Consider the following 55,421-nt stretch of genomic DNA (forward strand, 5'->3'; position numbering starts at 1 on the left):
TTCCAAGTGATTGGGAATGCCACTGGGAATTTTGAAAATAGCTTACCTTGTGTCTGTTGCTGATTCCTTCTATTCATGTGAAAAACAAGTAGGGAAATATATTTGTTTATAGTTTTCACTAGCCAAAGGCATTATGATTTCAGCAAAGACTACAAAAAGAAAGAGCTGGGATGACCTGGCTAACCATATGATGCAATAAACTTTTAATATGAAAAACAATTTAGGATAATCGCCACAGGTTAAATCAAAGGAGTCCAACTAAGAAAAAAGAAAAAGGCTAAGAAGAAAGCACTACAAGTAAACCCACTCAAATTAATATGGTGCAGAGCTTTTGGTGGCAAACAACAAGTGTGAATTATGGGAAACAACTTCCAAGCTAGTTTATACATTATGCAGTGCAATAGGTTATCCCAACATTTTCTACTTATAGTCCAAGAAAGGGGATTTATCTCATATATTTGTGAATCATATAAAGTAAAAACATCATAAGAACTTTTAGAGTAATAATTATTACAATGTCCAGATTATTTGTATTCAAAAACTTTCAACAAAGTATTTCTATACTCAGTCTTATGAATCTAAAATTTTGTAGAGGATTTGTGTCAAAGGAACACAATGAAAAGTGTTTTTAAAGTTTATACTTAGGTTACCAGAGAAAATTTTAGTTTTAGGGCCTGAAACTATGATTATATTATCAAAACTTCACTGATTAATGTAAAACTCTGAACTAATGAAGTCTAATATTAGTGTAGTTTTCAACCCCATCAGAGTCCTTAAGTAATAATTTCACCTGAGTAATCAAGATGTGCAGACCAAGGAGCTTCCGTGTTAAATAAAAGGACAGAAATTTACTGGTTACTTGGAGAGTTAACCAGAGTTGATCTATAGCAGTGGGGGCATCCATCTTTTGCAACCAGGAGAAACATTTCTGAGAGTCTTGACGATAAAGAGCAAAGTTTGGAGGAATGTCATACTTTGTCCAGGGAAGATTGGGCAATTAATTTTCCAGTCTCCTGCCTATCAAATGTTTGGACTCTGTATTGTCCTCAGGCAAGGTAAAGGGTACTTTATGGCCTACTGGCCTGTTTAGACACATTTGTAGCCAACTCAAAGTGAAGACTGATTTTTGCCCACTTTCTTCTTTGGACGAGATTCAGAGTGCTACCTTCACTTGATGTATCTCTGTACCACAAAGATATTTTTTTAATTAAAATGTCTTAAATATTCAGTCTGAATACCTTTGAAGTATGAGATAACTAACTGCCTATCTAAATATAAAATCTATGCTTATTTCTTCCTATTTGTTCTACTCTTAAGCTGTAAAACAAATAGAGCAAATATAGGCTTATTCAATATAGTAGTGATTTTCCAAGTATCTGTACCAGCTTGTAATCCCACCAACAATAGTGAAGCACTCCTCTTTCTCCACATCTTCATCAGAAATTGCTGTCTGTCCTCTGAATTTTTGATTCTGTGTGGAGTGAAGTGGAAAGTCAGGGTTGTTTTGATTTGCATTTTCATGATGACAAGGGATATTGGGAATATCTTTAGGTGTTTCTTTGCCATTCAGAATGCTTCAATTGAGAATTCTTTATTTAGCTCAGTGCCCCCATTTTACTAGGATTGTTTAATTCTCTGGAGTCTAACTTCTTGAGTTCACTGTATATATTGGATATTAGACCTCTGTCAGGTGTGGTATTAATAAAGATTTTTTTCCCAGTCTGTTGGTTTTTGTTTTGTTTCCTTGACACTGTCTTAACCTTATAGAAATTTTGTAATTTCATAAGGTCCAATTTCTTAATCCTTGATCTTAGATCACTGGTTTTCTGTTCAGGGAATTTTACTCCTGTGCCTATGTGTTCTAAGATTTTCCCCACTTTCTCTTCTAATAGTTTCAGCATATCTGGTTTTATGTGGAGATGTTTGACACTCACACTTGAGCTTTGTACAAGGAGATAAGAAATGATCAATTTGCATTCTTCTGCATGCTGACTGCCAGTTGACCCGACACCATTTTTTTGAAGAGGCTTTCCTTTCCTATGCTGTCATGTTGCTAGTGTGTGCTCCCTTGTTACTTTTTGGAGGCACTCAGAGCTATGGGTTTTTCTCATATTACTGCTTTCATTTCATCCCATAGGTTTGGTTATGTTGTGCTTTCGTTTCCATTAAATCAAAAAATCTTAATTTCTTTTTTCATTTCTTTTCTTACCATGTTATCACTGAGTAGACATTGTTCAGCTTCCGTGCATATGTAGGATTTTGTTGTCTTTGTTGTTATTAAAGACCATTCTTACTCCATGGGGTGCATGGGATGATTTCAAACTTCTTATATCTGTTTAGGCTTTTATTATGACTGAATATATGCTCAATTTTAGAGAAGATGTGATGAAGTGCTGAGAAAAAGTTATATTCTTTTGTTTTAGAATGAAATGTTCTGTAGATGTATATTCATCCCAATTGCTTCATAACATCTGATAGTTTCACTGTGTCTCTGTTCAGTTTCTGCTTCCCTGAACTGTCTATTGACAGAAGAGGGGTGCTGAAGTCTCTCACTATTATTGTGTGTGGTGCAATATATGCTTTGATCTTTAGTAGAGTTTCCTTTATGAATGGGGTTGCTCTTGTATTTGGAGAATAGATGTTCAGGATTGAGGCTTCATCTTGATAGACTTTTCCTGTGATGAGTAAAAAGTGTCCTTTCTTATCTTTTTGATAACTTTCGTTTGAAAATCAATTTTATTTGATATTAGAATTGCTAATCCAGCTTGTTTCTTAGAACCATTTGCTTAAAAGTTTTTTTTCCCAGCCTTTTATTTTGAGGTAGTCCCTGTCTTGTTGGCTGAGATAAATTTTATGTATGAAGCAAAATGCTGGATCCTGTGTAAGTATCCAGTCTGATAGTCTCTTTATTGGGGAATTGAGTCCAATTATATTAGATTCAAAGAATAGATTGTTGTTTCAAGTTATTTTTGTAGTTAGATGTAGAATTATGTATGTGTGTCTTTCTTCTTTTGGTTTTCTTGCATGATTATTATTATTATTTATTTTTGCTTTCCTAGGGTGTAGTTTCCCTCCTAATGTTGGGTTTTCCATTTGATATACTTTGTAGGGCTGAATTTTTGAACAGATATTGTGTAAATTTGGTTTTGTCCAAGAATTTCTTGGTCTCTCTATCAATAGTAATTTAGAGTTTTGCTGAATATAGTAGCCTTGCTTGACATTTGTGTTCTCCTAGAGTTTGTATGATGTCTCTCCAGGATCTTTTATCTTTCATAGTCTCTGCTGAGAAATCTGTTGTAATTCTGTTTGATTTGTCTTTATATGTTATTTGTCCTTTTTCCCTTACTACTTTTAGCATTTTTTCTTTGTTTTGAACATTTGGTGTTTTGCCTATCATGTGTCAGGAAGTATTTCTTTTCTGGCCTAATCTATATGGAGTTCTGTAGGCTTCTTGTGTGTTTATGGTGATCTTGTTCTTAAGGGTAGGAAAGTTTTCTTCTATGATTTTGTTGAAGATGTTTACTGTGCGTTTTAGTTGATATTCTTCACCATCTTGTACACCTATTATCCCTTGGTTTGACCTTCTCATTGTGTCCTGAATCTCCTGTATATTTTGGTTTAGGAGCTTTTTGTGTTTTGCATCGTCTCTGACTGTTTTGTCTATGTTTTCTATGTTGTCTTCTGCCCCTGGAGTCTTCTCTTTCTCTAGGCTAAAATGGACCTTTTACCAGAGAGTACTTCTGCACTTTTGTGCTCAGAGCACTCCTTGCATGACCTCACTGGGCCTACATGTCAGGCTTTGTGCTAGTCCAGGTGGAAAACATCCTGTGCAAGTGATCCTCGAGCACAGCCTTTTGCAGGCAGATCCCAAGTCCTGATGACTTATTTTTCCCTATGTAGCAGAATTAAGTATTCTTTTTTCACATCCATTCTTTAAGCCTGATTTTAATTAGGGAATAGAGTCCATTGATGCTCAGAGATATTTAAGAGGAGTGACTGTTAATACAAGTATGTGTTTGTGTTTGTGTGTGTGTTTGTGTGAGTGTGAAGGCATGTTTCTCTTGATTTTGATCACATGGAATTACTTATTTACTGTATTTTCTCAGATGCAGTTATCATAGTTGAGTTGGAGTTTTCCTTTAAGTATTTTCTATAGAGCCAGATTTGATTACGTATTGTTTGATTTGGGATATGTCTTGAAATATCTTTTTTCTCCACCTTGATTATGGAGAATTTTTCTGGTTATAGTAGTCTAGTATAACATATGTGGGGTTCTTTTTATAAGTTTCCATATATCTATTCTGACACTTCTAGATTTTGGAGTCTCTGTTGAAAACTCCTAAATAAAACTGTTGGATCTGGCTTTTATTTGTCACCTAGATGTTTTCCCATGCCCCCTTTTATATTTCATTCTTTGTTGTGTAGATTTTTTGTTATTATTCTTATGTTGTGGGGGATTGTATTTTCTGGGCTTACCTAATTTGGCTTCCTGAAAAAAATGCTTATAGGCATTTCTATCTTTATGTAATAAAAGTTTTCCTCTATTTTATTTTTTGAAAATATTTTTGGGCCTTGGAGCTGAAACTCTTCTTCTATTGCAATTAATAAACTTGGGCTCCAAATTTATCCTGTCTTCAAGACGTTTAGGGATGGAAGATGGTGCAGAGAATTGGGTAGTAGTGAATCAATAACCTGACCAAATTCATACCATCCCATAGGTAAGCACAAATATCTGATACAGTTAATGATACTGAGTTATGTTTGCAGACAAGAGTCTAGTTTTGCTGTCCTGTGAGAGGCTCCACACAGATGCTGAATCAGACAGATGCAGACACCCACAGCCTAAGAGTAAATTGAACTTGGGGACTATTACGGAGAAGAGTAGAAATGACTGGGGCCCTAAAGGGGATAAGAAGTCCACAGCTAGATCAATAGTGTAATGAAACCTGGACACTTGTCATGCTCAGAGACAACGAAAGAAAATACATGCTCTATATCTTGGCATCCCTGCACATTTTAGTGTATGTACAGCTTAGTCTTCTTTTCAATCCTGAACAGATGGAGGGAGGAATATTCCAAAAATTTAAGACTGCTGAGCAATATGTTCTACTAACTAGGCTAATAGGGTGGCTTGTTTCCACAGAATGAGATACACATAGCCCCAAAGAATTGATATGCCAGTGTTGTGGCATAACAAGCAGAAACAACTCATATTCAGAGGTGGAGAAGATGGCGTGCACAGGACTGTAGGAAGAAGATACATGAAAGAGACACTGAGTGGTATATAAAATGAATAAGTTAAACCAATAAATAAATATATACATAAATAAAAAAGAAAAGAGAAAAGAACATTTCTCTGATTATATAGGTTGCCTTGTTGAAATGTTGACATTATTTCTTGCCCTATAAACAATTTTGAGTTTATGTGGTCTTATAAATTAATTGTTGATCTTTCTGACAGAGCTGTTCAAGTTCTAATCAGAAGTTTTCTCATATGCCAATGTATTCATGGTTGTTGTCCAATTTCTCTTCAGTCAGATTTATTTTAAGTTTAATTTCATGTCTTTGATCCACATGGACTTGAGTTTTCTGCAGAGTGGTAGATATGGCTGTGTATTCATTCTTCAGCCTTCAGAGATCCAAGTAGATCAGTTCCATTTGTCTAAGATCCTATTTTTCTTCATTGTATAGTTATGATCTTGTTGTCTAAAAACAAGTGTCCCTAGCTATATGTGTTTCCTTCTGGGCCTTCAATTTTTGTTTAATTGTTCACTATATTTATTTATATACCAATACCATGTAATTTTTTATTATTGCTTTGTATTATACCTTGATATCAGGATGCTGATACCTCTAGAAGTATTTTTATTGTGCACAATTGTTGTAGCTGTCTGGAGTTATTTGTTTTTTAATATGTCATTGGAATTTTTTCTTTAAAGGTAAACAATAATTTTTCCTGGAATTTTGGTGGAAATTGAATGGAATTTGTAGACTGCATTTAATAGGGTGCCAATTATTACTGTTAATCTTGTAAAACCATGACAGAAACATCTTCCCATCTTCTGATATATTTACTTACTTTACTGACTTGTAGACCTTGTCATACTGAACATATACTACATTGTTTAGAGTTACAACAAGGTATTTTTATATTATTTTTAGCTACTGTGAAAGGGGTTGTTTCATTGATTTATTTTACAGCCCATTAATCATTTGTATGAAGAAGGCTACTAATAAATTTGAGATAACATTGTGTCAGTATACTACACTGAAAATGTTTTTATTTTTTATGTGTGGGAGGTGACTGGTTGAATTTTTGCTTTTTTTAAAATTACTATATCATATGAAACTTGCTGTATTGTGAGTTATTTTATACCAATTTTTATCCCTTTATATTGTTCTAGGTACTACAAAACATTCTATATTGAATGAATATAGAGTGAGCATCTTGGCTTTACTCAAATTTTGATAAAGTTACTTTAAGTTTCTTTCTGTTTAACTCTGTTGGCTATTGGCTTGTTATATATTTCCCTTATATAGATTAGGTATGCACATTTTATTTCTGATATCTCCAAGAAATTAGTCATTAAGTGGATCAGAGTTTTTCAAAATCTTTTTGAACACTTAAAGTGATAGTCATAGTCTTCAGTTTGTTTAGATGATGGATTTCATTGACAGATTTTTTTTTGCAACCTGTACCTCCATTATGAGGAACTATATTTTATTTTGATAAATGACCTTTTCAATGTGTTCTAAGATCAATTTGTGATGTTTTAACTGAGTATTTTTTGCATCAATATTCATCAGTAAAATTGGCTGGAAATTCCCTCTTTTTTACTGAATGTTTGTGTTATTTAGCTATTGGAGAAACTATGCCACCATAAAATTAATCTTGAAATATTCCTTTGGTTTCTATTTTATGGACTCATTTGTGGGGTATGGTATTAAGGTTTCCTTGAAAGTCTGTTAGTATCATGTGATAAAAAGGTATGCCTTAGGCTTTTCAGGATATATGGCTTTTAATGATTGCTTCCATTCTGTCAAGAATTATAGGTATATTTAAATTGTTAATCTGATCTTGACTTAAATTCACTGAATGTTATTGTCTAAGTTTTGGTTGTACAGCTGTTAACAGACATCAGAACAAAGGAACTGTTAAAAATCATTTAATTAGTGCTGGCTTACAGGTTTAGAAGTTCAGTTGAATATCATTAAGGCAGGGGCATGGAAGAATCTAGGCAAGCATCTATGAGTCTTCATCTGAATGATGCGTGAAGTATTGGCTTCTAGACTGTTAGGACTAGGATATTAAAGCCCAAACTTACAGACACTCACCTACTCCAACAAGGCTAAATCTTTTAATAGTGGGACTCTCTGGTCCAAGCATATATAAACTATCACATTCCACTCCCTGGCCCCAGTGGGCATGCTAAAGCATATGAGTCTATGGCGGCCATACATAAACACAGTATATGTAAAATACATTTAATCTATCTTCTGAAGTCACCATAGTGTGAAGCAGTCTGAATAATGTTAAAAGTCCAAAGTTTAAATTCTTTTCTATGATTCATCCAATCACTGTAATCTTCAAATAAAAACAAGAAACCAGCTGGAAAACATTATATTCTGCATCTCTGTATCTATGTAAAAGCAATCTCCAGGACTCCAACTCCTTTTTTATGCTTGTTGACCTCACCAAACTTCTTTCTCTTTGGATGATTCCATACACTCTTAACAACTTTCCTCATCAGAGAGTTCCTATCTCTGTCATCTCAACTATCTTGGGTTTCCCGATGCAACTAGAAAGTTACAGCTTCTTATTTCAATGTTTGGGATCACAATATGTGTCATCTGGGCTCCTCCAATGGACTGGATTCATTTCTCCAGCTCTGCCTCTGTAACCCTCTGAGCTCAGGTAAATCTTTCTACTGTACCTGATATTCTTGGAGATCATCCCATGGCACTGTCATCAATAATATGCTGGTGTCTATGTCTATAACTAGGATTCACCAGTAGATTTTCTAGGCTCTGTTCATGGTGCTAAACCACAACATCTTTGCATTACCCCTGCAGTCCTGGGATACTTACTGCAACTGAGGCTGCACCTTCATTAGTGGCCTTCCATAGCTCCTCACAATGCATATTCACAGCTGCTCTTCCTAAAACCTTGATGCATTCAAAACCAATGCCACCTGGGAGAAATGTATTCATTATCACACAAGGCTGCAACATAAAGTACAATCTTGGCTATCTCTGGAACACAGCTTTATTGACTCTCAAAAATTACTTTGCCGAAGATTTTTACGTGAGTGAAGATTGTGTGTTTGTAATCACCCCTAATTTTTTCACAAATCACTAATAATTTAAGAGGTGTGGCTTTATATTCAGTTTGGCCCTTTTTTTTCTTTAGTTTTTAGTATCTTTTCTTCTGTATATTTTTGTTTCACTATATGTTGTGAATAGAATTTTATTTCTGTTGCAATCTATTTCATATTCTTTAATCTTGTAGGTCTATGCTCATATCTTTCTTTACATTAGAGAAATTTTATTCTCTGGTTTTGTTGAGAATACTTTCTGTGCCATAGATCAGTGAGTCTTCTCTTTTTTGGTATCAATTACTCTTAGATGTTCTCTTTTCATACTATCCAAGATTTCCTAGATGTTTTTCTTTTATTTGAAGAACTTTTTTACATTTATCTTTTTCTTTGACCATTGTATCATTTTTTTCAATTGTATCATTTGTACCTGACATCTTCTCTTCAATAACTTACCTTTGCCTGATGAGGATTTTTTTCTGATCTTTCTGTATACTTATTTAAGTTTGCCACCTCCTGTTTCTCTAAAATTACATTTTCTTTATTGTTTCTATTTTTATTGTCATGTACTTAATAGTTTTACTCATTCCATCCACCTCTTTATTGTGTTTATATGAGTGACTTCTCAAAGCTTTAGTCATTTCCTTTCAATTACCACTATCATCTTCATTAGATTTAAGGTCATTATTTATGCTTTAGCTCTATTGAAATACCCAGGGCTTGGACCATCAATCCTTCCCTCAACCTCCATCCAATATTTGGCTTGAGTTTCAGGATCTTTCTCTTAGCTACTGGGTGTAACGTATCAGAGGAGAGCCATGCTAAGCTCTTGCCTACAAGAGAAAGAGGACCTAATTATTAGTGTTGGGGATTAGTGCTTACCCATAGGACAAGTCTCTAGTTGGGCTGCTTATGGCATGGCCATTCCTTCGGTCAGTGGTCCAACTGCTATCTTAGCATTTCCTGTAGGCAGGATAATTTTTGTGTCAAAATTTCTGAGTAGGTTGGTATTCCCGTTGCTCCACTGGAGCTCTGCCTGTTTGGAGAGGGTGACTTCTTCATGGTCCATATCCCTTCTGCTGTGAGTCCCAGGTAATTTCACCCCCACTAAATCTTGGTAGTCTCCACTATTCCACATCTCTGACACTTCCTCTAACCTCCTCCCACACCCCAACAAGTATCACTTTTCTATTTAGGCTCAAGGTCATCTGACCATATCCCCTGTCTCTTCCCTCACCTAATCCGGAAAGCACCAACATTGCAATCCCTTCTCTTTAACCGCTCAGTTATCTCTGACCATCTGTCTCCTATAATGATTTTATTCCCCTTTCTGAGTTAGTTTTCAAGCAAGCATGCTTGGACATCCACTGCTGTTTAGCTTTTTTGCATGTATGGATTGTCACATGGTTATCCTGTATTTTATCCACTTATTAGTGAATATGTACCATGCATGTCATTTTTGATCTGAGTTTCTTCCCTAGGATGATATGAACAAGTTCCACTGATTTGGCTGAAAATTTATTGACGTCTTTGTTTTTAATACCTGGATAGTTTTCGATCATGAGGATAAATTACACTTTCTTTATCTTTTCATTTTTCTTTTCTTTTATTGGATATTTTCTCTACTTACATTTCAAATGTTATCTCTTTTCCTGTTTTCCCCCAACCAGTTCTCCTTTCTCCTGCTTCCATGAGAGTGCTTCTCTACCAACCCACCTCCTCCCATCTCCCCAACCTGTCATTTCCCCAAACTGGGTTATTGATCTTTCACAGGGCCAAGGAACCCTCCTCCTGCCTATGCTGGACAAGGCCATTCTCTGCTACACATGGTGCTTGAACCATGTGTTCCTCCATGTGTAACCCCTGGTTGGTGGTTCAATTCCTGGGGTCTCCTGGGGATCTGGTTGGCTGACAGTGTTACTCCTCTCATGGGGTGGAAAACCCCCTCGACTCCTCCAGTCCTTCTTCCGATGCCCATTCATAAGTTGCTTCCATTTTTCTTTAGTAATATCTATCTTAATTTTTAATGCTTTCTGTTCCTTTTCTTGTTCTCTTGACTTCATAGCACATGGTTTGGGCAAACAGTGAGTCTTCAGGTCCAGTTGGGTGTCTCCAGTAGGTTTGTTTAGGCATAAATTCTTTTGGCATTTTATTTGCCAATGGTACCTAGGGAATCCTTAAATTGAGTGTGGCCTTCTGGAATGCAGAGGTCATCCTAAAAATGTATGGGACAGAATATGGGTCTCAGGTTTTGGAATAGAGTTTCGACCTATTGGGTGGACTTTAATGGGTATTATGGCAAATAACAGAGTTGTTAATTGAATCTGTTGTGCTGCTGGCATGGTCTCAAGCAAACATTGTGATATATGGGATAAAATATCGAGTCCTGACAATAGGTAATAAATAATTGATTTTTAACACTTTAACAAAATTTTCATTGTTTATATATAACACAGATTTCTTATGTATTTACTTTTTTATAAGTACAAGCTTGGGCCCTGATTTCTAGCTTTGTGACTAGAAACACTTTACAAAACCAGAGATAAGTAAATATTCTTAAGTTGAATGAGGAATACTTTGGCTGTGCACCCAGAAATTATAATGCTCCTGATACTTTTGTAATATTTTTATGAACTTCCACTAATGTTTCCATAGTAACTTTGTAGACATTAAGTCTATCAGAGCTGAATGAGTATCCTGATATACCAACAGGTTCCTTTCAATGGGTTCACAGTCATGTCTTTAAAGTAGACATTTCTACTGTGATGAAATGGAATATTTAGTATTTATTTAGTTTGCTCTGATAGTTAATGATGCTGAAGAATGCAAAGAAATATTTATTAGTCTTTAGGTTTATTCATTTTAGAACTTTCTGTTTAGATAATTACAGTACTTATTGATGAGCAAGTTTATGTCAGAAATCTTTGGCTTGGACATTTCATTATACATTCCAAATATGAAACACTCTGTGACATACACTTTGAAATTGTTTTCTCTTATTCTGTAGGCTTCTCAGTATTTATTAGAACAGTTTTTTTTTTTGCTGAGGATAAACTAATTTTATGAAGTCTCATTTGATGGGGTTTTGAAGATCATTCACTACTGGCTAATATCTTTTTCAGAGAGATTGTATCTGAAACTACAATTATAATTCCCATCTTTTCTTGTGCAAATTTCAATGTTTCTGACATGGAATGAGTGCCTCTATTCTTATATTTAAATTTATTCATGCACTAAGTGAAAGATACACAGGTATATCATTCTGCATGCAGGTGAATAGTTTGTCAGTTGTTATTGAGTACAGAGTATTGTCACCAAGGTATGCTTTTGATTTCTTCAAAACAAGTGGAAATTGTAGCTGTTCATGAGTTTTTTAAGAAATAATCTCACACTGAAACTTGGGCAATTTAGAATTCTCTGGTGCACACAAATACAACTGTAAGAAGTGTAGAATTTCAGCCTTGGATTGGAGGAACAAGTTCCCAGAATTATAGAAAGCTATATGCCATATGAATACTTCAGGCTTGGCTTAGAGCAGAAGCAAATGTTTGTACTAAGCTAGTCATTACTTGGGGAGACTTGGCTTGCAGGGGACATTCAAAGAGAAGCCATAAATTTCTATTTGATGCTATGACCACATGGGCCCTTTAGAAGATGTATTCCAGAATATAGAAATATTACTGAAGAAGTACTTAAGAATGAGAGACCAGACCATATCTCAGGGCAATATTTATAATTTTCTGAAATTATGAAATTCTTAACATAATTGAAGCTATAAATGGACTGGAAAAATGGGCAGGAGAAAATTAAGGTTTGAAATGATGCTTAGAGTAGACTGTAGAAATCATTGGGGAAAATGGTGTTGGCTTGGCACATGAAGCTCATGTCCAGGTGAGGTGTATGCAGAGCAACTAAGAAGCAGTTGTCAGATCTTTAGGAAAGACAAATAGAAAATATACAAGATACACGACTTCTATGACTAGTATTCAAAAGACTTTAGGTTAATTTTTAGGCACAGTGATCGAAGTGGTGGCAAAATAGCTCCACCTGAGTCACACCTAAAATTAGTTACATGTGAATGTCCACACTAAATTATGTGTTAGTATGCAAAAGTCATAAACACAGACCAGTGAACAAATATGTATCCAACATTTGCTTTTTCCATGTTATATGGATTCTTTGTATGGAGCATAATTTTCCAGGCTTTCAGAGTGAAGACACTTAAACAGTTTATAGAACAGGCACCTTAGTCACATAATGTTTCCTTCTCGCTTTTATGATTCAAGAATACAGAGAAGCAAATACGACTATGTTGTAGGAACAAAGAGAATCAATGAGAAAAGAGACTGAGAAATTTGAGAGTTGCAAACCATGTTTCACCAAAAGCATTTATAAATGTGACCAAAATTAATAACATTAAAATGAAAATTAGTCTACATTGTCTTTATTTAGATAGAATTGCCCTAACTTAACAGTTGTTTCTCTGCTCAATAGAAAAAGATGTGACTAATCATACTGCAACTCGATATACAAAGCCTAGTGGATGTGCATGGAATGCCTTAGCACTCTGAGGACAAGAAAAAGTATGTTCAATGATGAAAAGCAGGTGAAAGGGAGCGACTAAAAATAGAAAAGAAAAAGGAAGCTGTAATTAGGATGTAAATGTTATATAATTCACTCAATATAATATAATATCAAAAAAGAAAGAAAACAACTCTACATATAACAAGATCATTGACTCAATTACAGTTTTCCAAGTAAGTGTTTTAATACATTACCTGAAAAGGCATCTATCATAAAACAAGGTATACAAAAGAAAAAAACAATTATTCACTATTTTCAGTAAGCTGGAGAGCTATTTCCTGGCTCATGAGAATATCAGAGTATTTCTTAACCATCACTGACTGCAACACTCTGGAGAGAAGAACCTGTACCTCCCATGAGTAGCACAGTAGAGATGATGCTCTTGGTATGGAGAAAGTTGTATCCTGTGAAGGTGTGATTGTAGAATCTCTGGCCATGCAGTTTATGTACTATGCACTGGTGTGGACCATAGAGTGATGCTAATAAGCCCTTTCCTTCCCAACACTTTGGCATGCAAGAGGGCGGGCCTGACAAATGAAAGCAAGAAAACTTTCTCTGTCTCTCCCTGGGAACAACACTTTGAAAAGCATGCCCAACAGCTCTCCTTGCAAGCACAGTAGAGTTGGTCATGGCTTTACATACTGTGGATCAAATAGCCATTAGGACATGAGAATGGGAGTGTTGGCTCTGCCTCTTGATGGTTGCAGCCTTGGGTAATGTAGCCAGGATACAGATGAGGAGCTCTCCTTTGTGTTGTGGGTAAATCTCAGCAACTACCCAGTCATTGGGAGATCCTGAATTTTGATGTGACTTTCCCACACATTTACTTTATGATCTTTTGAAGTAAATGAGAGATCCAGACCTGCAGATCTAAACCTCCAGGATGTCAATTACAAAGACAGGACAAGAGCATGGAATTGCTGAGCAGTCTTGGTAAATATTCCATATGGAGAGTATAGTACAAGCCATAGGACTCAGACTAAATAAATCAATCAATGCAATAAACATGTATAATTAAAAATGTGGGCAATATGGTATGCACTAGAACATACTAATAGACTATTCCTTTCACAAAGAGATGTTTTGTGGTTGCTTTTTTTTTTAAATCAAGAATTATGTTACAAATGGAGAAAAGATGAGTGGAGCTTAGGTGCCTAATTTTAAATTTAAGACAAATCAATAAAAAGTTTTTTAAAAAAGAAGGCAACAGTAGTGACTTATCCTCTTGATGTGGCTATCTGATGGTGGCTGTACAACTGGTTAAAATCTTACAAATGGTGATTGAAACAAGTAATTAAAAACATTTTGTAAATCTGTAACTATTTCGACAACAGAATCCTATACCATCTTAAATTCTATATTTAGGAGATGCACATTCTTTTTTACAATTCATGATTCACACAGTAGAGCATTAACTCCTGGGGATGAAAGACACTGTAGTTTCAATGATGTAAAAGATGTAAGTTGTATTTATGGAATACAGAGAACTCTGGATATAGGCTACAAACAGCCTTAAAAGTAAATCATTTTCATCTTGCATGGAGGTTCTTCATGACTCAGAAAGTTCTATTTTGAAACATTATATTACACATTACATATACACTTTATACACAGAATATAGCAACTCATTTAAATACAATACTATTATATATAAAAGATTACCAGAGTGAATGTGGTTTTCAAACATGGAAAATAAATGGGTTTTATACTATATTACTATAATAAATTTGGGTAATAAAATGAAACCTGATATACTTTCATTCATACCCTAATTGCATAACATGTTTTAGATTGATATATGAAAGATCCTTTTCATGAAGCTGGTAACATAAAACCTGAACTTTTTAAAATTATATTTTAAAGGAATTCTTCTTACTAGAATGTGTTTTTTTCCTTATATGATTAAGTGAATTCTTGTCTGGTCTCAACATGATAATGTAACACTTTGGACCAAATATGAAGGCCAGGAGTGCTGTGCTGGAAGCCAAGATGGAGAATATTTCCATAGCCACCATGATCTTTCCTTTAGTGCTGTGGTAGACAGGAAGAAAAGTGACCCAGACACAGAAGAATACCAGCATACTGAATGACAGATATTTGGATTCATTGAAAGTATCAGGCAAATTTCTTGACAAAAAGGCCATGGTGTAACTCCCAAGGGCTAAGAAACAGAGATATCCCAGGACAGAGTGGAAGGCAACAGCTGAGCCCTTGTTGCACAAAATGATGATGTGTCCATGTTCAGTCTGAGCATCTTGGTCAATGTGTGGTGGGGATGTTGCCATCCATATTCCACAAAGAAGAAGTTGGATCAAAGTGCAGATAGGAATGATGTAGTTTGGACCCCTTGATATCATTAGCCACCTTACCATTCTCCCAGGAAAACTGACCTTAAAAGCAAGCACCACAGTAATAGCTTTGGCTAACACAGTGGATAGAGCCATAGTGAAAGCAACTCCAAAGGTGGTCTGCTGAAGGATGCAGGTAGCTGTGTTCGGCTGACCAATGAAGTTCAAAGAACATAGAAAACAGAATTTGAGTGTGATGAGCAAAATGTACGTGAGAGCTCGATTATTGGCCTTGACAATAGGAGTGTCTCTGTGCTTCACAAAGATGCCAATTACAAAGGCTGTAAGTGCAGATAAGCACAAAGCTATGCTGGCTAATGCCATTCCCAAGGGTTCTTCATAGGCCAGAAAGCTCACAGATTTTTGGTAGCAGATTGTTTTCTTCTCATTTGCATAATGACCCTCTGGACACTTCACACATTGCTCTGCATCTTATCAGAAATTTAGGTTACCATAAGATCAAAAATCTAGACTAAGGTGATTCTTTTTTTTCCGAGACATTTGTAACTAAACAGACTTTCACAAATATTTCCATACTTTATGTTCTCAGAGAAAAAGTAATTAGTATGGCGATTTATGCAATTCTATATTTCTAAAGTGTACCTTGTTCCTTACATATTTCCTTCTGTATTCACCTTCATATAAAAGAGGATTTGATTCAATTTTTCTTTAATTACTACACTCCTTTCTTTCCCTCAGTTTTTTGTTTAGAACTCAGTGTGCTCTCTTCTCTACATTTCTCATTTTAATAACATCCCACTGTACTCAGTAGAACCAGTGTATATGCAATTCGGAATGGCTTCAGTGCAACAATATGTAGACTTTCAAGCTCTATCAGTGTACAGAATATTATTGTATCTTTTCAGGTCCATATCAACATTCAGTAAAATTATTAACAGTCTTAATTGTGACTTAAGTTGTGCTAGCTAAATATCTTGTTTTTTGTAGAGTATTTCTCTCTATTTAATGACAATGCTGTACCACTTTCTGAAAATACATTGCAAAATCCTCTGATGGCCCAGATAATAATCTTAATTTACAAATCTTTCTTAATTTAAGTATGAGAAATCTAGATAAATGGAAGAAAGTTTAAAAATATATGTTTTCTTATATGTGAATCATAAATTAAATTGTTCCTTACAATCCTTATATATTCAAATTAGTATTGTTCTCTGCTGAAGTTTATTGAGTAGACTCTATTACTTTAGATAGTGCTCAAAAATCACCCAATAAAGCACTTTAATAACATTTGAATCAACCATTGATAAAATATCTTTAAAAGATATGAGGATTTTTAAAAATATTATAATAATCTGCTCTAATAGTTTATTAAATTCTTCTGAGTATTGTACTTAACTTTAAATATATGCTCCTAGTACTACCTGAAGATCCAGTTCTTCCACTTCTGGGCATATACCCCAGCGACACTCCAATATACAACCAAGACATATGCACCACAATGTTCATAGCAGCCCTATTTATAATAGCCAGAAGCTCGAAAGAACCCAGACGTCCTTCAGTAGATGAATAGATACAAAAATTGTGCTACATTTACACAATGGAGTACTACTCAGCTATCAGAAATAATGACTTAATGAAATTCTTAAGAAAATGGATGAATCTAGAGAATATCATCCTGAGTGAGATAACCTAGTCACAAAAGAACAGACATAATATGCAGTAACTGATAATGGGGTACTAACCCCAGAAAGCTCTGAACACCCCAGAAACAACTCACAGACTGTATGAAGTTCAAGAAAAGAAAAGAAAAAACCATTATGCTCAATCCTTACACACCAAGAAATCTTTGAATAATTTCGGGTTACTTCCCATTTTACATGTACTTTATGCTCATTGTAACTATTAAGACCTTAATGCACACTATCAAACCTTTGAAAAAAAAGCCAAACACTGAGAAAAATGTATTCATATACTTTTATGCACAAATGCTTAAAATTTGTACATTTATCTTTGTTTCTTTAAAGTAAAGTTGTTCAAAAATAAATAAATACATAAATATATACTCCAAAATTTATTATTTACAATATCTAGATATATTAGTTTAATTATGCATGGCCCATTGAGTGACAGTATTTGAAATTATCCCCTTGTTGAAGCAACTATGTCACTGTGGTTCTGGGCTTTATGACCCTCCTTCTAGAAGCCTGGATGTCAATCTTTTTCTAGAATGTTTCACCTAAAATTGTAGATCTCTCACCTTCTCCTGAACCATGCCTGCCCGTCATATTCCTTGTTTGAGAATATTTTATTGAACCTCTGAACGTGTAAGCCAATCCTGATAAAAAGTTTTCTTTAAAAGTTGACTTTGTTAAAGTATTTGTTCAAGTAGTAAAACCACAACTAAGATGTAAGTTTGTACCAAAGTTGGGTTTTACTGTCAAAGGGTTGATGATGTCTTTGGTTGGAAAATGTGGATTTTGAGATTTTTTATTTGGAAAGCACCAGAATGCTGTCCATGGGACTAATGCATCATCCTTGTAGGAATACGGAAGCTTTTGTTGCTGAGGTTGATTTGAAATGTGGAAGCCTGGTTCTACAAGTTTTACAGGAAAAGAATTTTTATTTGGAGTTACTCTTGCAATATTTTGGTGAATTACATGGCTGACTAGGTCCCTTGTCTAAAAAGCCTAACTAAGGCTAAAAGAACTCTGTGTCATTGCTCCTTTTCTGCTGGTCGGAGATGGTAGCGACAAGTGGTGGCCTGTACGGGGAAACTCCCCTTCAGCATTCAGAACTCATCGAGGTCAGGGTGACTAGTCGGTAAGCTCCCAGGTAAGTGGGACAATCAAGGTTCTCGGTTTGATACTATAAAGCTCCCCAGTAAAGGGGACGAGGAAGGCTCTCGGTTTGAGACGATAAAGTTTCTGGTACAGGGACAAGTTGTACCCAGCACTATGGGAAACACAACATCAATTCAGAGAGTTTGTCAAGCTCTGAAGGATTTGCTAAAAGCAAAAGTAATCGGGTAAAAAAAGAGACTATATAAAATTTTTTAAAATCATTGGACCAGGCAGCTCCCTGGTTCCTGGTATCAGGACATCTCACAATGTCTAGTTAGAAAAAATTAGGAAAGGATTTGCGGTTTGCTAAAGAGGAAGGGGTACTAGCTAAAGGAGTGCTGCCAGTATGGAAATTGGTAAAAAACGGTATAGGAGATGAGGAACGGTGTAGTGCAGAGCTGGAGAAGGGAAATGACACTCTAAGCCAGGTTAGGGAAGAGCGCTCCCAGAATTCAGAGGCGGAGAAAGTGTCTAGTGAGGGAGAAATGTCAATAGACAATCTAGAGAGCATATCTGACAGTTTAAAAAAAATAAAAGTACAGATTGAACCATCGGCTCAGGGGCCACCAACTCCACCTCCTCAGTCCATGTTGCGTGGCTGCAGTTCATAGGTCCGAGTCATCTGGCCTGATCTTGCATCATGGGTGTGTCTGCGCAGCTCACACAGTGAGAGTGGCTAATCTCAGGGACAGAAAGAAGTCAGGTGCTAGTCACAAGTTTAGGCCTGAGTTCCACGCATCATGTTGGGACTCCCGCCACACCCATTCTCCACAAAAAATATTTTCTAAACACAGGGAAATTGTTGCCATAAATTCAAAATACATGAGAAAATGTATGAAATTCATGGAAACTTAACCCAGTCCAAATTTCAGCATAGACAATGGAGGTAGCCATGAAGATATCCACCCACCCCCATAAAATAAGGTTATTTGCGGTTGTTAGCTACTGAAAAAAAATCAGCATTACTTTTCAGTGTACAGCACAAGGTTGGTTAACAACCTTTAAGTGACATGTATACAAGGAAGTATAAGTGAGTATCCATAAATTTATCAAATAGTTAAATTACAAAATTTTGTAGCTAGAGAAGGGGAAATAAATCTGGGAGGAGTGTGTGTAGTAAATGTAATGAAAACAAAATATATAAAATTATCAAACAACTGAAAATGAGAAATGAGCTGTTAATAATCCCCGTGAGGAATCAACAGGTCTGACACTTATAAGGTTCTTAAAAATCATTGAAATATATTTCTAGAAAAAGTATTTGATAATTTATTAATATATTCAAAATGGCAGAGTGAAATGAAAGTACAAAGAGAAATATTTGTGTCTTTAAATACCAATATTGGCATAGGATTAAAGATGTATATGAAGTATTATTTGTAATTGATGTGGTGATCTATTTCAGAGGATGATCATGAATCACTATATTTAAATTCCTTAGAAAATTAATAAAGGAATTAATATCTGACTTGTAATGTGATCTTTTTTATTTGTGAGCATATTGAGCTATCCAGTGTAGAAATAGGACGTTATCCATAAAACATCATTTACCTGTTTCATTAGAAATCTCATTGTCTGCACAAGGAGTGCACTTGTAGCAGCAGATGGCCTGACCCTCCAAGGTTACTTTCCTGAATCCAGGCCCACAACTCTCACTGCACACAGACTGAGGGATCTGAGGAGAATAAAAGAATGTTATCTAATGCTTAGGCTTTTATGAAAAAACATAAAAACAGTTCTTCAATGTTATGCAGTGGAGGGTGATGAATTGTTATTAACACCTAGATTTATTTAAAAATTATGGATATTAATGGGGGAGGGCTGGATGTATTCAACAGAAAGTACCAGATGCCAGAAAGAAAGAGAATTCCAGGACCAACAGAGGTGCCATTAGCTGAAATAGCCACAACAAGTGATCAAGAACCTGAAGAGACCTTATCCAGAGATTAGGCAGGGTTGCCAGGAGAAGGATTGGGCCACTCACCATTTTTAAAGTATTAACCCTGATTTGCTCACGTTAACAGGAAATACAGGAATGAATAATGGAGCAGACACTAAAGGAAAGGGCATCCAGAATATGCCTCATCTAGGGATCCATCTCATAATGCAACAACCAAATGCAGACACTTGCTGATGCCAAGAAGTGCTTGCTGACAGGAGCCTGACATAGCTGTCTCCTGAGAGTCTCTGCCTAAGCCTTACCATTACAGTTGTAGATGCTTCCAGCCAACCATCTGATTAACTATGAGAACCTCAATGGAGGAGTTAGGAAAATGACTAATGGAGCTGAATGGGATTACAACAACAATATCAACCAACCATACATTCCTGAGCTCCCAGAGAGTAAACCTCAAAGCAAAAAGAACTAATGGAGGAATCTATCAATCCACCTGCATATGTAGGAGAGGATGGCCTTATCTGGAATCAATGGGAGGGAACCCCTTGTTTCAGAGAAGGATCGGTACCCCTAGGGGAATTCTAGGGCAGAGAGGCAGAAGTGGAGAGTGTGGGGAACACCTTCATAAATGCATGGGGAGGGATATATCAAAGGGGGAGTTGCAGAGGGTAAATCAGGAAGGGCAATAACATTTAAAATGTCAATAAAATAATAAAGATTTTAAATAAATGAATTTTGAAAAATAAAGGAAATACTATGAGTATGCAAATGTGTTTTAGTTTTGGTCTGTGAATTATCATAGAGTTAAAATTTTGGAATTTTAATGAATTAAGAACAAATTTGTGAAGCATTGGTGAATAGTAACAAAATATAGAAGGCCATTCGGTCCATATAGTCAAACACTTTATTTTTTGATATTTGGGTTGTACATCTTAAATTCAACCAATATTGTGAATCTTGACAATCAGTTTGAGAGGATTTATAATTGTCATGGAATCAAATAAGTACCCCCTTAAATATGAAAATCATAAATATTCAAATATAATATTTATACCATCAAACTATTATTTGAAGATATTATTAAACATTGGATGAGATAGGACAAACTGAGAATTGAACAACAGTTAAGTCAAGCTAATGGAGTTATTATGTGGCATTTTGAACTAAAATTTTATTTTTTCTTGCTTATGGTGAAATTTTTTGGGAAGTCATTGAAACATCCAGGTTTCAGACAGGCTAATAGATTTATGAAACTGCGGTAGGGAAATGAAACATTACAATATTTCCTCTATTCCAGGTTTCTAATTTTATTTGTGGTTAATATGTATAGATAGAAACATTTTTTTTTCTGTTTCCTGTGCTGTGTCTAGAATAACCTCTTGTCATTCCTCTGTCTTTGGTAGACTCTGGCACTTCAGAAAACATAGAGTAATATATTATCTTTTTTCCTAAACTCAATTTTCATCATGGTATTTGAACATACAGTAAGAAATAAATTTCAATATTGTTTGATGATATTAATCACAAATGCGTGATTCCATTCTAGTGCAGTAACCCACGAGTCATTTGGAGATGTAAAATTCCTCTGATTATGTGTTCAATTCCTGATTTGAGACAAATTTGTGAAACCTAAGCCACATATGAGTTAATACTTGGGGACTTATTGAACACTATATACTTCCAATGACCTGAGTCAAGGAAACTGAATAGCAACTATACTAGTATTACTTTATGGTTATTTTATACTGATGCTAGAAGTGTAATGGAACTTGAGTCAAGCAGCATTATTACAAAAAATTGTGTTCATAATACAGGAACAAAGCATTTATACAATACATAACACACCTCTGAAAATATTTCTGGCCATTGAATCATCTCTTCAGACAAAGACAACTGTTGATCCTGTGGAGCATTTGCAGAAAAAGATCCTATTTTTACTTTTAGTCCAAGACCCTTTGGCAAATTCCAAAGGTTAATAATGTCATATTCTGCATCTACTGTTTGTCTCCAATCTAAATTCCTGTTGTCCCTCACCTCAATGTCCTTCAGGAAAGTGTTAAGCTGAAAGAGAAAAACATTTTTTATTATACTGTCCCCAAAGGGCAGAACAATATATGAGTTTAGAAATGTGTCTTATCATTCTTAATTTATGATGTGATCATCAACTTGAGTGAAAATTCCATTGATGATAACTAGGTGAAAACCTGAGCATCCAGAGTCCCATTCTGCTTCTTAATTATTATTATTTTTTAAATGAAAACTATGAATCAAGTTCAACCCAGCAACCAATGATGACTGACCTATGAATGGATCAACTTTTTTGAAACCTAGCTAGACCCATTTGTTTCAGAATATTTTTAGAGTCTCAGAGTCTCAAAGGGGATGCAATGCTGATGTCTAGAAATTCATTAAAAGGCATCATTTATATGTAAACTAGCCATCATTATTTTATTATATGTCCTGTTTTATCTTCTCTTGTAACAAATATATGAAGCATTGATTTTTTTTTTAATTTAAACTATTAACATGAGAAGAAGTTTTTACAAGATATTGAAGAAATAAACTTGAGGTTGACTAAGTATACTTGATCCTGGTATCCTGCACACCATTTTACACCATAGACTTGAAACTACCTTGACTTATAGGTAAGGCTAGTATCACAAAAATTTCATAATTGTAACAAGATAAACTTAGTTTTATATTAGCTAATATGCTGTAATTGCAAATTTAATATGTCATAGTGCTGAGAATAAATAACTGTAGAATGTTTATTACCTGCCATGGAAAGAACTCCATCCCTTCTCTATTTTCATAAGGCTGCATTTGAAGTTGTTGAACTCTCATCTGATGGAGGCCATGAGCCACAGCATATACAGCATTGTAAATACTAATGCTCTCTTCACTCATGGTCACATCAAATATGTGACTAGGTAATAGATCCAAAGAGGCATTGGTTTGACAGTTTTCCAAAACTTGACAATTAAGATCAGAAAAGGAGCACTTGAAGAAAAAATTCCACATCTTAGGAAGATAAATGTCTTCTGGGTATTTATTAGGATTTACTGTTTGGATGAATTTGGTAAACTCAACATTCTCTCTATAATTGTGCTTAAAAATTAGGCTTCCATGGAATGAGTCTAACAGGAAATAATCAGCAAGTTGAGTAACATGTTGTTCAAAGTTCATGACCCAGACATTCCACGTCAGTAACCTTTGCCCAATATTTCTCATTACACCTTCTAGAGAATCAATGTCACCATAAATAATTATCACATTTGTCTCATTCATATTTTCCCAGAATTTGGTAAAATATAAAGTCCACGCAGCTGGGATCATTTTTACAAAAGCTATGCAAATACCATTTTTCCCCATCTCCTCTCTAAAGTCTGATAGAATTTTATTTCCTCTGTGGTCTTCAGGGAGGATGAGACCAATCCATGTCCACCTAAAATGAACCATCAAAGAAACAATGGCAAGTGAAAGAGATGTGTCTTGGGGGGCCATCTGGTACAGAGAAGAATACTGACCACGGTCACTCAACAGAGGATCATAAGGTCCAAAAGTAATCTGAGGCAAATTTGAAAGAAGGAGAATATTACTATCAAACAAAATTTCATTCCTGAAGTAATAGGTAATAACAGGAGAACATTTTAAAGGAACATTCAATTCACTACATTCTACTAAAATTTCTGTTAACCCTCTAAGTTTCATGGACTTACATGGTTTTACTTACTAAACCAGCCTTTCTCTTATGAGAAAGAAAACTTGAAATGAACTCCATTTATTAGTGTATCGCTGTGAAGTTTGAATAACTGATTAATCACTCTATTGGTTTAAAGACAACTATAATATGAAGAAAGAGTACATCCTTTCAATTCCCACAATCCAAATTTTCTCACCTGTGGAAATTTAAAGAGTTGATACAATGTCCCAATTTGGGCAGATGTTATCCATGATGTTCCTGTGAGTGCAGCAGTTAAATTTCTTTTATTACAATTATAATTAGGATAAACCTTTCTCCGCACATGAGCAGTGAGCCAAATAATAGCATTAATAAGTGTTTCTTTCTCAATAAATCTGACATTGTAGAAATCAAATCCAAGAGATATGTTGGGTAAAAGATTTGGGTTCTCATTGATCTCCTCAATAGCAAATAGCAGAGCCAGAATATACTGGTAGTTCTTAAAGTTATATCTGGGTTAATCGCATAAAAACACACAAGAGGGAAAATATTTTATATATACATATAAATATATATATATGTACATATATCACTCCCATTCACATATTTTTTACAGTAAATTTTATAGTTCAATTTTGATATAGTAAAACTTGTAATTTGCATTCTTTTGTATGAATAAATGAACTAGATTAGAAAAATGTATTGGGATTAGGCAAGAACTTTTACAATTACAGCTCATTAACTATAATTCCTAAAACCACATACTATTAATATTTTAATTTTTGATTTTTCCTGTACTCTATTTACAAATAAGAAATCATTTTACACCAAAAGAAGATCTGGTAGCATCCAGATTTTCTCCTTCTGGCGTCTTCTATTATGAAAACCCAGTATTTTATTATCAATCCAAACACATTTAAAAAACAATGTCTTACTTAAATAATAGTTTGAAGTTAGTTTTATTTTATGTGTGGTCAATGTAGCTTTATTTCTGATATAAATTTTTTGAGTATGGTAGCATTGAATTACTACTGTCAGAGAACAAGCTTAGAAAAGCCTGCTTCAGTAACTGAATAGATGATATTAAAAAGAATGCAGCACAGTTTCCTTTTATTTTTATCATTCTGTGTATTTATAAGATTTGTGTGTGTGTGTGTGTGTGTGTGTGTGTGTGTGTGACTGTGTGCATGTGTGTCTCTTAATATGTACTTTTGTATGGTGGTCAGGAACTATGGATTTAAGCAAACCCCGGGTGGATTCCTAGCAATATATTTACTTATGAAGAGTTTATTTGTTTATGTATTCATGAATTATACATTTATGTTTTTATTCATTTAGTTCTCAGTTGTTTGCTTGTTTACCTAATAACATAGTATCTATTACTTGACTGTTATTTGTTGTGTATATCAGGAACTCAGAAATACCTTCCTGTTCCTTTCTATAGACTACTGGGAATAAAGTTTTGCTTGGTTTCTTTCTTTCTTTCTTTCTTTCTTTCTTTCTTTCTTTCTTTCTTTCTTTCTTTCTTTCTTTCCTTCCTTCCTTCCTTCCTTCCTTCCTTCTTTCTTTCTTTCTTTCTTTCTTTCTTTCTTTCTTTCTTTCTTTCTTTCTTTCTTTCTTTCTTTTACCAAATATGCCTAGATTTCTACAGAGCAAACCAGTAGAAATTCTCTAGTTACTCTCTGCTACCCTCCATATGAGCAGTGGATTATAGTTTTGTACTCATATCCTTTTGTGAGATATAAACTCAGTTCCTCACATTTGGGGTGTTCTACTCTCTGAAAAAATCTGCTTATATGTTTAGTAACTTTTGTTAGAAAATACATTTTATTCTGAAATGTCTCAAATCTACACTGACAAAAGAGTATCACTTAATCTCTCTGTTAAAGTTAGTTGATCACAGGAAAAAAATCATTTGTTAAGCTTTCATTGTACATTTTTTCTTCTTCCACAATGCTTAAAAGTTTAGCACAGAAGCAATAGAGAGGAACTATGAACCATAAATTATAAATAACAAGGAAGCAATAAATGCTCAAGAAAAGAGGGAAGTTATATTTATGACCTTACTTAAAATATAATAACATATAATGACCTGTGACAGATCAAGTAAATCAAAACTCCAGCAAGGAAAATGGATGTCAGCATAAAGTCTAACCACTATCTAAAGAAGGAACACTTCTTAGGAAGCATTTTATTGCTGTGAAGAGATACAAGGAGCATGGCTATTGTCATTAAGGAAAACATTAAATGAGTAAACATTAGTTTACAATTTTTTGTTTTAGTCTATGATTGTCATGGGAGGAGCCATGATATTATAAAGGCAGTAATGCTCTTCAAAATTTTCTGAGCATTTTAATGCAGCATCAGGATAAGTACAAGTGGGAACATACTTGTTAGACTGGTTCTACTTAGGTAACCACACCACCAAAATAATATTCTTACTCTATCAAGTCCCTGCCTACTCATACAAGGCTATGCATCCTAATAGTGACACTCAGTATGGTCAAAAACATAAACAAGATAGTCTTTGGGTACATTCTTGTACAAGCCACTACATTCCATTCTTGCTTTTGATGGAGTTGTGGCCATAAAATACTGCAAAATACATAAAGTCCATTTTAAATTCCCATACTCTAAAACAGCCTCAGGTTTGTTAGATGTCCAAAGTTCAGAAGTCTCTTGTGAAATTTATGCAATTTCCATTGTAAGTTTCTGGAAAATTAAAAAAAAGTAGATAAAATATTTCCCATAGGTAATAGCACAGAATTTTCAATATCATTTAAAATTTAGAAGAAAAAAAGAACAGAGTAAGAAAATAGTAGGCCTAAGGAAGATCAAAAACAAGCTGAGCAATCTAACACTCCATAACTCAGTACCTGATTTCAAAATGTTCATCACATCTCCAATTCCTTGAATTGCTATTCACTTCAAAACAATTCTTCCCCTTAGGCTTTTGCAATTCCATGTTAGCAGTGTTCCTGGGCAGATATTCCACAGCTCTGTCATCTTCAACATCATGGAGTCTTCTTCCAAGTCTTTTGCAGTTTGGGATAATGTGTCATCTAATCTCCTTGCACAGGCATGCCTGATATAATCTTGACCTTATCAGATGTCCTTAGTTATACAGAAAGATGCCATAAACACTTTGCTTTCATTTACTTTCTAAATTTGAATACCCTGAAACTTAATCTGTAGTTGAGAGTGGACATAAACTCCTTATTACAAATTAGAATCATAGATGGCTTTAATTTTCCCCAGAAATTGTTACTCCCTTTATTCAATTTAGCATTAAACATTTCTTTAATCTCTATATGTATTTATGTATTGGAATTAGACCAATGCCAATTCTTAATTTTCTTTTCTCCTCAATCTGTAAATTTTGCACTTTTCTTTATCACCTTCGTACTTTTCTTTATATGTCTTTATATGCTTAAACACTATTAACCAATTGCCACTGTCAATAAGAGGCTTTGTTGAGATGTCCATTGGCATGGGAATGAACCTATAACTTCACTTTAGCTTCAGGCACACTTTTTTCCATTGGTCAAAATGCAGCATCATTAATTTTCAAGATATCTAAAGAACAATTTTTATGAAATGTGATAATGTTCATCTCATCTGTGTCCCCTTGAGCCAAGAACACAGAGGTCAAATCTTACTCAGCAACATTTTTGTCTCATTGTTCCTTGGTTGGCTCCTTAATCCACACTTAAAGAATTTCACTACATTAGTCCCAAAGTCAATATTCCTGGAAACACTTATAAGCAAAGTCTATCACAACAATAACCCAGTCTCTGGTATCAGTTTCTGTCTTCTTTATGTTTGATGGATGTGATGACACCTGGTGCTCATAACAAATATTATGAAGGAAAACATATAACTGCAGTTGACTTATAATTTTAGACATCTTGTCCATTTCAGGATGGTTGGAAGCATTTCCTTTTGCAGGCATAAAGACCTTGGACAGGGAGCTGAGAGACCTACATTTTTATCCACAAGCAGCAGAAGTGAAGACCCTGCAAAAATTGACCTTCTTGCACTTCTAAACCTCTCTGCGAAGGACCATACTAACTCTATCAAGGCCACTCTATGTGGGCCAAGCATTCCCTGAAATCATTCTATGGGGTCCATTACTCCTAAAAGCACACAAAAAAATGTTATTTGATAACTTCTGGAAGAAGTATCAAGTTTCATCATGATGTGATTTTTTTATAGACAACTAATATTCTGGGATGGCACCAACCTCAAATGTATTAGGGTAACAGAAAGTGAAATTATTAAAAATTATATTAAACTTTTCCAGGAGCAGTTACTCTGAGTACAGAGGTGATTTAATGATGTTTTAAGATTTGGCTAAGTTATCTTCCTAGGAAAAGCAACAATTTTTGTCATTTATTGTTTTTGAATTTATTCTTACCTTCATACATAGGACCAGAAAGAATGGAATAAATTGAACATGTCCAGTATATTAAAGGCAATTTCTATATTGAAGCAAGATGTTTAATTTTTAATTTTTGGGATAAACTTGTAAAATAAAAAGAAAACAGGGACACAATGTTCTTTTTAAATAGGGTCTTCTCCTTACTATTTAAAAGACAACAATTATTTTCATTAGAAGGGAGAACAGAATTCTCACAGGAGGAAATACAGGCACAAAGAGTGGAGCAGTAACTGAATAAAAGGTCATCCAGAGACTGCCTCAAATTTGATCCATCCCATATGTAACCACCAAACCCAAGCACCATTGCTGATGCCAAGAAGTGTTTGCTGGCAGATATATGATATGGTTTCCTGCTTAGAGGCTTGGCCAGAGCCATACTGAAACAGATGAGGATTCTTGTATCAGACTATGTATGGTTTCCCCAATGAAGGAGATAGAAAAAGAGCTGAAGGAACTGAAAGTGTTTGCAACCGGATGGGAGGAACAATGACAACCAACCAAATCCCACAGAGCTTGAGTACCTATAGAGTGACCCATGGTTCCAGTCACATATGTAGCAAAGAAAAGCATTGGATTTTGGTGCTCTGAAGTCTATCTTTTTCCATTGTAGGGGAATGCTATGGTGATGAGTTAGGAATGGGTGTTTGGGAGTTGGAACATCTTCATGGAAGCAAATAGATTGGGAGGAGGAGGAGGAATGGGAAGGGAATAACATTTGAAACAGAAATACATAAAATACCCTATAAATGATAAAAAAGCAAACAACTATTTAAGAACCATAAACTTTTCATTGATTTGATACTTAATTGAAATGTGTCTATGCAGTATTTTTAGGTGCTTTTATTTTACATTGATGAAAAACACAATTTATGGTAGATTAAAAAAACTTTAATTGAGAAGTGTTAAAAATGATAAGTAAAAGATTTCTTAACTTTCCACTTGCATGCATTACGTAATATTAAAACTACTGATAAAAATAAAAGAAAACTTCTAGTGTTTAAATAAGTGTTCTTTCCTTGTGGTTTAAAAGACAATATATATTGTCATTAGCTTTGTTTGTTATGAAAGGTTTTTTTTTATTTTATATCACTTTTATCAGATATTCTCTGTATTTCAATTTTAAATGTTATCCACTTTCCCCAACTCATATCTCCCCCTATACGACCTTTGTTTCCAACTACCAACCACACTCTCTCACCTCAGCACCTTGGCATTCTCCTACACTGTGAAAATACACCTGCAGTGGGCCAAAGGCTTCTTCTCTCATTGATGCAAGACAATACTATCCTCTGCTACATATGCAAATGGGACCATGAGTTTCTCCATCTGTACTCATTGGTTGGGTTTTAGTCCCTAGGAGTTCTGGAGTGTTTGGTAAGTCGATAATGTTGTTCTTCCCAACTGACTGCAAAACCTTTCAGCCCTTTCAGTCCTTTCTCTAGCTTCTTCATTGGGGTCCCTATGCACAATCTGATGGTTAGCTGCAAGCATCCTCATCTGTATCAGTATGATTCTGGCAGAGAATACAAGGAGGCATTATCAAAGGATTTCTCAGCATCTATCTAATGAGATGACAGTGTGGTCTTTTTTCATTGAGTTTGTTTATATATTGGATTACATTCATGAATTCTATATAATGAACCATCCCTGCATCCCTGGAATGAAGCCTACTATATCATGGTGAATGATCATTTTAATGTGTTCTTGGATTTGGTTTGCAAAAAATTTATTGAGTATTTTTGCTTTGATATTCCTGAAGAAAATTGGTCTAAAGTTCTCTTTCTTTGTAGTGTCCTTGTGTGGTTTAGCAACATTTTTCCTGAGCCCACAGTCCCTAAGACCCACAGAAGAGACAGGCCCCAGTCAGTGACAACAAGATCATTTATAATCACAGATAACAGGATGGCAAGAGGAAAGCAAAAAACCTTAAGCAATGAAAATGCAGACAAAATGGCAACATCGAAACTCAGGTCTCCAACTACAGCAATAAAGGATTGCCAAACACTCCAGAAATAAAAATTAACTCGAACAAATCAGTAGCCTTCCTCTACTCAAAGGACAAACATTCGGAGAAAGATATTAGGGAAAAGATACCCTTCCTAATAGTTACAAACAACATGAAATACCTGGTGCAACTCTAACTAACAAGTGAAAAACATGTATAATAAAAACTTCAAATCTCTTAAGAAGAAAATTGAGGAAGATCTCAAATGATGAAAAGATCTCCCATGCTCATGGATTGGAAGAATCAACATTGTAAAAATGGCCATCTAACCAAAAGCAATCTAGAGATTCAATGCAATCCCCATCAAATTTCCAACCCAATTCTTCATAGAGTTGGAAGAGTAATGTGTAAATTCATCTGGAATAACAAGAAACCTAGAATATCGAAACTCATCCTCAACAACGAGAAAACATTTGCAGGAATCACCATCCCTGACCTCAAGCTATATTACAAGGCAATTGTGTTAAAAACCACATGGTACTGGTACAGACATAAGCACATGGATAAATGGAATAAAATAGAAGATCCAGAAATAAACCTTCACACATATGGTCACTTGATATTTAACAAAGGAGTTTTAAACATTTAGTGGAAAAAAAAACCACCTTTTCTTTTTTTCAATTGAACAACTTTATTTAAAACAAAGATAAATGTACAAATTTTAAGCACTTTTGCATAAAAGTATACGAATACATTTTTGTCAGTGCTTGGCTTTTTTTAAAAAGGTTTGATAATGTGCATTAAGATCTTACAAGTTATAATAAACAAAATGTACATGTAAAACAGGATGTAACCTGGAATTAGTCAAAGTTTTCTTGATGTGTAAGGTTTAAGCATAATGGTTTTTTCTTTTCTTTTCTTTTTTCTTTTCTTGAACTTCATATAGTCTGTGAGTTGTTTCTGGGGTGTTCAGAGCATTCTGGAGTTAGTATCCAATTATCAGTGACTGCATATTATGTCTGTTCTTTTGTGACTGGGTTACCTCAATCAGGATGTTATTCTCTATATGCATCCATTTTCCTAGATATTTCATAAAGTCATTGTTTCTGATAGCTGAGTAGTACTCCATTGTGTAAATGTACCACATTTTTTTTTATCCATTCATCTACTGAAGGACATCTGGGTTCTTTCCAGCTTCTGGCTATTATAAATAGAGCTGCTGTGAACATTGTGGTACATGTGTCTTTGCTGTATGTTGGAGCTTCTCTGGGATATGTGCCCAGAAGTGGAATAACTGGGTCTTCAGGTAGTACTATGTCCAAATTTCTGAGGAATCGCTAGACTGATTTCCAGAGTGGTTGTAAAAGTTTACAACACTACCAATAGTGGAGAAGTGTTCCTCTTTCTCCACATCCTTGCCAACATCTGCTTTCATCTGAATTTGTGACCTTGGCCAACCTGAATAGTGTAAGGTAGAATCTCAGGGTTGTTTTGATTTGCATTTCCCTGATGTTTAATGATGTCAAGCACTTCCTTATAACCTTTTCAGACACCCAGTATTGCTCAGTTTAGAACTTTTTGATTAGCTCTGTACCCCATTTTTTAAATAGGATTGTTTGATTCTCTAGTGTCTAGCTTCTTGAGTTCTTCGTATACCTTGGATATTAGACTTCTATCTGATGTGGGGTTGTTAAAGATCATTTCCCACTCTGTTGGCTGCCATTTTGTTTTCTTGATATTGTTCTTAACCTAGCAAACTTTGTAATCTCATTAATTCCCATTTGTCAATCTTTGACCTTAGAGCATGAGCCATTGGTGTTCTGTTCAGTAAATTTTCTCCTGTGCCTATGTGTTCTTAGGTTTTTCCCTACTTTCTCATCTAATAATTTCATTGTATCTGGTTTAATATGGAGATCTTTGATCCACTTACACTTGAATTTTGTACAAGGATATAAAAAAAGGAATATTTTCATTCTTCTGCATGCTGAGTGTCAGTTGGACCAACGGCGTTTGTTGAACAAGCTGTCTTTTTTCCATTGAATGTTTACAGCTCCTTTGTCAAAAATCAGGTGACCATATATGTGAGGGCTCATTTCTGCTTCTTCTATTCCATTGATCCATGTGCCTGTCTATGTTCCAATACCATGCAGTTTTTAATCACAATTGCCTTGTAATATAACTTTGGTCAGGGATGGTGAATTCTGCAGATGTTTTCTTTTTTTGAGGATGAATTTCATTATTCTAGGTCTTTTGTTATTCCAGATGAAATTGCACATTGCTCTTTCCAACTCTATGAAGAATTGTGTTGGTATTTTGATGTGGATTGTATTGTATCTATAGATTGCTTTTGGTAAGATGGCTATATTTACAATGTTGATCCTTTCAATCCATGAGCATGGGAAATATTTCCATTTTCTGAGATCTTCCTTGATTTCCTTCTTTACAGGTTTGAAGTTTTTGTCATACAGGTCCTTCACTTATTTAGTTAGAGTCATACCAATGTATTTCATAGTTTTTGTGACTATTGTGAATGGTATCTTTTTCCTAATTTCTTTCTCCACATGTTTGTCCTTCGAGTATAGGAAGGCTACTGATTTGTTTGAGTTAATTTTATTTCCAGCCACTTTATAGAACTTGTTCATCAGCTGTAGGAGTTCTGTGGTGGAATTTGTAGAGTTGCTTAAGTATACTATCGTGTCATCTGCAAACAGTGATGTTTTTACTTTTTCCTTTCCAATTTTTATCCCTTTCATTTCCCTTTGCTTTCTGATATCTCTAGCCAGGACTTCCAGTACTAAGTTAAATAGTTAGCAGGAGAGTGGGCATCTAAGAAAGTGCTCGACATCCTTATTGATCAGGGAAATGCAAATCAAAACAACCCTGAGATTCTACCTCACAACAGTCAAAATGGCGAAGATCAAAAATTCAGATGACAGTAGATGCTGAGGAGGATGCAGAGAAAGGGAAACACTCCTCAACTTCTGGTGGGGTTGTAAACTGGTACAACCACTCTGGAAATCAGTCTGGTGGTTCCTCAGAAAATTCTACATAGAACTACCTGAAGACCCAGTTATTCCACTTCTGGGCATTTACCCCAGAGTCTCTCCAACACACAACAAAGATACATGCACCACAATGTTCATTGTAGCTTTATTTATAATAGCCAGAAGCTGGAAAGAACCCAGATGTCCTTCAGTAGATGAATGGATACCAAAATTGTGGTACATTTACACAATGGAGTACTACTCAGCTATCAGAAACAATGACTTTATGAAATTCCTAAGAAAATGGATGCATCTAGAGAATATTAACTTGATTGAGGTAACCCAGTCACAAAACAAAAGACATAATATACAGTCACTCATAATTGGATACTAATTTTAGAAATCTCTGACCACCCCAGAAACAAGTCACAGGCTATATGAAGCTCAATAAAATCAAAGGATTTTAAAAAAAAAGAAATTCTCAGTCCTTCTTAGGAAAAAAATAAATATATAGCACCCTCTCAGTGTGTTGTAAACCTGGACCTTAAATCTTTAATTATCTAAGAGCAAATAGCCTTGTGACAATTTTTGGTATTCAAAGAACATTATGCTTAATCTATACTCAAGAATTAATTTGTTTCCATGTTACGTTCTGTCCTATGTGTATTTCATGCTTATGGTAAGTAGTGGGATTTCAATGCATGCTATCAAACTTCTAAAAGAATTAAGTAATGACAAAATATTCATATAGTGTTATACCAAAATGCCCATAAAAATCTGTATATATATCTCTCTTTTTAAAAATAAATTGGTAAGAAAGAAAAAAACAAGACTTAGACTAGAAATCATACTTCATGATGATGATGAAGATCTTTGAGAAGCCTGTGAAAAAATCCCCTAAACAATTACAGGAGAACTAGGAAAAATCATTCAAAGAAGCACACAAAAATACAAAGAAACAGATGATGCAATTGAAAACAGAAATTGAAACAATAATTAAAAGACAAAATAGACAAATCTGGAGACAAACAAACAAACAAACAAACAAACAAAAAGAAATCACGAGTCACAGATGCAAGCTGAGAAACAGAATACAAGAGATGCAAGAGAGGCTCTCGGGGGCTGAAAACAATATAGAAAACATAAACAAAACAAACAAGGTGCAAAACCTAAAAATCTTCTAAGGGAAAATATCCAGGATATCTAGCACACAATGAGAAGACCAAACCTAAGACTAATAGGAATAGAAGAGGGCAAGAATATCAAGTAAAAGGCACAGTAAATACCTTCAACAAAATCATAGAAGAAAATTTTCCTACCCTTTAGAATGAGATGACCATGAACATACAATAAGGCTACAAACTTCATGTAGATTGGACTAGTTAAGAAATTCTTACAGACACATAATAGTAAAAACACCACACATTCACAACAAATAAAAAAATACTAAAAACAGTAAGAGAATAAGTAAATGTAACATGTAAAGGCTAACTAATCAGTATTACATGCAACTTCTTGAGAAGTATTACTTCTCAACATCAACTATGAAACCTACATGATCCTGGACAGACATCATACATACACTAAGAGAACACAAATACCAACCCAGGTTACTATTTCCAGTAAAACTCTTAATTACTCAAGTTGGAGAGACCAAGGTATTCCGGGACAAAACCATTGTACACAATATCTGACCACAAATCTAGTCCTACAACGGATAATAGATGGACAATCCAACACAAACTGAAAAATTACACCCTAGGAAAATCATGAAAATAATTAAGCACAAAGAAAAAGAAAGACACAAAAATATAATTTTACCTCTATCAACAAAAATAACAGAAAAAAATCACTGTTCCTTAATACCTTTTAACATCAATAAACTCTATTCCAAATACAGAGAAATAGACTGTCAGACTGGATATATAAACAGAATCCAGCATTTTACTGCATACAGAAAACTCATCTGAGTGATGAAGACACAAACTATCTCAGAATAAAATACTTAGAAAACACCTTCCATGCAAATGGCCCCAAGGAACAAGCTGGGTAGCCATTCTAATTTCAAATAAAAAACAATTTCAACCAAAAGTTATCAAAAAACATAAGGAAGAACACTTTTTAAGCATTACAGAAAAATATCAATCAAGAGAAATTCTCAATCCTAAACATATATGCTTAAAATACAAAATCACCCACATTTATAAAAGAAACCCTACTAAATCTCAAAACATATATTGCACAACACACAATATTACTGGGATACATCAACATCCCACTCTTATTATTGGACAGATCATGGAAGCAGAAACTGATCAGAGAAACAGCAAAATTAGCAGAGGTTATGAAGCAATAGGAATGAACAGACATCTACCAAATATTTTATTCTAAAACAAAAGAATATAACTTCTTCTTAGCACCTCATGGCAACTTTTCCAAAATTGGCCATATGGTCTATCACAAAACAAGCCTCAAAAGATATAAGAAGATTGAAATACTCTGATGCATCCTATCAGATCTCCATAGAATAAGGCTGGTCATTAATAACACAAAAGACAACAAAATTCCCACATAGGCATGGAAACTGAACTATGGTCTACTCAATGATATCATGGTCAAAGAAAAAATAAAGAAAAAATTAAGGGATACTTTAGAATTTAATGAAAATAAAAGCACAACTACCCAAACCTGTGTGATACAATGAAAGCAGTACTAAGAGGAAAACTCATAGCTACGAGTGCCTCCAAAAAGTAACTGGAGAGAGCACACACTAGCAACTTGACAGCACAGCTAAAAGACCTAGAAAAAAAGAAGCAAATACACCCAAGAGAAGTAGAAGTCTGGAACTCAGTAGAAATCAACTAGAAATGGAAAACAATACAAAGAATAAAGAAAACCAGTAACTGTTCTGGTTTTATTTTTCATATTAAGATTACTTTATTTAGTCACATTTTATTACAATGCCGTGGCCAATTTTCAACAAACAATGAGACAGGGAAAATCAATAACACATATTTAGAAAAGCAACAGCATATCATACCATGTAGTCTCTCTTTTAATTCTTATCTTGTGTATTTATGACTTGTATTCTATTTGATACAATAAAATAGTCATATATTATCATGAAAGGTACAGAAAGAAAGATAACAGATCTTAGAGCTTTATGAAAATTTACACTCTAAATCATTTCTTACTAAGTATGCCTCTTATTAGAATGAAGCTTGTTTTAATTTTTTTTTATAATTCACGTTTCTGCTGTTAAGTCTCACTGAAGCTATTCAATGGGAAGAATCTGTAACTAAATTCATTTTCTTTTTTTTTAAATGAAAGCACATTTATTTCCAAGTTTATAATTTACCTCAGATTTATCACACAGCGATATATTATGTAAATGTATATATAAATAATATGTAACTTATAAATCATTTATATATAATTTACTAACAATTTATTGTATCCCAATTAAGACATTTAAGCATTAGTAAGCTGATTTAAAATTTTAAGGACATTAACTTATGTGAAGCAATTATAACTTGGTTTCTATGACATGCATTAAATATAATTATGCTTTTTTGAACAACTCTATTTTACAAAACAAAGATAAATGTACAGATTTTAAACATTTTTTGCTTAAAATTATACATTTTTGTCAGTACTTTTTTCAGATTTTAACATAATTTTTACATAAAACTATATGAATATATTTTTTAGTCAGTACTTGATTTTTTTAAAGGTTTGATAGTATGCCTTGAAAACTTAATAGTTACAATGAGCATAAAGTACATGTAAAACAAAATGTAACATGGAAATAGTTAAAGTTTTCTTGTTTTCTAAATATTTTTTTGTTTTGTTTTGTTTTCTTTATTTCTTGGACTTCATACAGTCTGTGAGTTGTTTCTGGGGGAGTGCAAACCTCTGGGGTTAGCATCCCACTATCAATGACTGCATATTATATCTGTTCTTTTGTGACTGGGTTATCTCACTCAGGATGATATTCTCTAGATGCAGTCATTTTCTTAAGAATTTGATTAAGTCATTGTTTCTGGTGGCTGAGTAGTATTCCATTGTGTATATGTACCACAATTTTTGTAACAAAAAGCCCACATACACATGGAAACTAAACAACGCTCTGTTAAACGATAGCAGGGTCAAAGAAGAAATAAAGAAAGAAATTAAGAATTTTCTAGAATTCAACGAAAACAAAAACACAACATACACAAACCTATGGGATGAAATGAAAGCAGTATTGAGAGGAAAACTCATAGACCTAAGTGCTTCCAAAAAGAAACTGGAGAGATCTTACATCAGCAACCTGACAGCACAGCTAAAAACCCTAGAACAAAAGGAAGCAGATATACCCCAAAAGAGTAGACGGCAAGAAATAATCAAAATTAGGGCAGAAATAGACCAAATAGAAACAAAAAGGACCATTGAAAAAATCAACAAAACAAAGAGTTGGTTCTTGAGAAAATCAACAAGATTGATAAACCCCTAGCCAGACTAACTAGAGGGCAAAGAGAGAGTATCCAAATTAACAAAATCAGAAAGGAAAGTGGCGACATAACAACTGAAACTGAGGAAATTCAAGAAATCATCAGATCCTACTACAAAAACTTATACTCCACAAAATTGGAAAATCAAAGAACTGCTAAAAGAAAAGGACACCAAAAAATTATATTTGCAAGAAGCTTTAATTATAATAAAATATAAGAGGTACCACACAAAAATCAAAGTTGCCCCATCTATTATGCATATGGAAAAATATTATTTACTTTCAGTGAAAATATAAATTTCTAAAAAAATGGAAGTACCATGATATATTTTAGCAAAATAACCAATTTATAAAGCAATATGTGATATGTATTAAATATTCAAAATAAATTTGTCAAAGCAAAAACCATAAAGTTTTAATTTATAATAATCATGTTTCTCCTCCTCATTTTTGATTTAATGCCTTAGTGCCTGAATGGATTTTACCAAGCTGAGAGTATTGTTTCCTACATCATAATTCACGTTCACACCTCCTTTGATTTTGCTTAAGTTACTATTTTGACAAATTTACTTTTAAAGATTCTAAAATCTTTCATGTATATACATAAGGATTTACAAGTATTATTGTTCTATTTCTCTGTTAAACAGACATAAAAAGGTTTTTTTGTGGGAACAAACGACTGGTTGGGATAAAACCATCTTACATTCTTTATTAAAAACCATACATGAATATTTCAATCCATCTCAGCAATACCTGTCTGACACTATCCATTAACATAGATTATTTAACTCAAGCTAAGAAACAGCACCACAATAAAACTCTAACAGTCACCATAGATTGGTAGAAGCATAGATAATAACAAGAATAAATAATGTAAACCAATGGAATAAATGGGTCAATAAAGAAAAGTTGTCTGAGAATAAAAAAATAATTATCAAACTATCACTTACAATAAATGAGGTAATAGATGAAGCATCTGTGGAGCACAGAAGTGTTCACAACTTCTAACTATGACCTTCTCAACTCTGGAATCAGTAGCTGTAACACACATTGTCTCTTTACTCAAGCATCACAACATTCAGAGCTGATTGCATTTAGTGCCACCATCTAATATCACAGGCACAAGCAGTATTTCTATAACGCTAACACCAACAAGGTCAGGTTTATAATACATCATCCTCGAAATCCTAACACTGAAAACGATTCAGATATTGTGGCATAACAAAACTGGCAATAAGAGATTATGGTTATCAATCAAATGAGGAAACTACAAGGAACACAGTCAAAGTTACCAAATCATTTCATCCTGTGTGATGAAAATAATCTAGAAGAAAAATAAAATTGATGAAAAGATTTTAGAATCTCTAAGAGTAAATTTGACAAAATAAAATATTAACAAAAAGTAAATTTTAATGACTACACCATCTGTGTCATAAAATCACTGAACTAGAAAAATAATCAATTGTACTTACTGTATGTAATTGTCCAAATATTGATATGCTAGAGTTGGATGTGGTATTTTCTTCCCAGTGTAGAACGTATGAAGAGGGAAAAATGCACCAATCAAAACATCTCCTTCATGGTGAAATTCTTCATTAATTATGTGATAACATCTACTGATATTAAAGATAATAGCAGAGACAAATTTTGGAATCTGCAAGAACCAGAAGATAAGAATCCAGGAGAACATCCTATTAGTACTTGTGTTTTCTTAATGCAGAATACACAGTGTCCAGTATATATATGCTCCCTTCATGTTATTGTGACCATGTACGTTTTGATTTTTTTGATGACTCAGTCTGTCACACTAATCACTCCAAGTGATTGGGAATGCCATTTGGGAATTTTGAAACTATTTCATCCCTTGGACTCTGCTGCTGAGGCCTTCGATTCAAGTGAAAAAAACAAGTTGGGAAACATGTTTGTTCATATTCTTCACTAGCCCAAGGCACTGTGACTTCAGCAAACACTACAAACAGTAGGAGCTCAGGGCTGTTCTTCTGGGATGATCTGGCTAAACATATGAAGCAAGAAACTTTTAATATGAAAAACAATTTGGACTGATCCTTACAGGTTACATCAGAAGAATCCAACTATGTGAAAAAAAGGCTGAAAAGAAAATATTATAGATATAACCATACAAATTAATATTGTGCAGTGCTTTTGGTGGCAACTAACAATTGTGAGTTACATAAAACAACTTCCAAACCAATTTACACAATAGGCAATAGTGTATGTTATCCCAATACTTTTAATTATAGTTCAAGAAATTGGCTTTATCTCTAATATCTATAAACTTTATACAATAAAAAATATTATGAGAACTCTCAGGGTTAGAATTATTATTATTATGTCCAGTTCATTTGTATTAATACATTTCAAAAAAGAAAAAGTACTTCAATACTCTTTCCTATCTTGTTGAATCCAAAGTTCTGTAGAAGATTTGTGTCAAAGGATCCATGAAAAGTGCATTGTAAAGTTTATACTTAGAAGGCAACCAAAGAAAATTTCAGTTTTAGGCACTGAAACTATGATGATATTATCGGAACTTCACTGATTAATGTTCAGCTCTGGACATATGAAGTAGGTCCGAGTGCATTAAAGGACTTTATCATTTATATAATTACTGATTTCCAACATGAAGTTCTCAATTATTCCTAACTAACAGTTGGCAATAGTAGCTTTTATATGTCTAGAAATATAAAATAAGTAATGTTTTTTTTCTCTTTTTACTAGATATTTTCTTTGTTTGCATTTCAAATGTTATCCAGTTTCCCTGTTTCTCCTCTAGAAACCCCTGATCCCATGGCTCTTGCCTCTATGAGGGTACTCCCCAATCTGCCCAGCCACTCCCTCCTGCCTTCCCACTCTGGCCTTCACCAACAGTGTGAACTGAGCCTTCCCAGCACTTTCCTCCAGTGGATGCCTAATAAAGCTGTCCTCTGCTCCAATTGCAGATGGAGCTCTGGGTCACTGCTTGTGTTTCCTGGAAGCTCTGGAGGTTCTGGTTAGTTTCTACTGTTGTTTTCCCTATGGGGCTGAATAAATAATATATACACTAAAAAGAAAATAAAATAAAGAAAACCATAGAGAAGTCCTAGTAGGCAGCATACTTAATGCTAGTCTGTCAGTTGTATGCTTGGCTCCGGGCTTGTCTTTTCCCTGAGGGAAATAAAGGAGGGTACACTCCAAAATTGCTTTAAGGACCGTATGCCCAAAGCTAAAACTTGCCCAGAGTTAATAGCCTCTTGAACCACAAATAGTTGTTCCTGTAACAGTACTGAGTTAATTTAAATTTAACATTACTAATTGAATGCATATCCAATTGAATGAAAGACTTCAGACTAACTTAAGTGGAGAGGGCCTCAGCCACTTCTGACAGTTACAAGGAGTAGCTGTGGCAATAAGTGGGGAGGAGCAATCTCAGAAGATCACAGCCACAAAAGCAGCTTCTGAAACAGCAGGAATAATGGCAGCCGTCAAAATCCTCTCGCTGCAGGCAAGAATCAGTTGATTCTTTCCAGTACACTCCATGGGTACGTGTTCGGGTGCAGATTCTGGTGTCCATGTCACTACTCTAAGGTTTCCACTCCCCCAGCGGCTGCTCAGAAGACATTCCTGTTGAGAACAAGAGAAACTATCCCTTCTTTAATAACAATTTTACTCCTCTGTGGGATTCACAGGGCAATCACAATGCTCAGGAACCCCGACAGGTGACTCAGAATCCTGAGGGAAAACACAAATGGGGCCTGGTCTCCACCATAAACTGAACACAAGGTCTTTCCATAGCACCATTCCCCACTGAGCTGGGCACCCTCTCCACTGTCAATCAGCGGCAGGGCGGCCTTCAAAATTTATAGTTAAAAATTTAAAATATATAAAATTAAGGATAGATGGACATCATGGCAGATATGCTCCCCATTTTTTCTTTTAAACAAATACAACTTTACGGTGCAATGAGTATGTTTAATGATTGCTTGTCCTTGAGGATTATAAGTAATATTAGTCTTATGAATTATAGCATAATCTGAACAAAATTCTTTAAACCTTTTATTGGAATAGGCAGGACCATTATCCATTTTAATTTTCTTGGGAACATTAGTATATGCAAAGGCTTGCAACCAGTGATATTTGACATATTTTAATTTCTCACTACTATGTGCAGATGCATGTATCATCTCTAAATAAGTATCAGTTGAAACATGTAGAAATTGCAATTTCCCCCCAAAAAGGGATATGCATGACATCCATTTGCCTGATATTATTGAGAGTCTGTACCCTAAGATGATTCCCAAATTAGGAGCTGAAATGAATTCTGCACACAAGGGACATTGAGTGAGTATTAGTAGAGCTTGCTACTTCGTAATTTTGCAGTGAAATATTAAGGATCCTGAATTCAAATAAAATTTATTTTTCATCTGAATAGCTTTATCCACATTAGATTCTTCTATAATCAATGCAATAGGGCAAGTGTACACATCTGCAAGTCAATTTCCTCTTGATAGAGGTCCTGGAAGGACAGTATGGGCTCTTATGTGCCCTACTTTCTTTGTAAAATCAAAGTCTGTGATTTCAATAACTGATAAAGAACTTCTCCCCCTCCCTTTTTAAAATTTTATTTTAAAAAACAAAGATAAAAGAAAAAAATTTAATCATTTTTGCATAAATGTATACAAATATGTTTTTGTCAGTGCTTGGTTTTTTTTTTTTTTTTTTTTAAGGTTTGATACTCTGCATTACGGTCTTACTAGTTACAATGAGCAAAAAGTACATGTAAAACAGGATGTAACCCGAAGTTAGTCAACGTTTTCTTGGTGTGTAAGGATTGAGGATAATGCTTATTTTTGTTTCTTTGTTTTATTTTGTTTTCTTTTTTTTTCTTGAGCTTCACACAGTCTGTGAGGTTTTTTTTGGCAGTCCAAGCCTCTGGGGTTAGCATCCCCCTATCAGTGACTGCATATTATGTCTGTTCTTTTGTGACTGGGTTATCTCACTCAAGATGATATTCTCTAGATGCAACTATTTTCTTAAGAATTTGGTTAAGTCATTGTTTCTGATAGCTGAGTAGTACTCCATTGTATAAATGTACCACAATTTTTGTATCCATTCATATACTGAAGGACATCTGGGTTCTTTCCAGATTCTGACTATTATAAATAGAGCCGCTATGAACATTGTGGTGCATATATCTTTGTTGTGTATTAAAGTGTCTCTGGGGTATATGCCCAGAAGTGGAATAGCTGGATCTTTAGGTAGTACTAGGTCCAATTTTCTGAGGAATCACCAGACTGATTTCCAGAGTGGTTGTAACAGTTTACAACCCCACCAATAGTGGAGAAGTGTTCCTCTTTCTCCACAACCTCACCAGCATCTGCTGTCATCTGAGTTTTTGATCTTGGCCAATCTGACTGGTGTGAGTTGGAATCTCAGGGTTGTTTTGATTTGCATTTTTCTGATGGCTAAGGATTTGGAGCACTTCCTTAGATGTTTCTCAGCTATTCAATATTCCTCAATTGAGAAAGTTTTGTTTAGCTCTTTACCCCATTTTTCAATAGGGTTGTTTGATTCTCTGGTGTCTACCTTTTTGAGTTCTTTGTATACCTTGGATATTAGGCCTTTGTCTGATGTGGAATTGGTAAAGATCTTTTCCCATTCTGTTGGCTGCCGTTTTGTTTTCTTGACAGTGCCCTTAGCTTTACAGAAACTTTGTAATCTCATTATGTCCCATTTGTGAATATTTGACCTTAGAGCAGGAGCCATTGGTGTTTGGTTCAGAAAATTTTCTCCTGTGCCTATGTGTTCTAAGGTTTTCCCTACTTTCTCATCTAATAGTTTCAGTGTATCTGGTTTAATGTGGAGGTTATTGATCTACTTACTCTTGAGCTTTGTACAAGGAGATAAGAAAGGGTTTATTTTCATTTTTTTTTTGCATGCTGAGTGCCAGTTGGACCAGCACCATTTGTTGAATAGGCTGTCCTTTTTTCATTGAATTTTTATAGCTCCTTTGTCAAAAATCAGGTGATCATATAAAACAGTGGCAACAGCATATATTCTAATAATCTTTGCTGCAGCAGGCGAAAACTGAAGAGAATGAACATGTGATTCAATTGTATATACTGCTTTTTCATAGGTGAACCATCTATAAGCAGCAATTGCATTATCTATGAGCTGCATATATAAATTTATAGGAAATATAAAAGCATGCATAGAGATAAGAACTTTTACATCATGTCAATTGGATAATGATTTATCAGCTGTTAATTTTGACTGAAAAGTTTGCAAATACAATAACCCAAGCTTCAGTAATTCGCAATGACCAATTTAATTGCTGTTTAAAATAAGGAACAAATATTTCATCAGGTTAAGACATTCCCTTCTTAAAAAATAAAAAATACCTTCTATCATACAGTTCTGTATTAACACAGCAAAGGATGTTAAAAGTTTACTTAAGAGGCTGAGCAACTGGTGAGTGGGAGACCTAGACTGCAGGGGAGAAGAGAGATCTCTGCGGAGTGCACACGGAAAGTGCACACCCTACCTTGCCCTGCCCTGCCTTGCCCGATCCAGCGATTGGGAACAGAAAATTAGAACTTCTGTTTCCACCCGGAAGCGAATTCAGGACGCAGAGCGGAGCATGGCCCATCTGCCACCCGGAACGGAGGCTCGTAGAGGCTGAGCAACTGGTGGGTGGGAGACCTGGGCTGCCGGGTAGCAGAGAGATCTCTGCGGAGTGCACATGGAAAGTGTACCCCCTGCCTTGCCCTGCCCTGCCGTGCCTGATCCAGCAATCAGAAACAGAACGTTGGAACTTCTGCTCACACCCGACGACTCTGAGGCATAAAACAGGGCTTGGCCCATCTGACATCTGGACCAGTGGAGAACCAGGGACACAGACCAGATACAAGGGAAAGGCAAGAACATATCACTGACAACAAAACGGCAAGAGAAAAGAGAAAGAGTATATCCCAAAAAAACCAAGACAATCTAGCAACACCAGAACCCAGCTCTCCCATAACAGCAAACATCGGAATTCCAAACACTCCAGAAAAAGAAGACACAGACCTGAAATCATACCTCAAGATGCCTTCTACTCCACAAAATTGGAAAATCTGGAGGAAATGGACAAATTCCTAGACAGATACAAGGTCCCAAAGTTAAACCAGGACCAAGTAAACCATGTAAATAACCCTATAAAACCTAAAGAAATAGAAGAAGTCATCAAAAGCCTCCCCACCAAAAAAAACCCAGGTCCAGATGGGTTCAGTGCAGAATTTTATCAGACATTTATTGGGGATATAACACCAATACTCGCCAAACTATTCCAAAAGATAAAATCAGATGGAATATTACCCAACTCATTTTTTGAGGATACAATAACCCTCGTACCTAAACCAAACAAAGACCCTACCAGGAAAGAGAACTTCAGACCAATCTCACTTATGAACATTGATGCAAAAATACTCAACAAAATCCTTGCAAACCGAATCCAAGAACACATCAAAACGATAATTCATCATGACCAAGTAGGCTTTATCCCTGGGATGCAGGGATGGTTTAAATATATGGGAATCCATCAATGTAGTCCACTATATAAACAAACTCAAAGATCAAAATCACATGGTCATCTCACTAGACACTGAGAAGCATTCGACAAAATCTAACACCCCTTCATGTTAAAAGTCCTGCAAAGAACAGGAATCCAAGGTCCATACTTAAACATAATAAAAGCAATATACAGCAAACCAACAGCCAACATCAAACTTAATGGTGGGAAACTTGAAGAAATCCCACTAAAATCAGGGACTCGACAAGGCTGCCCACTCTAGCCCTACCTATTCAACATAGTACTGAAAGTCCTGGCTGGAGCAATTAAAACAGCAAAAGGAGATTAAGGGGATACAAATTGGAAAGGAAGAGATAAAAACATCACTGTTTGCCGATGACATGATAGTGTATTTGAGTGACCCCAAAAATTCCACCAGAGAACTCCTACAGCTGATAAACAAGTTCAGCAAAGTGGCTGGATACAAAATCAATTCAAACAAATCAGTAGCCTTCCTATACTCAAAGGACAAACATGTGGAGAAAAAAATTATGGAAAAGGTACCCTTCACAATAGTCACAAAAGCTATGAAATACCTTGGTGTGACTCTAACTAAGCAAGTGAAGGACTTGTACTATAAGAACTTCAAACCTCTAAAGAAAGAAATTGAGGAGGATCTCAGAAAATGTAAAGATCTCCCATGCTTATGGATTGGAAAGATCAACATTTTAAAAATGGCCATCCTACCAAAAGCAATCTACAGATTCAATGCAATCCCCATCAAAATTCCAACCCAGTTCTTCATGGAATTGGAAAGATCAATGTGCAATTTTATATGGATCAACAAAAGACCTAGAATAGCGAAATCCATCCTCAACAACAAGAAAACATCTGAGGGAATCACTATCCCTGACCTCAAGCTATATTACAATGCAATTATGCTGAAAACTGCATGGTACTGGTGCAGATATAGGCATGTGGATCAATGGAATAGAATAGAAGATCCAGAAATGAGCCCTCACATATATGGTCACCTGATTTTTTTACAAAGGAGCTGTAAACATTCAATGGAAAAAGGACAGCCTATTCAACAAATGGTGCTGTTCCAACTGGCACTCAACATTCAAAAGCATGAAAATAGACTCTTTCTTATCTCCTTGTACAAAGCTCAAGTGTAAGTGGATCAAAGATCTCCACATTAAAACAGCTATACTGAAACTATTAGATGAGAAAGTAGGGAAAACCTTAGAACATATAGGCACAGGAGAAAATTTTCTGAACAAAACACCAATGGCTCAAACTCTAAGGTCAAAGATTAACAAATGGGACTTAATGAGATTGCAAAGTTTATGTAAGACTAAGGACATTGTCAAGAAAACAAAACGGCAGCCAACAGAATGGGAAAAGATTTTTTTACCAATTCCACATCAGATAGAGGCCTAATATCCAAGGTATACAAAGAACTCAAATAGCTAGACACCAGAGAATCAAATAACCCTATTAAAAAATGGGGTACAGAGCTAAACAAAACATTCTCAGTTGAGGATTATCGAATGGCTGAGAAATATCTGAGGAAGTGCTTGACATCCTTAGCCATCAGGGAAATGTAAATCAAGACAACTCTGAGATTCCACCTCACACCAGTCAGATTGGCCAAGATCCAAGACTCAGATGACAACAGATGCTGCCAAGGTTGCCAAGAAAGAAGAACCCTTCTCCACTCTTCGTGGGGTTGCAACCACTCTGGAAATCAGTCTGGCGATACCTCAGAAAATTGGACATAATACTACCTGAAGACCCAGCTATTCCACTTCTGGGCATATACCTCAAAAACACCTTAGTACACAACAAAGATATATGCACTACAATGTTCATAGCAGCTCTATTTATAATAGCCAGAAGCTGGAAAGGACCCAGATGTCCTTCAGAAGATGAATGGATACAAAATTGTGGTACATTTAGAAAATGGAATTCTACTCAGCCACTATAAACAATGACTTGACCAAATTCTTAAGAAAATGGCTGCATCTAGAGAATATTATTCTGAGTGAGATAACCCAGGCACAAAAGAACACACATAGTATGCAGTCACTGATAATGTGATGCTAACCCCAGAGCCTCGCACTGCCCCAGAAACAACTGACAGACTCTATGAAATCCAAGAAATAAACAAAACAAAACAAAACAAAACAAAAAAATCTTTATACATCAAAAAACTTTGACTATTTCCATGTTACTTTTTGTTTTACATCTACTTTATGCTCATTGTAACTATTAAGTTTTCAATGCATACTATCAAACCTTTAAAAAAATCAAGTACTGACTAACAAATATATTCATACTGTTTTATGTAAAAATTATTTTAAAATCTGAAACAAAGTACTGACAAAAATGTATTGTATAATTTTATGTAAAAAATGCTTAAAATCTGTACATTTATCTTTTTTTGTAAAATAAAGTTGTTAAAAAAAAAGAAAAGAAAAGAAAACAAAACAAAACAAAAAAACATTATGCTCAATCCTTACACACCAAGAAAACATTGACTAACTCCAGGCTACATCCTGTTTTACATGTACTTTTTGCTCATTGAAACTAGTAAGACCTTAATGCAGAGTATCAAACCTTAAAAAAATAACAAGAAAATAAAAAAAAAACAAAAAACGCCTAGTACTGTCACAATTGTATTTGTATACATTTATGCAAAAGTGTTTAAAAATTTTTTCTTTTATCTTTGTTTTTTAATATAAAGTTTATAAAAAAAGAAAATACACAAAGGAAAAAAAAAACAGAAAACACAAGCAACACTCAAAAAAACACAGACACAAGTTGACACAAGTGGACAGCTTGGGGCCAAGGGACAAACAACACAGGAGAGAAACAAGAACTAGATATAACAAAGGGATCGTTATTTCCTTCCTAGACAACCCAGAACCAGAACTGGACATTTTTTCAGTGGGAGCTAGAGAATCAAGATGTCTCCTGACCTCCTCTTCCAACTAAATAACTCTGGAACAGTTTAAATTCTTTTTTTTTTCCCCTTTGGCCATACCATCCCTGACAAGGTAGTGGACTGCATTATTGACAACAATTTTATCTCTCTTTTCAAAATAATCTACTTCTAATCTGTTTACAAAGACTTAAAAACGCTTATGAGAAATGTCTTCATTCCTCTCAATTGTTAGCATAGCACTTATGAAAAATCATCTTACTATTGCCTCTTTTACGATTTTTGCTTAAGACAAACCACTAGTTGATCCACCAGCTGTGGATCCCACTTCCATAAAATGTGGCCATGGGAAAGGCAGCTGCCCCTTCTTTTTTTAGTCTTTTTTGCAAGTCTACTCACACTGCTCCCAATCCTACTGGTGTGAATAAACCAGGGGGTGGGAGCTTCTAATATTTTAACAAATTCCTTTGCAGTTTCTACTTGATTCTAGTTTCACTCCAGAAAGAGAAGACTCAGATCTGAAATCAAAGCTCATATGATGATGGAGATCTTTGAAAAGAGAGTGAAAAACTCACTTAAACAATAACTGGAGGAAAACCATGAACAAATCAAAGCTTTTAAAGAGGAAACACAAAAAACACTCAAAGAAATCAAAGAACTAGAGGTAAACAGAACCAAAGAGATGAAGGAATTGAAAAATGGAAATGGAAGCAATAAAGAATACATTAAAAGAACAACCCTAGAGGAGGAAAACCAAAAAAAAAAAAAAAAATATCAAGAGTTACAGATGTAAGCATCTCCATCAGACTACAAGAGATGCAAGAGAGAATCTCAGGGGCCAAAGGCAACATTGAAAACAGACAAAACGGTCAGAGAAAATGCAAAAACCAAAAAGCTCCTAACACAAAAGGTCCAGGAGATTCAGGACACAATGAGAAGACCAAATTTACGGATAATAGGAATAAAAGAGGGAGAAAAATATCAACTAAGAGTAACAGTCAATATCTTCAACAAAATTGTAGAAGAAAACTTCCCTACCCTTAATAATGAGATGACCATGAGCATAAAAGAAGCCTACAGAATTCTAAATAGAGTGAACCAGAAATGAAATTCTTCCGTACACATAATATTCAAAATGCCAAGTGTTCAAAACAAAGAAAGAATACTAAAAGAAGTAAGGGAAAAAGGTCGTATAACATATAAGGGCGACCAATCAGAATTACACCCGGCTTCTCAAGAGAGACTATGAAAGCTACAAGGTCCTGGACAGACATCATGCAGACCCTAAGAGAACACATGTGTCAGTCCAGGTTGTGATACCCAGCAAAACTCTCAATCACCATAGATGGAGAGACCAAGATATTTCAGGAAAAAAACTAAATTTACACAATATCTGACCACAAATTCAGCACTACAATGAATTATAGTTGGAGAACCCAATATAATATGGGAACATGTGTCACAACGTTCATAGCAGCCCTATTTATAATAGCCAGAAGCTGGAAAGAACCCAGATGTTCTTCAGTAGATGAATAGATACAAATATTGTGGTATATTTACACAATGGAGTACTACTAAGCTATCAGAAGCAATGACTTAATGAAATTCGTAAGAAAATGCATGCATCTAGAGAATATCATCCTGAGTGAGGTAACCCAGTCACAAAAGAACAGACATAATATGCTGTCACTGATAATTGGATACTAACCCCAGAAAGCTCTTAACACCCCAGAAACAATTAACTGACTATATGAAACTCAAGAAAAAAAGGACAAAAAAAAAATAATGAAGGCCTCAGTCATTTTTAGGGAAAAAAAATGTTTAGTACCCTCTCAGAGTGTGTTACACCTGGACCTCAAATAATTAATAATCCAAGATCTTAGATAATAACCTGGTGGCAATTTTTGTTATTCAAAGTTAATTATGCTAAATCTATACCCAACAAGAAATCTGTTTCCATGATACATTCTGTCCTACATGTACTTCATGTTTATATAACTAGTGGTATTTCAATGCACGCTATCAAACCTCTAAAAGAATTAAGAACTGACTAAAATATTCATATAATATTATGCCAAAATGCCTTAAGTCTGTATATGTATCCCTCTTTTTTGAATAAAGCAGTATGAAAAAAAGTAGCATTCTTGTGCCTTTATTTTATTAATACACATTAATACATATAAACAATAATATAATATATGATAGTATGACATGTGTGTTGTATCCCAAGCAGCTAATATTGACTCTGATTGATGCATGAGCAGGCAAAAGTCTTCAATTGTTCTTTATAAACCCTTTTGAACTGCATAAAGAAACTGTAATAGTGGGTCATAGTCCCAATTAAGCCATATGAATGGGTAACCAGTGAGCTTCGTACCAGGAGAGAAAAAAGGATCTATTCTGTTCCACTGATTTACCTGCCTTTCTCTGTAACAGTACCATGCATTTTTTAACACAATTTCTTTGTAATATAGATTGAGGTCAGGGATGGTAATTTCCACAGAAATTTTCTTGTTTTTGATAATAGATTTCTTTATTCTGTTTTTTTTTTTTTTTTGTGTAATTCCAGATAATTTTGCTGATTGTACTTTCCAACTCTATCAAGAATTGAGGTGGAATTTTGATGGGGATTGCATTAAATCTGTAGCTTGCTTTTGGTAAGAGGCCATTTTTACAATGTTGATCCTTCCAATTTTTGTGCATGAATAATCTTTTCATCTTCTGAGATCTTCAATTTCCTTCTTCAGAGATTTGATGTTCTTGTCATACAGGTCTTTCACTTGCTTAGTTAGGGGAGCACCATGGTATTTCATATTGTTTGTGACTATTGTGAAGGCTATTTTTTCCTAATTTCTTTCTCAGCATGTTTGTCCTTGGAGTAGAGACAGGCTACTGATTTGAGTTAATTTTATAGCCATCCACTTTTCTTAAGTGGTTTATTAGCTGTAACGGTTCTCTACTGGAATTTTATGGGGTCACTTAAGTGTACTATCATGCCATCTGCAAATAGTGATATTTTTATTTTCTTTCCAAATGGTATCCCTTTATTTTCCTTTTTCTGTCTCAGTGCTCTGGCCAAGACTTCCAGTACTATGTTGAAAAGGTAGATGGAGAGTGTGCAGCCTTGTCTAGTCCCTGATATTAGTGGGATTGCAAGAAGTTTCTCACCATTTAGTTTGATGCTGGGTACTGGTTTGCTGTATATTGCTTTTATTATATTTAGGTTTAGCCCTGGATTCCTGCTCTTTCTAAGACTTTTAACATGAAGTGGTGTGGAATTTTGTCAAATGCTTTCTCAGGATATAGTGAAATGTTCATGTGTTTTTTTTTTTCTTTGAGTTTGTTTATGGGTGATTATATTGATGGATTTCCTGAACTTGAATCTTTTACATTGTTGAGACCTTTGTACTCTTTGTGGATATTTTAAGTTGGAGAAAATGTACTTTTGTATATACTCTTTGGCCTAGTATTGCTTTCATAGACTCAAGTGTTTAAACAAGTCTAGGGACCATGTGGAGTAGAAAGTCCTAGTTTGACTATTCTTGGCTGAGGGAGTGGTAATATTTCGAGGTGTGGCCTCTATGGAAAAAATGTGTCATTGTGGGTATGGGCATTAGGACCATGTCCAACCTGCATAGAAGCCAGTGTTTTCCTAGCAGCCATCAGAAGAAAATGTAGAATTTTCAGCAACTACTGCATCATGTTTGACTCTATGTTGCCATGATTCCACCTTGATGATAACTGAACCTCTGAACTGGTAAGCTAAATGGAATTAAATGTTGTTTTTATAGAAGTTGCCTTTGACGTGTTTTTTCAATGAAACCTTAACTAGACTGTGGGTTACAAAATATTTCCATATTTCTTAAAATTTGATTGATTTTCAAGTGCAAATTTTTATTAATAATATTGAATAGGTATTATAACATATAATTGATAGTCCTGAATTATTGTTAAACTTTCTATCAGCAACACTACTAAATTTGTACTATTTTGTATTCTTTTTATCATGTTCTGTTGTACAATATAAGTAATTAATAGATACTGGCCATATTTATTCTTAGTGTGTGAACCACTGTTATACATACAAAGAATACATTACAAATTTCACTTTATATGTGTGTGTGTGTGTGTGTGTGTGTGTGTGTGTGCATGCAAGGATTTCTTTTGGGTAAAATTGTTAAAGTAAAATTCATTATTATATTAAGGTGATATTAAAAGAAGGTGGTATGAACACTTAATAAAAAACAAAATCCTCCATTAAAATTGAGAATTATTGTTTCAAAATGCGTGAAGAACTGTGTTGGAATGTTGATGGGTTTGCCTTGAGTCTGAACATACTTTTGTTTAGATGGCCATTTCCCCTATATTAAGTTTACTTATACACAAGCAAGAGATATGTATCTTCTTATGTGTTCCTCAATTTATCCCTTTAGTGACCTGAAGTTTTTGTCAAACAGATCTTTCACTTGTTTAATTCTACATGATGTTGATGTTATTTGTTTCTCGTGAATTGTATTATCTCCCTAACTTCCCTCTCCAACATTTTATTGCTTATGTATATGAGAATAGTGATTTCTTTGAATTAATTTTGTATGCATAAACATTTGAGAATTGTTATGTCTGGGGTAAGAATTCTTTTGTTATATTTTGGGGATGCAAAGGAGGTACAATATGTAAAAAATCATCAACGAAATCTACTATATAAACAATCTTAATAAAAAGAATCACATGATCCTCTCATTAGAAACTAAAAATGCATTAAACAAAATACAATATCTTTCACATTAAAATATTGGAGAGTTGAGGAATTCACAGTATGTACATAAACATGGTAAAAACAATATACAATGAACATCAAATTAAATGTTGACTCTTTACGTATTTATTAAATATAGTACTTGAAGTTCTAGATATAACAGTTCTTGATAAAACAATAAGACAACAATAATAGCTCAAGGGGACACAAATTTGACAGGAACTAATCAAGGTATCACTATTTGTAAATGATATGGTAGTTTATATAATCAACCTCAAATTATATATCAGAGTCTTTCAACGGCTAATAAAGGATTATTTGCAGAACAAAAAGGATGTAGGATGGAGTTTAGGCATAGCCTTCCAAACTAAAACATTTTCATCTTGGAGAGATGTTATTCTTGACTCATAAATTTCAACCCTGAAACATTCAATTATATATAGTAACTCTTTAGATTCAGAGTTATACAACTAACTTGACTAGAATGCAATTAATATATAAAAGATTATATTTAAGTTATAATATATGGTCATTTTATTATATACACATAAATTCAAAGAGACTATAATAAATTAAATGTATTGAGGGGTACACATATATTGTTTTTAATTATAAATATGGTATATTAAAATTAAATGTATAATACATTTAACTACTGTTTATATAACAATTAAGTTTATTTCTTTGAAAATATGTTTTATAGAACATTTAAAATAGTCGAGTTCCATACTAAAAATCTGAATGGGTACGTAGAAAACCGTGGAGTTTTCACTTGTAGAGCAGACAACTCAGATTGATCAGTTTATTGTGTGAATGGCCACTAAAACACCTATAGAATAGACATTCACAAAATTATGCCTACCTAACTGACCTTAAATTGTCAGTCTTTTGGTATTTGTCATTTAATTGCATCAGTTTCAATCGAGAGAATGAATTTTGTGATTTTCTTTTTTTTAACTTTATTTTAAAAAAACAGAGATTCATGTACAGATTTTTAAAAGCATTTTTGAATAAAACTATATGAAAATATTTTTGTTAGTACTTATTTTTTTAAAGTTTGATAGTATCAACTGAAATTTTACTAGTTACAATGAGCATAAAGTATAGGTAAAACAAAATGTAACATGGAAATATTCAAAGATTTCTTTGTGTAAAAAGATTAAACATCATTGTTTTTAAATAACAAGAATTGCCACAAGGCTATATTCTTAACTCTTGATTTATTGATGATTTAAATCTATACGCTTAACCTTTTTTTTCTAAGAAGGACTGAGGATTTTACTTTTTGGCCTTTTTTTTTCTTAAGGTTTGTATTGTCTGTGAGTTGTTTCTTGGATATTTAGAGCTTTCTGGGCTATATTCCAAGTATCAGTGGCTGCATATTATGTCTGTTCTTTGTGACTGGGTTACTTCACTCAGGATGACATTCTCTAGATCCATCCATTTCCCTAAAAATTTCATAAATCATTGTTTCTAATATCTGAGTATCACAGTAGAGTTGATGCTGTGGGTGTAGAAAAGTTGATTATCCAATAGAGGAGTGATTGTGCAATCTCTGGCCATGCATTAGTTTACTATGCATTGGTGTGGACCATAGAGTGATGCTAAAAGACCTTTTCCTTCCCAACACTTTGGCATGCAAGAGGGCGGGCCTGAGGTAATGAGAGCAAGAAAACTTGCTCTGTCTCTCCCTGGGTACAACAATTTGAAGATCATGCCCTGAATTTCTCTTTGCAAGCACAGTAGAGTTGGTCATGGCTTTGCATACTGTGGATCAAATAGCCATTAGGACATGAGAACAGAAGTGTTGGCTCTGCCCCTTGATGGTTGCAGCCTTGGGTAATGTAGCCAGGATACAGATGAGGAGCTCTCCTTTGTGTTGTGGATAAGTCTCAGCAACTACCCAGTCATTGGGAAATCCTGAATTTTGATGTGACCTTCCCACACATTTACTTTATGATCTGTTGAAGTAAATGAGAGATCCAGACCTGCAGATCTAAACCTCCAGGATGTCAATTACAAAGACAGGACAAGAGCATGGAATTGCTGAGCAGTCTTGGTAAATATTCCATATGGAGAGTATAGTACAAGCCATAGGACTCAGCCTAATAAATCTATCAATGCAATAAACATGTACAAATAAAAAAATGTGAGCAATATGGTATGCTCTTGAACATACTGACAGAGTATTCCTTCCACAGAGATGTTTTGTGGTTTTTTTTCTTCTTTTCATCAAGAGATGATGCTACAAATGGAAAGAAGATGAGTGGAGCTTAGGTGCCTAATTTTAAATTTAAGACAAATCAGTAAAAAGCTTTTTAATAGAGAAGGCAACAGAAAAAAAAATCAGGAAGTAACATATCCTATTTATGTAGCTATCTGGTACTGTCTGTACAACTGGTTAAAAACTTACAAATGGTGATTGAAACAAGTAATTAAAAACATTTTCTATATCTGTATGTATTTTGACAACAGAATTCTATACCATCTTAAATTCTTTATTTAAGAGATCCACATTGTTTTTACAAGTCCTGATTCACACAGTAGAGTATTAACTCTTTGGAATGAAAGACGCTGTAGTTTCAGTAATGTAGGTAATATTTGCTGAACACAGAGGACTCTGGATATAGGCTAGGCACAGCCTTTGAAAGTAAAACATTTTCATCTTGCAGGGATGTTCTTCATG

The 55,421-nt window shown here is 34.6% G+C and overlaps 1 protein-coding gene across 1 annotated transcript; it reads right to left on the reverse strand.

Annotated features, from left to right (window-relative positions):
- Window positions 1-14,749: 14,749 nt before the first annotated feature.
- LOC308439601 (vomeronasal type-2 receptor 116-like) lies at window positions 14,750-39,179 on the reverse strand (the record flags this gene model as incomplete). The annotated part of the gene is made up of 6 exons (XM_080941479.1): window positions 14,750-15,678; window positions 19,600-19,723; window positions 21,791-22,006; window positions 22,721-23,512; window positions 23,845-24,139; window positions 38,962-39,179. The coding sequence occupies 6 exons, from the start codon at window positions 39,177-39,179 to the stop codon at window positions 14,750-14,752; spliced, it is 2,574 nt and encodes an 857-aa protein (XP_080797605.1).
- Window positions 39,180-55,421: the final 16,242 nt, after the last annotated feature.

This window comes from Micromys minutus (genome assembly GCF_963924665.1).
Source record: "Micromys minutus genome assembly, chromosome: 30".
Classification (NCBI taxonomy): Eukaryota; Metazoa; Chordata; class Mammalia; order Rodentia; family Muridae; genus Micromys; species Micromys minutus.